At 44.3% G+C, this 72,089-nt stretch overlaps 1 protein-coding gene across 2 annotated transcripts; it reads left to right on the top strand.

Annotated features, from left to right (window-relative positions):
* Positions 1–16,748: 16,748 nt before the first annotated feature.
* On the top strand, positions 16,749–71,779 carry otud7b (OTU deubiquitinase 7B). Of its 2 annotated transcripts, none has more exons than XM_004917339.4 (11): positions 16,749–17,087; positions 53,648–53,812; positions 55,903–56,118; positions 59,667–59,768; positions 59,849–59,976; positions 60,547–60,659; positions 62,643–62,770; positions 64,114–64,263; positions 64,524–64,641; positions 66,262–66,346; positions 69,638–71,779. In XM_004917339.4, exons 1-11 carry the CDS (start codon positions 17,075–17,077, stop codon positions 70,943–70,945), a joined length of 2,526 nt encoding a protein of 841 aa, XP_004917396.1. In that variant the 5' UTR covers positions 16,749–17,074; the 3' UTR covers positions 70,946–71,779. The 2 variants fall into 2 exon arrangements, with proteins under 2 accessions (XP_004917396.1, XP_002938519.2); XM_002938473.5 differs by lacking the exon at positions 16,749–17,087 and adding an exon at positions 46,729–47,031.
* Positions 71,780–72,089: the final 310 nt, after the last annotated feature.

The raw sequence follows: 72,089 nt of genomic DNA, 5'->3' as shown, positions 1-72,089 counted from the left end.
ACTTGCTAAGAATCCATCCAGCCCCTTCTTAAAGCTATATAATGTATCAGCCAGTATGACTGATTCGGGGAGGGAATCCCACAACCTCACAGCTCTCACAGTAACAAACCCTTTCCGAATATTTAAATGGAACCTCCCTTCTTCTAAACGGAGTGGGTGCCCTCGTGTCCGTTGGAAGGACCTACTGGTAAATAAAACATTAGAAAGGTTATTATATGATCCCTTTATATATTTATACATAGTTATCATGTCACCTCTTCTCCAGTGTAAACAGACCCAACTTGGCCAGTCTTTCCCCATAACTGAGACTTTCCATACCCTTTACCAGCTTAGTTGCCCTTCTCTGGACCCTCTCTAACTCAATGTCCCGTTTGAGCCCTGGAGACCAAAACTGAACAGCATATTCTAGATGGGGCCTTACCAGCGCTCTGTAAAGGGGAAGAATAACCCCCTCCTCCCGTGAATCTATACCCCTTTTAATACAGCTCAAAACCTTGTTTGCCCTTGCAGCTGCTGCCTGGCATTGCTTGCTACAGCCAAGTTTATTATCTACAAGGACTCCAAGGTGCTTCTCCATTATGGATTTGCCTAGTGCAGTCCCATTAAGGGTATACAGGGCTTGCATATTTTTACATCCCAGGTGCATGACCTTACATTTATCCACATTAAATCTCATCTGACACTTAGCTGCCCAGATTGCCAGTTGGTCAAGATCCTGTTGCAGGGATGTCACATCCTGGATAGAATTGACTGGGCTGCAGAGTTTTGTGTCATCTGCAAACACTGATACATTACTCATAATACCCTCCCCTAAGTCATTTATAAACAAGTTAAACAAAAGTACTTGTCGTAATGCCGCCAGATTTTTAAAAGTGTCATATACACGGTAAACAACCGTCGTCACTGCCCTGTGAAAATGTCATTTGTGCGCCAAAAAACATTTACAGACAAGCCAAATTAACCTGCCAACATTTTTTGCCAACATTTTCGTCATGGCGGAGATATTTTGGTGTACAAAAATGTTGCGGGTACATCTAATTCTCAAAAAGGTTGTACCTACTACACAAAAATAGCCACACCCACTTTGAAAATTGCCATTAGAGGCAGAAAAATTAAGGGAAATTGGTCCGTGAATAAGTCGCTGCAAACACAACATTTTTACAACATTTTTCTTTAAAGGAGAAAGAAAGGTAAAAACTAAGTAAGCTTTATCAGAAAGGTCTATGTAAATACAGCCATAAGCACTTACAGAAATGCTGAGTCCTCTATTAAAAGAAACACAGGATTTCTTGTCTCTTTTTTGTAAACATGATGTTCCAGTGTCTGACTTCCTCTCTCAGAAACAGCCTTAATTCCCGGGTCCAGAGTCTTGGCAGCTCTCTCCTCTCTCCCATCTCCTGCTCCCCTCCCACCAGAATGCTAAGAACTCCCTCCCCCTCCCTTGGAATGTGTGATCTGAGCTATAACAGCTAGACTGCAGGAAGGAAGCTACTTAAAATGGCAGCTGCTATCTTAAGCAAACGGAAAAAGCTTCTAAAGCTGTTTACTCTGGTATGGTAATTGTTTCTGCAGAATAAATATATTGTTCTAGGTGGCACTAATGTGGCATATCTATTGGCAGTAAAATGCCAAAATGATTTTCCTTCTACTTTAACAACATTATTTTTAAGTCCCCCCCCCCCATGGTACACTGCATTATGGGCCCCTTGAAAGTAACTCTACCCTGGGTACATAGGGTGGGCAAAAATGATGCTTAATGCCAATATTCCTAATACAGGAAGAATGGTATGTTTTCCCAGAAAAGGTGGCAACCCTATGGGTACAGCTTCACTAAGCTTCCCACACGCAGCAGGAACAATAAGCAACAATCTTGATAAAGAAAATGGATCTGATTAACTGTGCCAAATGCTGTACGCCGGTGAAGAAACATATATTTCACTGAGCTAACTTTAGCTTTGTGGCAATGCTGCATTTAATAGCAGCTCCTGTGGTGACTGTGGGCGGCCATGTCTGCCCCGTGATCATTTCCTGCTAGTTGTCATGCACGGTCACCATGTCAACATACCAGGATTTCTCTCTCAGAAACCTTTCAACATTAATAATGGTATTTTGGAGTTTGATGGTCGAAGCAGCTGCCAACGCCTGTCACAAGCAGCACCACAGAATAAACTTTTGTGTTCCCAGGGAGTTTAGAGGAGGCTATCAAGTAACTAGCCAGTGTTATATCGCTGGTAATAACTGGTACATCATGCAATCAATTGTGAGGCACATCTAGATATAGGCAGAGGTACACAGACAAGGCTGCAGCAGGTCCAAACTCCAAAGTTTGCTTATAGCCTTTACAGAGACTTAAAGATATACTCAGTCACTGCAGGTATTTGCTTCAACTAATCAAAGCCTTGTTATGGCATTATCTGCACAAAAGCCATAAATAAACTCGAAAAAAACAGCCTTATAAATGGCTGTTATCAGCTCTTAGAGATGTCATTTGTTAACGAAAAGGATATTAGAAGTCTGTATAAAAGCACTTGGCCTGCAGCCTTATATCTTTATATTAACATGGAACTCCACAATGACTTCTAATACCCTGTATAACTCAGCCTGCAGCCTTGTGCCATTATATGGTCACAGAGCCCCTCAGTGACTGCTAATATCCTTATCATTTACAGTAGGGGGTACATTATCCCTTATAATACATGAGTGATACACAGAGTTCCCTGTATAACTCAGCCTGCAGCCTTGTGCCTTTATATGGTCACAGAGCCCCTCAGTGACTTCTAACATCCTTATCATTTACAGTAGGGGGTACATTATCCCTTATAATACATGAGTGATACTCAGAGTTCCCTGTATAACTCAGCCTGCAGCCTTGTGCCTTTATATGGTCACAGAACCCCTCAGTGACTTCTAATATCCTTATCATTTACAGTAGGGGGTACATTATCCCTTATAATACATGAGTGATACTCAGAGTTCCCTATATAACTCAGCCTGCAGCCTTGTGCCTTTATATGGTCAGAGAACCCCTCAGTGACTGCTAATATCCTTATCATTTACAGTAGGGGGTACATTATCCCTTATAATACATGAGTGATACTCAGAGTTCCCTGTATAACTCAGCCTGCAGCCTTGTGCCTTTATATGGGCACAGAACCCCTCAGTGACTTCTAATATCCTTATCATTTACAGTAGGGGGTACATTATCCCTTATAATACATGAGTGATACTCAGAGTTCCCTGTATAACTCAGCCTGCAGCCTTGTGCCTTTATATGGGCACAGAACCCCTGAGTGACTGCTAATATCCTTATCATTTACAGTAGGGGGTACATTATCCCTTATAATACATGAGTGATACTCAGAGTTCCCTGTATAACTCAGCCTGCAGCCTTGTGCCCTTATATGGTCACAGAACCCCTCAGTGACTGCTAATATCCTTATCATTTACAGTAGGGGGTACATTATCCCTTATAATACATGAGTGATACTCAGAGTTCCCTGTATAACTCAGCCTGCAGCCTTGTGCCTTTATATGGTCACAGAACCCCTCAGTGACTGCTAATATCCTTAAAATTTACTGTAGGGGGTACCTTAGTCAATATATAATATATCTTTATTAATCACATGGTATCACATTACAAGACTAGCCTCACTGGAGTAGCCTAGAAACTGTTTGCTGTAAATATTGGCCCGCCCCTTGTCTCATTAGCCTTGGCTCACTGCTAATCATTTGCTGCCTCTCCTTTAGTTAATATTATCTCCAGTGGAAACAAGGGTCATAGATCTTTCCATAGAAGCCAGTAATGGGATAACCTAGTAGGGGCAAATACGAAGCAGAAAGAGTAATTTGGTAATTTTGATATCAGTTCAGATTACTGTGCTGACATAACATTTGCAAAGGGACAATTTTAGGGACATTTTACCAGATGATTGCAGGTCAGATAAAAATTGCTGCTTTGATTATAGCATTGTTTGTACTCAGTACACTTTAAAAAGCTGGCCATACACGCACCGATACTATCGTATGAAACCTCGTTTTGTACGATATTCGGTGCGTGTATGGCATGTCAACGAGCAGGAAGCTGCTGATATCGGTCGACTCGCTGATCGGACCGGTTAAAAGATTTTGATCGGGCGCCATAGAAGGCGCCTGACCAAAATCTGCCGTCAGGGCTGAATCGGCAGAAGGAGGTAGAAATCCTATTGTTTCTACCTCCTTATCTGCTGTTTCAGCCCTGACGGTGTGTGGCGGATCTGACGATGTTTCATCGTCAGATCGCCACGTGTGTGGCCACCTTAAGGCTAATAGCAGCGATGGGGCTGATTCTGGGCGTATAACCCCAGGCCATCACCCTTCTCCTGTGCTGCAATGCATACTTGTACAATTCACACAAAATGTTTTGTAGTCACAAAATAAATTTTACCCAAACAAAATTTATTTTATGATGATAGACTTTTGTCTGCATAATTTTTTTTTTTTTTTTGTCACAGAATACATTTTGTGCTAACAGAATTTATTATATAGTCACCAATATCTTTTTTATTAATGGACTAAGTTTGTGTTGACAAAATACATTTTCTGACTGCAATATTATTTTGTGCTAACAAAAACCACAATATGGATGTTGTGGTAAAACAAGGAATTTTGTCAACAAAAATACTATGCACAAATGTATCTTTCTTGTGGCATACCTTACCCTGTATACAAATGGCTCCCTATATATATAAGCCGGTCATTTTGAAGGCTGCAGGTTCTGATGTAGTTTTAGAGAAAAAAAAGGCTAAATAATTAGGGGTGCCAAATGTTAGGCGCCCCCCAGTGATTGGTAATTTCCTTCTTCTTTTAGGTTGGTGTAGTTGTACACGTATGGGACCTGTTAGTCAGAATGCTTGGGACCTGAGGTTTTCCGGATAAGGGATCTTTCCATAATTTGAATCTCCATAACTCTATGTCTGCCAAAAATAATTTCAATATTAAATAAACCTAATAGGATTGTTTTGCTTCCAATAAAGGGTAATGTTTATCTTAGTTGGGATCAAGTACAGGTACTGTTTTATTATTACAGAGAAAAGGGAATCATTTAAACCAGAAATAAACCCAATAGGGCTGTTCTGCCCCAATAAGGGGTAATTATATCTTAGTTGGGATCAAGTACAGGTACTGTTTTATTATTACAGAGAAAAGGGAATCATTTAACCATGAAATAAACCCAATAGGGCTGTTCTGCCCCAATAAGGGGTAATTATATCTTAGTTGGGATCAAGTACAGGTACTGTTTTATTATTACAGAGAAAAGGGAATCATTTAACCATTAAATAAACCCAATAGGGCTGTTCTGCCCCCAATAAGGGGTAATTATATCTTAGTTGGGATCAAGTACAGGTACTGTTTTATTATTACAGAGAAAAGGGAATCATTTTTTAAATTAAATAAGCTCTTCTAATTTTATTTCATTTTCATTATTCTTACTTTAAACTTTTTATTTTGCTCTCTTATTTTTCACCCCAAGGTTCTTGCCAAGCTGAGTTATAGGTGGCTGCTCACATACACTTAATTAGGTAGGACAGAAACCTAAAGGGGTTGTTTACCTTTAAATTAAATTTAGTATGAAGTAGAAAGTAATATACTAAGACAATTTGCAATTGGTCTTTATTTTATATTATTTGTGCTTTTTAATTATTTAGCTTTTGGTTTAGCAGCTCTCCAGTTTTGAATTTCAGCAGCTATCTGGTTGCTAGCGTCCAGTTTAACCTAGCAACCAGGCTGTGGTTTGAAAGTGAGACTGAAATATGAATAGAGGAGGGCTTAAATAGAAAGCTAAGCATTTACTAACAAGTCTGAACTGAAAAAGTCTGCATAAGTAAAGTTGCAAAGATCCCGAATTTTTCGAATTTTGACTTGTTGAACAAAAAAACAGCCGGATCTTTCAGGAAAGAGAAGGGACGTCTGCCATTGACTTCTACACAGTTTCGGCATGTTTTAGTTGGCGACTTGGATTCGGATTTCTAGCTGTTGGACGCATAGTAAATCTTGAAAAAGTTGTGACTTTTTTTCTTTCAACTTTTAGAGCTAAAAATCCAAATTGGGAAAAAAAAAATATGACGGTTAGTAAATGCCCCCCTAATTGACACAGGTACAATTATCAATAGCAAGCAATAAACATGTATTTTTCAGCAGTCTGCACCCAACTAGAAAGCTGTTGTACATATTCCACTTCTGCACCAATTACTGCTCTGTGCCAAGAGTGATCCAACCCTGGGCAACAGGGAGTGTTTACTGTAAAAACACAAACGCCTGTAACGTTATCCTTGGATTTGCACGTTCATATGATACGGCCTAATAGATGAGCTTAATTCTTCCACCTGCTACCGTGCTCTCCTCACAACATGGCAGGTATAGGCTTCTTCTCCTAAAAGAACCCACACAAAAGCCTTGTGCCTTTATATGGTCACAGAACCCCTCAGTGACTTCTAATATCCTTATACTTTACAGTAGGGGGTACATTATCCCTTATAATACATGAGTGATACTCAGAGTTCCCTGTATAACTCAGCCTGCAGCCTTGTGAATGTATATGGTCACAGAACCACTCAATGACTTCTAATTTCCTTATCATTTACACTAGGGGGTACATTATCCCTTATAATACATGAGTGATACTCAGAGTTCCCTGTATAACTCAGCCTGCAGCCTGTGCCTTTATATGGGCACAGAACCCCTCAGTGACTTCTAATATCCTTATCATTTACAGTAGGGGGTACATTATCACTTATAATACATGAGTGATACTCAGAGTTCCCTGTATAACTCAGCCTGCAGCCTTGTGCTTTTATATGGTCAGAGAACCCCTCAGTGACTTCTAATATCCTTATCATTTACAGTAGGGGATACATTATCCTTTATAATACATGAGTGATACTCAGAGTTCCCTTTATAACTCAGCCTGCAGCCTTGTGCTTTTATATGGTCACAGAACCCCTCAGTGACTGCTAATATCCTTATCATTTACAGTAGGGGGTACATTATCCCTTATAATACATGAGTGATACTCAGAGTTCCCTGTATAACTCAGCCTGCAGCCTTGTGCCTTTATATGGGCACAGAACCCCTCAGTGACTGCTAATATCCTTATCATTTACAGTAGGGGGTACATTATCCCTTATAATACATGAGTGATACTCAGAGTTCCCTGTATAACTCAGCCTGCAGCCTTGTGCCTTTATATGGGCACAGAACCCCTCAGTGACTGCTAATATCCTTATCATTTACAGTAGGGGTACATTATCCCTTATAATACATGAGTGATACTCAGAATGCCCTGTATAATTGAGCCTGCAGCCTTGTGAATGTATATGGTCACAGAACCACTCAATGACTTCTAATTTCCTTATCATTTACACTAGGGGGTACATTATCCCTTATAATACATGAGTGATACTCAGAGTTCCCTGTATAACTCAGCCTGCAGCCTTGTGCCTTTATATGGGCACAGAATCGCTCAGGGACTTCTAATATCCTTATCATTTACAGTAGGGGGTACATTATCCCTTATAATACATGAGTGATACTCAGAGTTCCCTGTATAACTCAGCCTGCAGCCTTGTGCCTTTATATGGGCACAGAACCCCTCAGTGACTGCTAATATCCTTATCATTTACAGTAGGGGGTACATTATCCCTTATAATACATGAGTGATACTCAGAGTTCCCTGTATAACTCAGCCTGCAGCCTTGTGCTTTTATATGGTCAGAGAACCCCTCAGTGACTTCTAATATCCTTATCATTTACAGTAGGGGGTACATTATCCCTTATAATACATGAATGATACTCAGAGTTCCCTTTATAAGTCAGTCCCACCCTTGTGTCTGTATATGGGTATGAAAATCTATGGTCACCTATAATATCCTTATAGTTTACAACAGTTGGTGATACAAGGCTGGACCTACAAGCCGAGCTCAAAGTGGGAGCACTTTAAACATGCAGTACTGGCAGACATCATCTCCTTAGCTGGACAAGCCGTGTGTAATATCAGAGGTTGGCAATTACAACTTACATCACTTAAACGTGATTCATTTCAAATTCACCCTCAGCAGGATCATTAGAGATGAGACACTGACTGCTCCAAGCACTTTTCAATGTTTATTTGATTATATAATGAGCTCCGGTATATTAGCGGCAGCACAGCACTCCAACGTTACACTGATAGCAGGACTTCCCAGAGCTGGGAGCGAGCGGCCCTTTCCAGGCATATTGTATTATTTATGGGATGTCACTGTGATATTCTGCGGAGGAGCACAGCCCAGCAACAGGCATGTAAGTAATAGCCAGGGAAGTGAAACTGGTGCTGCCTTTAGGGTCTGTCTGCATATTGTATTTTAGTACAGGTATGGGACCCATTATCTAGAATGCTTGGGACCTGGGGTTTTCCGGATAAGGGGTCTTTCCGTAATTTGGATCTCTTACCTTAAGTCTAAAACAGTACCTGTACTAGATCCCAACTAAGATATCATTACCCCTTATTGGGGGCAGAACAGCCCTATTGGGTTTATTTAATGGTTAAATGATTCCCTTTTCTCTGTAATAATAAAACAGTACCTGTACTTGATCCCAACTAAGATATAATTACCCCTTATTGGGGGCAGAACAGCCCTATTGGGTTTATTTAATGGTTAAATGATTCCCTTTTCTCTGTAATAATAAAACAGTACCTGTACTTGATCCCAACTAAGATATCATTACCCCTTATTGGGGGCAGAACAGCCCTATTGGGTTTATTTAATGGTTAAATGATTCCCTTTTCTCTGTAATAATAAAACAGTACCTGTACTTGATCCCAACTAAGATATAATTACTCCTTATTGGGGGCAGAACAGCCCTATTGGGTTTATTTAATGGTTAAATGATTCCCTTTTCTCTGTAATAATAAAACAGTACCTGTACTTGATCCCAACTAAGATATAATTACCCCTTATTGGGGCAGAACAGCCCTATTGGGTTTTTTTAATGTTTAGTAGACTTAAAGTGGACCCGTCACCCAGACATAAAAAGCTGTATAATAAAAGTCCTTTTCAAATTAAACATGAAACCCCAAATCATTTTTTTATTACCACATCCATACCCATTATAAAGGCATTTAAAAATCCCACCTGTCAGTCATATATTGCCTGCCCCGCCTCTATGCCTTAGGTATAGGGGTGGGGCAGACAGTTACTTTCACTTTCAATTCAGAACTTCTTAGATGTCACTGCACTCCTCACATTCCCCCTCCCTCCTCACCATGTAATTGTGTAACCAGTGCATGGACATGGGTATCAGGGCCCCCCATACTGGCACAGAAACAAGATATTGGCAGAATGCAATGCCTGCTTTGATAACAGTGTCCACAAAATGGCACCTGCCTGCTTGCTGCAATTGTGAATTCCAAGGCTGAAGAAAATAAGATTAAAATAATTTATATAGTGTAAGTAAAGTTTATTTTGCTTGCCAAACACAATAGAAAACAATTTGGAATTATTTCTTAAGGTGACAGGTCCCCTTTAAGGTATAGAGATCCAAATTACAGAAAGACCCTTTATCCAGAAAACCCCAGGTCCTGGGCCTTCTGGATACACAGGTCCCATACCTGTATTCTAAGACAGTTTGCAATTGGTCTTCTTTCTATCTTTTGATGTTTCTGGATCATTTATAATATTTTTTAATGTACAGGTTACTACAGGCTAGCAGTTTTAACCATTTTTGGTTGCCAGGGTTACTCTTCTGCCTACCCCTAGTTTTAGCCATGGTTGGTGCTAGAATTTTTAGCACAGCAACACCTCATGGACCATTGGTTGGAATCAGCTTTGTCCTAGGCCCCCAACAGGTGTTACATCTTTAAGATATCTTTTAGAATGTTATAGAATAACCAATTCTAAGCAACTTTTCAATTGGTCATTATTTACTTTTTTTTACAGTTTTTTAATTGATTGCCTTTTTCTTATGACTCTTTACAACTTTCAAATGGGGGTCACTGACCCCTGCAGTTAAAAATCTATTGCTCCTTAAGGCTACAATTTTATTTTATTGTTACTTTTTATTACTTATCTTTCTATTCAGGTCCTCTCCTATTCATGTGCCACTTTCATTCAAACCTCTCCCTGGTTGATAAGGTAATTTAAATCCTAGCAACCAGAAAACTGCTAAACTGGAGAGTTGCTGAAGTGAAATTAATTACTTAAAGCCTCCATTAAGGTGGCCATACATGGGCCGATTCTAACAGGTGATATCAGTTCTTTAGACCAATTCGACAGCTTATCTGCCCGTGTATGGGCACAAATGTCGGGCCTACCCAACCGAGATCTGGCCTGAATTTGGGCATATCTCGATTGGACAGGTTTGATCTTTCTGTCGAATCAGGGTCCACATTGGCTTGTTGATGCGGTCCCTGAACTGATGGCACCTATACCTGCCATTTTCAAACGACCAAATATAAGCAAGGAGAAGATCCACTTGCTTAGCGACCTCTTAGCAAATGGTGTTTTATAGCCAGGCCTGGACTGGCAATCTGTGGGTTGTGGCAAATGCCAGGGGGGCTGCTGTAAGGTGCCATAGACAGTCACTATTTATTGGGCCTGTGGGGGGGCTGTTTGGGCCTCTGTGTATTGAAAATCAGGCCCGGACTGGCAATCTGTGGGTTCTGGCAAATGCCACAGGGGCTGCTGTAAGGTGCCATAGACAGTCACTATTTATTGGGCCTGTGGGGGGGCTGTTTGGGCCTCTGTGTACTGAAAATCAGGCCCGGACTAGCAATCTGTGGGTTCAGGCAAATGCCAGAGGGGGTGCTGTAAGGCGCCATAGACAGTCACTATTTATTGGGCCTGTGGGGGGGCTGTTTGGGCCTCTGTGTACTGAAAATCAGGCCCAGACGGGCAATCTGTGGGTTCTGGCAAATGCCAGGGGGGCTGCTGTAAGAAGCCATAGACACTCACTATTTATTGGGCCTATGGGGGGCTGTTTGGCCTCTGTGTACTGAAAATAAGGCCCGGACTAGCAATCTGTGGGTTCTGGCAAATGCCAGAGGGGCTGCTGTAAGATGCCATAGACACTCACTATTTATTGGGCCTATGGGGGGCTGTTTGGCCTCTGTGTACTGAAAATAAGGCCCGGACTAGCAATCTGTGGGTTCTGGCAAATGCCAGAGGGGCTGCTGTAAGATGCCATAGACACTCACTATTTATTGGGCCTATGGGGGGCTGTTTGGGCCTCTGTGTACTGAAAATAAGGCCCGGACTAGCAATCTGTGGGTTCTGGCAAATGCCAGAGGGGCTGCTGTAAGATGCCATAGACAGTCACTATTTATTGGGCCTGTGGGGGCTGTTTGGGCCTCTGTGTACTGAAAATCAGGCCCAGTCTGGCAATCTGTGGGTTCAGGCAAATACCAGAGGGGCTGCTGTAAGATGGCATAGATACTCACTATTTATTGGGCCTGTGGGGGGCTGTTTGGCCTCTGTGTACTGAAAATAAGGCCTGGACTGGCAATCTGTGGGTTCAGGCAAATGCCAGAGGGGCTGCCGTAAGATGCCATAGTCACTATTTATTGGGCTGCTGGGGGGCTGTTTGGGCCTCTGTGTAGTTGAATAGCCAGGGCCTATTTTGAATCCCTGTCCAGGCCTATTCATGGCCTTTGCCTGTTATTCTAGCAGCCCCCCCAAATTAACACTCCTGAGGTATTATTTTTTTTCTTTTGCATTTCATTCACATTAGTATACATATATATATAATAGTTTATAATAGTCACGGAGAGCCTGTGGAGTTTAGAACGTGCTGCTCCACCTGGCCAAGTTATGCAATCTGCCACTGACTGTAAACATCACCCATTGAGCACTAACACGCTGCAATTATGACGGAGCGCTCACGCGGGACGGAGCTCGGCACTACGCTCCTACTGACTGGTGTTGCATTCTTAGGATGTTTTCAGTGGTTCCCTCCTATCTATTTGCCTTCTAGTGACATAACCGGTACACACACACAGATGGAGTGCAGCAATACAACAAGCATGGCCTCTTACTAATAGGATCACAACAGGATCAGATGTTAAAATGCATCAGGCATCTGTCGTGTGTCCAGGGCCGGAATTAGGGGTAGGCAGAAGAGACAACGCCTAGGGCCAAACAGTGGAGGCAGGTACCTCTCCTGTCTACTCCGTTTTACTAATCCACGAACGGATCGAAAGCGTCCGAATGTGTTTTTTTCGTAATGATCGGTATTTTGTGATTTTTTCCGTCACCGTCGCAACTTTTTCGTAAATTGTCGGGACTTTTTCGTGGCCGTTACGACTTGCACGAATTGTCGCGACTTTTTTGTAGCCGTCGCGAAAAAATCGGAAAAGTTTTGCCCGCCGTTTACAAGCGCTCAAGTCGTAACGGCTACGAAAAAGCGCAACAATTCGTGCAAGTCGTGACGGCTACGAAAAAGTCGTGACAATTCACGAAAAAGTTTCGACGGCGACGAAAAAATCGCAAAAAATACGAAAAAGTCGCAAAATGTTCGTTTCCAATCCGATTTTTTCCCATTCGGGATTCGGATTCGTGGATTAGTAAATCAGCCCCCTAGTCTTGGCTCTCTCGCCCCGACCGCCAATATCTGTCACTGAACTCTCCTTCCCGCCCCCTGCTGGTTCAATTAAACACAAACCTAAAGCCCTGTAGTCGGTGATATTTAAGGAGAAGGAATGGTGAAATCACAGGAACAGAGGTCATTGAAGAATGAAGAAGTGGCCTGGGGTATCAAATAAGCTAATATAATCACTGGGGGGGGGGTGCCTAATATTTGGTACACCACAGCCCAGTGATTTCACCTTTTCTTCTACTTTAAGGGTGAAGACACATGGAGCTACTAGTAGCAGCTACTTCTCGTGGCTACTAAATGCCTGAAAGATTGTAAGCTCTTTTTCGGCAGGGTTCTCTTCACCTATCGGTTATTGATTGCTTTATATGTTACTCTGTATGTCCAATGTATGAAACCCACTTATTGTACAGCGCTGCGGGATATGTTGGCGCTTTATAAATAAATGTTAATAATAATAATGTAGATTGTAAGCTCTTTTGGGCAGGGCTCTCTTCCCCTCTTGTATCGGTTATTGATTGCTTTATATGTTACTCTGTATGTCCAATGTATGGAACCCACTTATTGTACAGCGCTGCGGAATATGTTGGCGCTTTATAAATAAATGTTAATAATAATAATAATAATAATGTAGATTGTAAGCTCTTTTGGGCAGGGCTCTCTTTACCTCTTGTATCGGTTATTGATTGCTTTATATGTTACTCTGTATGCCCAATGTATGAAACCCACTTATTGTACAGCACTGCGGAATTTGTCGGCGCTTTATAAAATAAATAATAATAAAATACGCTGCCATAGACAATACTGAGACTTGCCTCTGGTAAAACAAACTTAGAGACAATTATCAGTAAATGATCAGCATTGTGTTTCTGTAGCCACGACAAGTAGCTGCTACAAGTAGCTCCATGTGTTTTTACCCCTAAAGTAGAAGAAAAGGTGAAATCACAGGGAAGAAGGATAATACTATAGAAAGGCTGGTATTTTTGCCCTGGGCTGGCATTCCTCTTCATAGAGATATTCACTAGCCTGGGGTATTGTTTGCTGAGCGTCACAATGCCATTTTCTTACGTTCCCCCCAGTATCCCCTGTGCTAGTTCTAGGAAGGTATATGTGCTATACAAGACTCTGGGAAAAACCTCTGCACTGCATATGCACTGGTAGAAGAGGCGCTCAGCATACAGTACCCCATGCTGGTCCAACCTAACCTACACTCAGCCCACCATTACTTAAAGACACTCAATCCAGAGCATAAAGGTGGCCATACACGTAGCAATTCTGATCTTTCGGAAAGATCGTCCCCACCCTCCACTGACATTCAGGGCTGAATCGTCAGATATGGAGGTAGAAACAATAGAAATTCTACCTCCACCTGGCGATTCAACCCTGAACGTAGATTTTGCTCGGGTGTCTTCAATGGCGCCCGATCAAAATCTTTTAACCTGGCCGATCAACCGATATCCACAGCCTTCTGCGATATCGGTCGCTTTTCAAGCAGCCATACAAGCCCCGAATATCGTACGAAACGAGGTTTCATACGATAATACTGGTGCGTGTATGGCCAGCTTAAGCCTAGTGTGGATAGAGCTGGCCATCCTTGCTCAGCCATTTTGGAGAATCAGGAGCTGTAATTTACACAGAGCTGGGGGGTGGCTTCAGCTACATTTCTCAGTGTCACTTTAATAATATATATGAGGGAGCCATTATCCTGGTTGGTCGGACAAGGAGAATAAAAAGTCCCTCTCACAAATACTGCCACCTGTTGGAAGGCTTGTTTGTATTTGCATACTAATGGCTTCCATCAGGCACGGGATTACCCTTGTTTTACTCAGCAGGAAAAGCCTTACATAACATCCCTGCAGTTGGTTGTATTATAACAATCCCACACAAAGCAATGAACTCTATCCAACAGTCAAAACTCTGCTTAACCCTAAATTCCTCCCTTTGTTCCAGCCTACGTTGGAGGATTCAGGAGATAGAAGAAGATGGTTACTATAAAGCATTATTCTCTTTCCCAACTGATTTCTGGATCCCAAACAAAGAGAGGTAGGTATAAATCTATTGCAAAATGCTTGGCTACCAGATCTGTAAGGGACCCTGTCTACCCTTTTCTACAGGAGTTGAACCAACTGGGCTTGTGCTAAACCTTTTTGTTGCCTATTGTTTTAGCCATGAAATATGGGTTTTCTTTAGGGATGCACCAAAGCCACTATTTTTGGAAACCTTCATAAAGGATTCGGCCAAATAACGAACCAAATCCAATGTGTAAATTTGGATATGGAACGATTACACTTCGTAGTGCGCTGCGTGTTTATGTTACAAAATGTTACATGATTTAATGATTCGGATTTGGTTCAGCCAGGGGCTTGGATTTGCCCAAATCCGAATCCTGCCAAAAAAGGTTTAATCTTGGCCAAATCCAGGACAAAATTACGGATTCCTGGCCGAATCCGGAACCAAATTATGGATTCCTGACCGAATATGGAACCAAGTTATGGATTCCTGGCCGAATACGGAACCAAGTTATGGATTCCTGGCCGAATACGGAACCAAATTATGGATTCCTGGCCGAATACGGAACCAAATTATGGATTCCTGGCCGAATACGGAACCAAGTTATGGATTCCTGGCCGAATACGGAACCAAATTATGGATTCCTGGCCGAATACGGAACCAAGTTATGGATTCCTGGCAGAATACGGAACCAAATTATGGATTCCTGGCCGAATACGGAACCAAATTATGGATTCCTGGCCGAATACGGAACCAAATTATGGATTCCTGGCCGAATGCGGAACCAAATTATGGATTCCTGGCCGAATGCGGAACCAAATTATGGATTCCTGGCCGAATACGGAACCAAATTATGGATTCCTGGTCGAATACGGAACCAAGTTATGGATTCCTGGCCGAATACGGAACCAAGTTATGGATTCCTGGCCGAATACGGAACCAAATTATGGATTCCTGGTCGAATACGGAACCAAGTTATGGATTCCTGGCCGAATACGGAACCAAATTATGGATTCCTGGTCGAATACGGAACCAAATTATGGATTCCTGGCCGAATACGGAACCAAATTATGGATTCCTGGTCGAATACGGAACCAAGTTATGGATTCCTGGCCGAATACGGAACCAAATTATGGATTCCTGGCCGAATCCGGAACCAAATTATGGATTCCTGGCCGAATACGTAACCAAATTATGGATTCCTGGCCGAATCCGGAACCAAATTATGGATTCCTGGCCGAATACGGAACCAAATTATGGATTCCTGGTCGAATCCGGAACCAAATTATGGATTCCTGGCCGAATCCGGAACCAAATTATGGATTCCTGGCCGAATCCGGAACCAAATTATGGATTCCTGGCCGAATCCGGAACCAAATTATGTATTCCTGGACAAATACGGAACCAAATTATGGATTCCTGGCCGAATCCGGAACCAAATTATGGATTCCTGGCCGAATCCGGAACCAAATTATGGATTCCTGGCCGAATCCGGAACCAAATTATGTATTCCTGGATGAATCCGGAACCAAATTATGGATTCCTGGCCGAATCCGGAACCAAATTATGGATTCCTGGCCGAATCTGGAACCAAATTATGGATTCCTGGCTGCATACGGAACCAAATTATGGATTCCTGGCCGAATCTGGAACCAAATTATGTATTCCTGGACGAATACGGAACCAAATTATGGATTCCTGGCCGAATCTGGAACCAAGTTATGGATTCCTGGCCGAATCCGGAACCAAATGATGGATTCCTGGCCGAATCTGGAACCAAATTATGGATTTGGTGCATCCCTAGTTTTCTTATTTCTGGCACAATACAATAAAATGAAATCAGTTTCCAACTTCCTGTAGAACTTCCTGGTTCTGCCCAGTCACCATTTGCAGAGAAGAACCTATTAAAACAAATTTACCATTGGCCAGATATAATGAGCAGCTGTCAGGCTACAGCCCTGTTTCCCATTTGGCAGGGAAGCTAAAATCATAAGAAATGCGGCTGCGGTTACGCGCATCTTACGCCAGGTGGCGCTGTGGCGCCCTGTGACGTCAAAGGCATTTTGAGGCTAGGGAACTACACGTCCCGACATGCATTGCGCCGAGTATTCGGAGGGGCCGGGCCAGTCCTGTGGAGCCGAACTGAGCGAGGTCAGAGCAGGGAGAGAGCGGGGAGAGAGCGGGGAGAGAGCGGGGAGAGGAGGGATCGCTGTGCAGCCCGGAACCCGCCGGGAGCGCTGTGGGACCCACACGGTGCTGCCTTCTACACTTTTGCACTGGGGGCTGAGTCCAACAGGGAGTCCGGCTCATCTCGCTGGGGCCCCAGAGAAGGGGGACGGGGCCAGTCTCCGGGAGATGAGAGCTACTGTCTCTCGGCCTGAGCCGGGGGAGGAAGGCTATGAAAGTCCCGGGCTGAGGTGGCACTGCAGAGCCCGGGCAGGCCGAACTCTAGCGGAGTGACACCATGGCATCAAAGGGTAAATATAAAAGGGATTTGCTCATTTTGGGGCTCAAATAGTTCAGAAATGGCAACCGAGGGGGTGGGATATGGCTTATATGGCTCATGTGGGGGTGCTGGGGCTTTAGTAGTGCACAGAGGGGGTATATGGCTCATGTGGGGGTGCTGGGGCTTATATAGTGCACAGAGGGGGTATATGGCTCATATGGGGGTGCTGGGGCTTATATAGTGCACAGAGGGGGTGTATGGCTCATGTGGGGGTGCTGGGGCTTTAGTAGTGCACAGAGGGGGTATATGGCTCATGTGGGGGTGCTGGGGCTTATATAGTGCACAGAGGGGGTATATGGCTCATGTGGGGGTGCTGGGGCTTATATAGTGCACAGAGGGGGTGTATGGCTCATGTGGGGGTGCTGGGGCTTTAGTAGTGCACAGAGGGGGTATATGGCTCATGTGGGGGTGCTGGGGCTTTAGTAGTGCACAGAGGGGGTATATGGCTCATGTGGGGGTGCTGGGGCTTTAGTAGTGCACAGAGGGGGTATATGGCTCATGTGGGGGTGCTGGGGCTTATATAGTGCACAGAGGGGGTGTATGGCTCATGTGGGGGTGCTGGGGCTTTAGTAGTGCACAGAGGGGGTATATGGCTCATGTGGGGGTGCTGGGGCTTATATAGTGCACAGAGGGGGTGTATGGCTCATGTGGGGGTGCTGGGGCTTTAGTAGTGCACAGAGGGGGTATATGGCTCATGTGGGGGTGCTGGGGCTTTAGTAGTGCACAGAGGGGGTATATGGCTCATGTGGGGGTGCTGGGGCTTTAGTAGTGCACAGAGGGGGTATATGGCTCATATGGGGGTGCTGGGGCTAAAGTAGTGCACAGAGGGGGTATATGGCTCATGTGGGGGTGCTGGGGCTTTAGTAGTGCACAGAGGGGGTATATGGCTCATGTGGGGGTGCTGGGGCTTATATAGTGCACAGAGGGGGTATATGGCTCATATGGGGGTGCTGGGGCTTATATAGTGCACAGAAGGGGTATATGGCTCATGTGGGGGTGCTGGGGCTTATATAGTGCACAGAGGGGGTATATGGCTCATGTGGGGGTGCTGGGGCTTTAGTAGTGCACAGAGGGGGTATATGGCTCATGTGGGGGTGCTGGGGCTTATATAGTGCACAGAGGGGGTATATGGCTCATGTGGGGGTGCTGGGGCTTTAGTAGTGCACAGAGGGGGTATATGGCTCATGTGGGGGTGCTGGGGCTTTAGTAGTGCACAGAGGGGGTATATGGCTCATGTGGGGGTGCTGGGGCTTTAGTAGTGCACAGAGGGGGTATATGGCTCATGTGGGGGTGCTGGGTCTTATATAGTGCACAGAGGGGGTATATGGCTCATATGGGGGTGCTGGGGCTCTTGTAGTGCACAGAGGGTAACTGGGGGTGCTGGGGCTCCAGTAGTGCACAGAGGGGGTATATGGCCTATATGGGGGTGCTGTGGCAGTGCACAGAGGGTAACTGTGGGGGTGCTGGGGCATAAGTAGTGCACAGAGGGGGTATATGGCCTATATGGGGGTGCTGGGGCAGTGCACAGAGGGTAACTGTGGGGGTGCTGGCGCTTTAGTAGTGCACAGAGGCTAACTGTGGGGGTGCTGGCGCTTTAGTAGTGCACAGAGGGTAACTGTGGGGGTGCTGGCGCTTTAGTAGTGCACAGAGGCTAACTGTGGGGTGACTTGGCTTGTGGGGCTCCTGGTTCTAAAATGGTGCAGAAAGTTTTCAAACTGGTAACCATTTTGTGTCTCTGCCCTGATTGCCCAGCGGGGTGCCAAGCTGCTCCCTCCTGCGGGTGCAACTCCTCTGGGGCATCTAGTAGCAACATTTAATGTTATTGTGTATGTTCCTTGTATAGGAGCCACAGGGTATTGTGCTTCTGTCTGGCAACTCACGTATAATATGATGCCCCGGGTGTAAACTTTGGGCACGGGGCCCCTGTTGGTATCACCCAAAGTCACAATCCGTTTCTTAACCCCAGGCCGTCTATCCACTCATATGTATTAACCCCCCTACGTCTATAATTGTGCAATATCCCCCAGTTTCCCTAAACTTCCAGGGGGAATTCCTTGTGCTTATGGGGTCCCCTGACCTTCCTAGTTGCACCCCTCTAATTTGCCCTTTGCCAGCTCTAGGGAACCCACATTGATCTACTACAGGGATGTCCAGCCTTCAGGCCCAGACTATAATTGTAGTTCAGCAGTAGATGAGCAGCTGCAGCCTGGGTATTTCTACATACCATGTATACCCTACGGGGCACTCTGGGCACAGCCAGTAGAGGTTGGGTTATCTACACACAGTAGCACTCATTGTAATGTGGATTGGCATCCTGCGCCACCTGAACTACCACTACTTTTTTTTTTACTCCTATGGGAGGATGAAAGTTTAAAGTTGTAGTTGAGCAATACCCAGAAGGCTTTCAGCGTACAGGTCTCTGCTTTAGATGAATGCTTGCTATTTCATAATGAGGAATGCTTGAACTGCAACTCTGAGGCTACAGGGAGTGTTGCATGGCTGCATTCTAATGAGGCACCCTCGGGAACTTGGGATCCGTGTCTTCTCTGCCGAGGCACCCAACAGGGACATGGAAAGAATGACTTTTCTGCTGAGGACTTGAGATTCATGGCTCCTCTGCCAAGGAACTGTCTGACACTTCGGATTCATGACTTCCACTGATGCACCCTTCATGGCTTTCCTTACAAGACATCCTCTGGCACGTGGGATCCATGGCTTTCCTGCCAATACACTTGGGATTTGTGAATCTTTTTTTTTTTTTTTTAAGGACCATCTGGGGCTTTGGATTCTTGGACCATATTGTGGCTTCCCAATTGCTGTTCAATCTCTGTCCTTGGGCTACAGGTGGATTTTCCTGGGCCGTAGTAACATGCTGCTGGTGTTCATAGTTGTTGTTTTTCACAATGACCAAATGTGGGTGGAGCAGGCCAGCTGTCACACACTGACTAATGCTTTCTGGCTAATGGATTGTCTACCCGTGCCTGAGATGTAACCTTATCTATCCTGCCCTCAGCCTAAAGCTGCTGGGAATGATTGGAGATGAAGTTCACCCACAAGGCCTTAGGATGTGAACCTGTTGCTCTGGGGTTGGTCAAACTTCAACCTGCAGCTTCCACAACTTTAACTCTTTTCGACTCCTAGAAGCCCGGTGACAGCTGGGAGTTGTAGTTTAGCAACAGCTCAAGCCACAAGTTACATTTCTCTGCTCTAGATGAATGATATGTGCCGAGAAAGGATGAGGAAAGGCTGAGCTGGCACAGGGACTCGATGAGCGAGTCGATTGGTGAGGGTGGTATTGAGCAATGTTGGAATTGTAATTAAAGGTGGAGTGACCACTGGGACAAACAGTGCTAATTGCTGGGACACATAGTGCAGACTTGGAGATGTTAATCAAGGCGGCCATTGGAAACCTGTTCCAAAAGTTGGAAACCCATCATTTGGTTTGTGCAGGGGGCTGTTCGTAATGATTTAGGGATATAAGAAAAAGTGTCTTTCTCTTGGGGGATTCAGCCTGGGGCACATCCCACGAACCGGAGCTGTGTGCCAAACTTTACTCACTCCCAGGGAATTTGCACTTTAATTAAGCAAGGCTGACCTGGCACTAGCACCCACCCTTCGTCACAGGGCATGCCTTTCTGTAGGAGGGGTGTTGGTCTGGCACCCTGACACGAGGTCCTTCAGTTTCCTTGGTGGCACAATAAAGGAGATATTTCCAGTGGCCCTGGGTGCACACAACCAAGAAAGAGCTCTCTTTTCTGGGTTAAGTGAAGTGGGCTGGGTGCTTGCCCAACACCCAATTACCGTTTCATTCCTCAATTAAGAAAACCCGTGCCAGAATTCCCGGCAAATTCTTTCTGCAGAGAGTAGTTTGATGCCTGATAGACAGTCCCCGCTCTGCGAGTTATTCTGTGACTCAGTTACTAGGTATAATGAGCTGAAACGGAAACTTCAGCATAAGCCGGGGCGTTTCTGCATGCTGTATGCTGTGCTTTGCACTCTAGGGACTTTATCATCCACTGCTCCGTTCAAATCAAAACACGCTCATGGGTTAAACCTGTGGCCGTTGGGAGTGAAATCAGTGAAACCTTGGACATGGGCCTCTGGAGCAGAGCACACACCTCTTTGGGAACCCTTTCTTGTAACCCTGCACTGGGTTGTGTAATAGCCTCTTATCTAAACTGACTTCATTCCTTACGATGGTTATTAATGCGCTGTATTGCTAAGCACGCTTCCCCCTCTATACCGCCCCCTGCCTGCGGTATGTGAAAGTAGTTCCTTCCCATTCATTTCTTTTCTAAAATTTACATTCTGAACCAAACCTAGAATCATTATACCAAGACGAGAACTGAGGTTTCATGCAGATGGTTCTTTATTGCAATAAACCCGGAACACAGCAAATGCAGTAAACTCATTTTCATTTACTTTAGACCGTGCCCGAGTTGTTATTCCCCTTGAAAGATATTTGGCCTTTGGTTTATTTGAGGAGCTGAATACAGGGCAACTTGTACTTTATAATGCATTAACCACAGATTTTCAGTGTATTAAGCTTGTAACTATTTGGGTATTTTGGGGGGTTAGGGGCTATGTTCAGCTATACATACAGAATAAGGAAGGGCTTGATATCCTCTATAACAACACTGATTCAAAGTATTACTTCCGCCATCTTGCCCTGCTGAACCTGCTGGCCCCTGCTCTTTCCATCTTTAACTGCTGCTCTGAAGACCCCAGTGTAGTTGTCCTTAGGTAGACTGCTTGGAGGGGTTGGCCTTAATGGACTATGTAACTAACAATATAATAAGAGTCGCTTCCAATCAGTTCGATGTTGGACATTATGGTGGAAGTGCAGTTATACTTCGTTCCAGAGCAGCTGATGACGTTTTGCTTGTACGGCTTCTGTGATTGGATAAACTTTTTGTAGTTAGTCTTTGCTTGTGCAGCTATCAGTTTGACTATCAGCCCAACTTTCTTCTTTTTGGGGATGTCTGACACACAAGGATAATGTGGTTGAATGGGAAGACTTAACCAACCCTTGTGATGCCAGAGCAGTGATCATAATTGCAGGGACAAACAGTAGTGACCCTAAACCGCCTGAACCTGACCCAGCTAGTCCCCTCTATTATTGACGCGTGCCCGACCCGCTCACCAATGACCTCGCAAAAGGACCAGGGGGTGGGCGTACGCCTATAAATAAGAGAGCCGGAACCGGAAAGCTGGCAGTGTAAGGTCGCAGGCAGGGAGAGTGAGCACAAGTACTTAACCCAAACCTGTCCACAACCTGAACATGTGCAGAGGTCGCCCCAAACCTGCCTGACCCGCGTGTATCGGGCTGGCCCGCACATCACTAGCAAACAGGTCCGTGTGGACATGTGGTGTCTGGAGGCAGATAGTAGCTGTGTAGATCAGCAAATGTTGAAACCTGTTGTCAAAGCTGAAATAACAATTATGTTGTCGGTTGTGGTTTTGAGAAATCCCTGGTGTGGCTCGTTCATTTATATTACAGATGACCAGACTGTGTCCCTGGGTGCTCAATTTCTGTGAAGGTAATTTATCTGTTACTCAGTCCTGCCTGCCCTTCCCATGATGAAACCTGTAATCAGTCCCTGTACTATGTATCCCATGTCTAATCCAGTGCCATAGTGGCAGCTATCCCTCAGTCTATATTTATTTAAACTCAGCGTGTGTGACTTTGTGCACTAGATTGCATGACGCTCTGCCGGCTGTGTGGTTATTCTGTGCATTAGTGCACCTTTCTCTTTTCTTCCGCATGATGTGCTGCTCGCTTTTGTGGCTTGAAGACCTATTTTTTTTTATGCACAGGCCCAAAACTCGAGTGATTCTTACACTACTGTACTGAGTTTTATTTATTTATTTATTTTTTTTAAATGACGGCCAAGTCATGTTTGTGGTTTTGGTCAAAGTTCTCCACCACATTTTACTACATTATATATATATATATTGGGCACATCACCCCCACCCAAAAGGCACAATTTGTATGCATACTGTATAGCCCCTCTGTTGGCCAAGACTATCACATTTTCCTCTAACAAATAGCAGATTTCACCCCGTGGCCATTTTCCCTCTGACACATCATCAGTTACAGTTAAATCTGCAAACAGCGTACATGCATAAAGACCCCTATTTGGCGTACATTTCTTCAAGAATGCAACCTTGCACAGGCAGAACTTACTTTGATAAAAAGTTCTGCTTGGATTGAGCACTGTAATGGTTAAGCTGAGCTCAGGAGAGAAGGTTAGGAGAAAAAAATAGCAGTCTTTCATAGTTGGGTGCCAACCCTAGCAGACTGCAGGCATGACTACTTCTAAATGCCTGCCATAATTCATGTTTCAGAAATATAAACTAGAGATCAATTATAGACTTCATTAGTTTGCTTTCCCTGCAGTCTACTAAGAGTTAGCGTTACCTTGAGTACTTTAAATCAATAGTTGACACCTATACTTGGTTAAGACGCAAGCCATTTTTTATCTGAATTTAAATCATTTTAAATTTAAGTATGATACAACTATGTGTGCAACTTTTATAGCAGCCCTGAATCACACCAAGAATAATGACATCGTTCCGCAGGGTGCATTGTATTCCACGGCTGCTATCTCTGTTCAGCACCGGATATGTTGTGACTCATGAGGATAATGACTGAGCAGGTTGAACGGGCACAAGGTGTGGCTAGCACTGTCAGTGTGAGCAGATCACACCAGCCTGCTTGTAAGATGTGTGCCACTGGTGTGCCTTCTTGCATGTAGGTGCTGCAATTGTGGACTATGCACTTTATGCTCTAAGTCATGTTTTTTTTTAAAACAATGTACCCATTGTGACCTTACTCCATGTTATCTCAGAGGAGCACAAAGTCAGAACTGTAAGGCATTGCAAATGTGCACAGATGCATGCATGTATGTTCCCAGATCTCTAAGCAGTGGCTGATGGCTCTAGTGAGATGCATTGGAGAGAGACGGGGGGGGGCAATGGTGAGGTAAAAAGCACATAGTTTCTACCAGTCATAAATTTATTTATCGTAGAGGAAAAATGTGACCTGAGGCTACAGTGTAGGGGAAAAAGATAAATGTGTAAAAATAGAAGAAAAAATAGTTCAAAAATATATATTTAAGTGTAATAGAGCCTTTTTAAAATGCTGGTACTGCAGATAAATAGCAAAATGGTGCCAAAACTTGTTTTTCCGCACAATGCAGTGTTGCTTGCCTGCTAGGTTCTGCCACTGAGTTTGTCTGCTAACACTCAGCATTGGGATTTCAGGGCAGTTTTGCTGATGTAGATACAGTTATGGGATCCCTTATCCGGAAACCTGTTATCCAGAAAGTTCTTAATTACGGAAAGGCCATCTCCCATAGACTCCATACTAAGCAAATAATTCTAATTTTTAAAAATGATTTCCTTTTTCTCTAATTATAAAACAGTACCTTGTACTTGATTCTAAGTAAGATATCCTTATTGGAAGCAAAACAATCCTATTGAGTTTATTCTGAATTTAAATGATTTTTAGCAGACTTAAGTTATGGAGATCCAAATTACGGAAGGATCCCTTATCCAGAAATCCCCAGGTCCCGAGCATTCTGGATAACAGGTCCCATACCTGTAAATGATTTCTCCCATCTACTATCCATTAGTTCAAGAAGTTGGAATCCTAATAATACGAAACTTTTTTTGACTTATAAGGTGGCCATGGAAGGGCTGTTAAAATTGTTTGTAGATTCCCAATACTTGCATTTACGTGGGTGAATAATCCCGAGTGATATCTTTGTCCAACAGATATCTATCACTTTATTAGCCAGACATTTTTGAAAATGTTATCTGCCGATGCACCAAGTCGGACCCTTTTCTACCCTCTGTGCTTCCTGCTCTTCTGATCATTCTTGGCTACAGAGAGGGAACAATACAAAGTTCACCTCACTTCACTGTGTATGGCTCTTATGGCATCAGAATGTTTAGCCCGTCAGCCAGTTGTTGTGTAAATACTGAAGAAGATCGTTTCGTAAATGGCCAGTTGTACACCAAGTTTTACCACATTTGATCAGACCCATCAATCATTTTTGTGTTGTACCATTGTGAATGTGGCAGAACCAAATATAACAGTGACTACAGTCATCCCATTACGTTTCCTCTTCCTATTGTTTAGCGTCGTAGAGAACAGATGTTATAGTATAATTCGGAAACCTTATCCCACTCGGTATTCTCTATGTCGGGGGTTAAGGTGCAGTGTGGTTTGATATCACCGTTCCGTTTAGATAAGATCAGACCTGCTAACAGTCTTCTCATATTGCTTCGAAGCAGATTTTTTTTTTCCCCCTTTGTTGGCTTTTAGACTTGTGTCACTGAGCGTTGGCGTATTTTAAAAGCAACACTTCCAAAAATCTATTTATAAAAGTCTATTTATAATAAAGCTTATTTGAATATGCCTAGTCAGTAAATTTAAGACTAACCTTCAATGTGTTTAAGTTGAATCTGCATCACGACTGGAAAATAAAACGATTTTCGTTATCTTATTACCCCAACATACATAGCCACAGAGCTGTATTTACTTGGCCGTTAATTCAGTTATGGTTAAACAGCATTGTTGTATTATATATCATAAATTCTGACAGCTATTTTAGGCTGCTCTATCAAGTCTGTTGATAAGCTATCAAGTCTATGAAGTAGTTGCAGCCCAGAGCCCTGCAAAACAGCAGTGGTAGGTAGCAAGAGTTTGCGTCTGTGTTGATGGTGGTGGTGGTGGGGGTTCTAGTTGAATAGAACTAGCAATGATAGGGAAGAATGAAAACAGGCATCCAATCCCTTCCACGGCACATATATTGGGTCATTTCATGAACCAGAAATATCTAACTAGGCTATCTTTGGGGTAAATGGAGATAGGGTGACTGCCTTGGTGGCTGGGGCTTATTTAGATGTAGTAGAGGAAGGTGACAACAGTAAAGCTGGCCATAAATGCACCAATACAATTGTACGAAATTTAGTTTTGTATGATTTTCCAAATTATCATCCTGACAATTTTTCATACCATGGCGATCGGTCATTTAGTCAATTGGACAGGTTAGAAAATTTCAGTCTCATAATGAAAATATGTGTGCATGTATTGTGTATCTAGCGATATCCTTGAGTGATCTACAATATATTTCTGGGACATGACGTTCGTATGATTGTTGTCTGGGAATTATTAATGATCAGAACATCCAATTTGTTATTTTTAAGACCATAATCCTACAATTTCAGTCTGAATGTTAATTTTAAATTGTTTCATTAAACCGTGCGTTCGATACTGGAACGTTTGTTGTAAGATGACTAAAATCTAAACATGTATGGCCACCTTAAAGCTGGTTATACACAGGCCAATATTAGCTGCCTACTTGACCCTTATAGCTTCAGACCAAGTTAGTAGTTGTTGTTTAGCGTATAGAGTCTTTCCAATGGTCGGCCTGACCGATATGGGATGAGAATTGTCTCTATAGCTTGGGTAGGTTAGAAAACCTTGTCAGATGAGGACCACATTGGCCTGTTGTCATCTATTCCTGATGGGTTACTATAGATCTCTTTGATGAGCTGAGTTTTGTGCTATGGGCAGTGCGTTGGACATTTTTAATCTGGCCCTGTACGTGGGTGGCCAGGTCAGTCAATAATCTACTAGTTTGTTGGCATAGATGTATGTAAACTAGTGGGTGGGAACTTAGAGCAAGCTTGAGCATTTTTGGGTGGAGGTCCATCTAATTAACATCAATAACACAGACAGGTGGAAAGCAGTGTTCCACCAGTTGCCTGCAGCATTCAAAATGCCCCATGTGTCATTAGGTAAGGGCACACTCGTCATTTTCTCTGCCTCTGTAGAAATGCCAGTGGAGGAATGTTGATCCACTTCTTTTCTCTCCATGTTCTCAATGTACTGCAGTGACCCATCAGGGCACATAGGGGTGGATTTTGCTGCAAAACTGCATACTCTTGCTTCTCAGCACCAAACTGCCTTTTTCTTGGTGATGAATAAATAGGCAATAAATGCTGCTTACTTATCTTATCTGCCTTTCCCATACTGTATGTATGTAGGTAGGTGCGCTAATAAATTGTCCAGGTTTCAGGTAAATCAGATCTTAACCAACAATTGGATCAAACGAGTGTAGATTTTATGGATCTATTCTTCTGTTTTGCATTAGTTATCGCTTAAGCCATCAGTTGAAATTTATTTTTGCCGGTTAGCATATTTACTAAGGAGTGTAATTAACCTTGATATTTGTTTTATGTCGCGTTGCTACCCTTCGCTCCACGATAAAAGGGTCTGTTCTGCTTTTATAAGCGCATAACGCAAACATTCGGCCTCGATAAGAGCCTCTTAACTCTCGGTTATTTTGCCTTACATTAACACCTAGTAAGAATAATATGCATCGAACGTGATCTGTGCTCAGATATATAAAGAGACTGCTGTGCCATGAAACAGTGTGTAAGGTTCGAAATTGTAATTTTGATTTAGAAAAAGCAATCTCAATTTTGGGAAGGTTGACCAAGTCAGCATTGATTGGCCCTTGACCAACATCTGCCCAAAAAATCAACCCCATATCTGTTAGACAAATATGGAAATCTTGCTCATCATTTATATAGTTTTAAAAGCAAATAACAACAAGCTATGTATTAATTAAGCTCTACAGTAATTTTAAAAAAGGGTTGCATGATAAAAATGGAATCGTAACGTACTGTGTGGCCTGTCTGGAAGCCGTCATTTGCATCTCTGCAGGGGTTTGAGTACTCAAAAGGATTAAGTAGCTAAATAAGTGAGATTCAGATTTGAGAGGGTATTAAGGTATCCATACACAGACAGATTTAAGCTGCTGATTCAGGTACTTCAGACCGATTTGGCAGCTCATCTGGCCATATAAGGACACCCCGGACAGGTCTCCCTGATCAATATCTGGCCTAAAATCGGGCATCGAGTATTATTTTTCGACAGATCGGGGACAGTAATTGCTCCTTGATGTGGTCCTCGGTCTGATGGTGCCTATGCCTTCCGTCTGTCAAATGATCAAATTAGTCTGATATCTTCCACCTTAAGGTCCCCGTACACCTTCAGATCCGCTTGCTTGGCGATGTTGCCAAACGATCAAATTATAACGACTGGTATAGGCAGTTCGGGGACCGCATCAATGAGCCGATGCGGTCCCCGATCCGACTAGATTTTTTAACCTGCCCAATCGATATCTGACCGATTACAGGCCAGATAACGGTCTGGCGGGCCCGTCGGTAGTGTCCATACACGGGCCGATTAGCTGCCAAATCTGCAATCTGCCTGTGTATGGGGACCTTTAGGTGGGTATATTGGGAGAAGATCGGCTTGAATGGCAAGGTTGTTAAACCATGTATGACCACCTTTATTAATGCCTGAGCTGACCATATACCTGTGGACCAGGCTGTAGTCCACACATCTAGTTACGTGTGGTTTTCTATGGACCAGCTGCTGTGTACAGAATTTAACTGTGCCTTATTGCTGATCCCCCTGTCCACCTACCAACTGTGCTGAGACAACCTGCCCCCCCAGACATTAGTATAGAGATTGGCACTGGTACGGGTAGAAAAGTCCCTTCTCGGTTGTGGCCAGCTTGAAAAAGGGCAGGTTAGTGCAGCCTGGCTCAGGAAATTCTTAAGCTACACATTCCTAAAGGATATACTCACAACTGCACTATGTGAAAGTCACTTGAAATCATTTGTTCAAGCACTGTTTTAAGGTAAGCATTGCATGAAATAGCAAAAATAAATAAATAAAATGTGCGGAATTCCTCTGTGTGCCATCGGCCTAATTGCACTTGACAACTCAGAATCTTGTAGTGACCTAAACAATGGCTTCCAGATAGGAAACCACTTCAGTACAGTCGATAAAAAGCTGCTGAAGTAAAACTTTAAAAACTGAATTTTGGTGAGTAAAATTATTTCTTTAACTGCCAGTTATGAGTTTTGAAACAAGTAGGGACAAGATGTGCCATTATATGCTCAGCAGTTCACCCCAGTTTAATTCTCATACATTGTTAGCAGCTGGCTCATACAATCCTTAGTTGCACCTTCACCTAGTCCTTAAACTCAAATGACAACCAGTCTCACCCAGACAAATTGGACTACGCTTTTGAGCACTTATGCAGTGCACACTTTTTTTGCTTTTAGCTTTCGTGACATTAGCAATTTTACACTGCTAGCATGTAAATTTGCGACAAGGGCTCCCTGCTGTTCTCTCCGACCAGCCACAAGAAGGTAACGTTACTGATGCTTCTCTGCTCTGTTCTTCTGAGCACTTTTCATAATTTACATTAAGGATTTTTTTTTTAGTTTTTATGATCTTAGCAGGTTTACACCGCTGTTATCATGGAAGTTATATTAATTTGTTAGGGGTGTTTAGTTCATTTTGGTTTTGGCTCTGAGGAATGCTTAGAGTTGTAGTTGCTTGATGGCTGTTAGAAATCCCTAGTTGACATATATATAACATTAATTTTGTGTATTCCTAGTACAAGAATTGTAAAATAATTGTTTTGTTGAAGATTCCCATGTGATTGTCTTCCATCAAAACACGTGTGACTTGGAAAGTGAAAGACATATGGGGCTTTCCCTGCCGGATGCACAAAATAAAGCAGGTGTGAACACCATGGTGTGCAATGGTAATTGACTCATAAGCCATTTAGCCTCCTGTTTGATGAAATTGCTTGGAAACATTAGTTTAATTGGGTTTAGGTGTTTAAACACTATTCTTACTGTTTACAGTGCATGGAATTCTTTAGTTTTTAATCTCCTATATCTAAATAATTGCCGACTAAAACCTTTGGCTGGAAGCCTACTTACCAGCAATATCCTGGTCAGAGGGAGAAGGGACTGTGGTGGTCAAGGGACATCCTCATTAAATCTATAGACATCAAAAACAATACCCTGGAAGGCTTCTTGGGATGGATTTGTCAGCAAAGTAGGCAAGCAACCAATCTGCTTGTCTGACAAAGTGGCTCGCAAGCCAATATATTGCAGTCCATGTTGGTTTTCTGGCAGTCTAGATGCTACTTAAATCTAGGAACTGCTTTCCCATTGGCAATAATGTAAATTGTGGTGGAAAAACCTACGAAACGCGTTGGCTTTCCAAAGTCATCCGAAATTGCCTCGTTAGAAAACATCAGAAAACTAAAGGGGGCCATACACGGGCTGATTCTAGCTGCCGATATAGGTTCCTTAGTCTGATTCGGCAGTTTATCGACCCCTGTATGGGCACTAACCGCTGGCCTGCCCGACCGACATCTCGATCTCGACTGGGCAGGTAGTCGGATCGGGCACCACATCAGCCCGTTGATGCGGTCCCTGAACTGACGGACGCCTATACCCGCTGTTCTGATTCGATTGTTTGACCCCAGGGCCAACTGACCGAATTAGCCCAATAAGGCCCACCGTAGGTGGGGATATAGGGAGAAGATCCGCTCGCTTGGTGACCTTGATAAATCTGCCCCATAGTCTGCAGTAGACTAGGGCTAGTTTGGCAGATCCACTACCAATCCGGATCCACTAACCCACCTTATGGCATCTTTGCTAGGCTGTTCAAACCAGCCCAAATCCATACAAAAATGTATCCGCATCACCCCGGATGTGACATCTGTAAAAACTAGAAATTACATTACATCTAGGCATTAATAAAGAGAAAAGTTCTATATTTTTTATGATCCCACCCAATACCCTCTGATGGATGCCCACGGACCCCCACAAGAAAGGGGTTTTCCATCTGAATTCCATTTACTTTGTGACTGACTCTATACTGGACTCTAAATTGCTCTCTCTCTCTCAATGTTGGCATCATGCTTTTGCACTCCATGAATGTAACGGTGTGGCTACTAGGCACGTTGTACCTATGAATGAATGTGCAGAATGCATCGCTAAGAGTTAAACCAGTCCGTATATACAAACTCATAGTGGGAATAAATCTACTGGGCACAAAGCTATGCTTTCTGGAACTATAAACCCCAAGTACTTTCGTGGGATTCATTTTCCTTTTAGCAGTCCATCTTCTCCCTTCAAACACACTCGCACAGTGAAATTTCCGGAATGACACACATTTTCAGACTAACTGCAGGGACGCGTCTAACTGACGTTTGCCATATCCCCGCACTTGCTGAGTTACACTTTCCAGTAACTGGACCCGGCTTGGAACGTTTAGCCCATGTTTCTCTTATCCGTTTTTGTCATGTTTGGTTTGATAGAAGAGACTGGCTTACTAGAGACTCCCTGTAAGGAGAAGGTGGCACGTTGCTCTTGGTATGGGTGGGTCTTGGGTTACTGAGGCCAATGCATTTCTAGCACTGTTACTTCTTATGCCCTTTTAGTATAGTATCCCCTTTTTAATTGCCCAATTATTATTACTATTTTCGCTTGGTTCAGGTTCCCGAACAACCACAAGACACGTGTATTATTTTTAGCATGTATAAGTGGTGTGTTTTGTCAGGGATTTTTTTAGTGGGTACCATTGCCACCTGGCCTGTACGTCACTGATCTAGCTGGTAAAATACCAGTAAGGCCAGGGCCGGTGTTAAAAATGTATAGTCAATATGCTCTCCTACCTCACTCTCTATCCCCGCGGCCCCTATATTTCCCTACCTCTTCCACCAAATCCCTGTTCAGTCTGCCTCTTTATGCCAGTACTCTACCCCTTATGTCGCCAGCCCTGTCCCTTTCATTATCCCCATCCCTCTTCTATCCGGGCCGGTATTACAAATTTATCTACAATGTACTTACTGGTAAATTTGCAATCCCTAGTCATTCCCCAGTCTATATTCCAACCAAATCCTTCCATCCCCTTGGCGATATCTCCCGATATCCCCACCTACGGTTGTGCGATATCGGCATAATTCGTTCGTTTGGCCCTGGGGCCAAATGATCTAATTAGAACGACGGGTATAGGCGTCCATCTGTTCAGGGACTGCATCAACAACTTGATGCGGTCCTTGATCTGACTAAAAATCAAACCTGCCCGATCGAGGTCGGGCAGGCCCATGGTTAGTGCCCATACACGACTCTAAGTGACCGATATCGGCAGCTAGAATTGGCCCGTGTGTGGCCACCTTAAGAGTGCTTTAGACATTTTGCCCACCTTTATATTATTCCATTTGTTTGGCCCAACAGGAACATCTGCTCCTTGTCCATGAGATCCATGGTATAACAATATTGTCCTGCCTTCACATACCCAATGTACAATCTTATTGGTATGTGTATGGCCAGCTTAAGACCAGGCAACACAAGCACAGTCCTTTTACTGCCTGGGCTTTTAAAGGGGTCCTTATGATTGGTTGTTCTTTTTTTGGTTAATTGCACCATCTCAAAGCAAGCCCATTCCTAGGATAAAGGGAGGGGACCATTTTGCTTTGTGCGTATATAACGAGCTGTCTGGCTGTAACGCTGCCATAAACACAGCTGTCCTTTTAGAGTTTGCAACAATCCCGAAATCTCTCATATACTGTAAGAGCTTTTTTGTCTCGCTGCGTCTGTACAGCTCATAAACTGCTGCCGTCCTGATTCATAGCTGTCATTTGTATTTGTTTTTTAATGTAGCGTCTCCAGCTTTGGCCTGGGAACATGTTTCTCCTATGGTGTAATGTGTAACAAAGGTTATGGAGTTCTTCTGGGAGATGCAGCTACCTACCTGGGCAGAGAAAAATTAAAGGGCAAGCAAAGTATGTCTTGCTTATAATAAAGGTTTGTTTGACTTAAATGAGAAGTAACATTTGATCATGCATGGACTTATGTCCACCCTTCACTACAGTATGGAATGTATGTTCAGGGGCGTATTCAGGCCAGCATTTCGTTGGTGAGGCAGTTGCATATTAATTTAAGCACTGTTCAGCCTTGCTGTACTAGAAAATGTCAAGTGTACATATATCTACCCAAACAGATTCATGTAAAATTAAGCAGAGCAGTCGTCTGAGAACTTTCGCAATTTACTTTCATTTTCTTCTTTTGCTTTTCATTTCAGCACTTTTAGACTGCTAATGAATACACATGCGTGTGATATAGGGTTGCCACCCTTTCAGTGCTATGGGTACAGGCAGGGGGTCAGGGCAGTGACATTTTGGGAGGGGCAGTGTGAGGTCAGGGGGTGTAATGCGTTGGAAGCGGGTTGGTCACATTAGGGGACAGGGCTATGACATGGCCACATCTTTGGATTTCCTAATTTGAAAATCCGGACATGCAGTTCTAACCCGAACAGCCCTTCTGAACACTGGGTTGTTCGCTGTACGATCTGGGGACTTGGTGGCCAATGCTCCCAGTATGGGGAGAAGGGGGCAGAGCACTTGTGAGGGTAGTTTCCCCCTTAAGATTGCAGGCTATATTTGCCCACAACTCCAGAAACCATTGTTATAAGATAGGAAACTGATGCAGGAGGTGTCTCCTGTTGTCTTTTTGCTCAGCTCTATCTCTCAGTTGACAAAAGCAATAGAACTGAGCAGACAAGTGGCAAAAGACACCTCCTGCATCAGTAATTTAAGCTTTTGGCTGGCCATACAGAACAGCAGAGGGTGCTCTTGTTCCAGGTTTTAATATTAGCAGTGTTAAAATGACTGCAATATCATAAAAAAAATAAAAGTGCTCAGAAGAGCACCCTGAGGGACAAGAAGTTGTCTTGCCCCCCCTATAATAAACGTCTTGGCAAAAAGGTGGAAAAAGCGAGTACTTTGTCTGAAATTGCAGACATACCAAATAGGGTAGATTATTCCACTTCTGTGAGATTCCTGAATTAGTCACAGTTAAAGCCGCTTGTGTTTCTCCTTCCGAGTTAAATGTCCCAATACAGAACTGGGGGTGTGAGCCGTTGGCATTCATGTGTGGGCATCGTTTTCTGCTGGTTTCCCTTTATTGTAGTGCAGAAATAGCACGACTGCGTGCTGAAGTATCAGAGGCATGCTTGGGTACTGATATCATAGCATGGAGGGGAGAGAGGGGGGGAGATGTTGACATTTTCCAGAATTCCTCAGTGTCTCTAACCCTGTGCTAGCGAAATGACTAATTTCCCCACAAGAAAACCGTCTCGCATTTGTTTCCCACTTTCGTTATTTTTCTCGGCAGCGGCGCGTTTCGTGCGGTCGGGGCCTTTTGTGAAAACCATTTGTGTGACCTATAGATTTTTCAAAGCTCTGCTTAGTCGAACATTTGGGCCGCCGCTGCGTGGGCCCCTTTCCCGATCCTGCCAAGGTTAAAAATCTTAACAGATAAAGGCAATTATAGGCCCCATTTCTGTGCCACAATAGCACCGACTTTGCTGACACGCTGAGTTATTTTAAATCTGTAATGGGGGGAATGTAGGAAACTTGTAATTGCTAAAATAGCCAACATTCACGGTTTCTTTTAACTAATATGTTGGTGGGTATTATTATCATCATACTTTTCTAAATAGCAATGACTTATTGCACAGCACTACAGATTATACATTAAAGGAACAGTAACACCAATAAAAAAGTGTATAAAAGTAATTCCAATATAATGTACTGTTGCCCTGCACTGCTACAACTGTAGCAAACTATAGTTTATATAAACAAAGCTGCTGTGTAGCCCCAGAGGCAGCCATTAAAGCTAGAAAAAGGGACAAAAAGCACAGGTTACACAGTAGATAACAGAGCTTAAAATCTGATGATGTTTTGGCCATTAATAATTGCCAGACAGCAGTCCCGGGAATACATTGTAGGCCCATAGATACAGTCAGATATCGTTATGCGACAAACTTTCGTTATACAACCTGTCTGATCGACTAAATGACCAATTGCCATAGTAAAAAAAAAATGTCTGAATGATAATTGAGGGCCCACACATGGTCCAAAAACGTACAAAGCTTTTTTTTTCCCGCTATGTGTATGGCCAGCTTAACCATGCTGGGATAAAGTAGCGTGATATCTGATTTGCCGTTTTGAAAACAGGCTATTAAAAGGCAAATGAAAAATGTTACTGTTGTTTCCAGGCCGTATTCACCTTTACATCTATATATGGCAGAATGCATTTGGGTATAGTAAGCAGTTCGGCAGATCAAACCCCCAACTCGCCCAACAGGTGTAGCACATATAGGTGGTCACTGGCTGACCAAGAACTGAACAAGTGATGGTAATACTGACTGGCCCAGAATTTAACAATGTACATGTTATTGGCCATGCACCGACCAATATAATAGTTTTGTATGATTTTATGAATGTCAACTTGCAATCCACTTGGTGTGATTGGTCGCTATATGAGCCACCTTTAGAACAGTACTGTGCATAGAGCTGCCACCTGTCCAGGTTTTGACCCAGACAGCCCGGTTTTCAGAAGGGCTCTCAGGGTCAAAACCTCCTGCTTGGTTTTCCAAATTGGGAAAACCGGGCAGGACTCTCTGAAATTGATACGGCGATTGGCATGTCATAGCCCCACCCAGTGATGTCACGGCCCCAACTTTTCCTGCCTTATGACGTCATAGCCCCACCTTAAGTAAATGTTTTTTGTTTTGCATGAAGCAGGGGTGGCCAGACTTTTCGCCATCGCAATCAACCGGAAGTATACAGAAGTGCGGCGTGAATGCGTACGTGCTTCTGCATACTTCCGGTCGATTGCGACGCGATGCAGCTTACGTATGCATTAACGCAGCACTTCCGCATCCCTGGCTTGATCGCAGTCCACCAGAAATCCACGGGGGATCGACTGGTGGGCCGCGACCAACGTATTGGCCACCCCTGGCCTAAAGCCACAATCCTTTAATAGGCTGGAGAACAGTTTACGTTTGTATTCCAGCCAATGAAAGAATCACACAGGTCCCTGGCCCAAAATGACTTCTCTTTTGAAGGGCACCTATCATAGCAAATTTCATTCCCTCAGGAGGTAGCTCCTGTTTCAGGAGGCCATGCTTAGTCACATGCGTGAACATTCCCCCAACTCATGGTGTGCATTCAAGTATGTTCGGGAAAGCGGCCGACCAGTGTTCCGCACATGTGCCTAAGGAATAAGTTTGGAAACTACACATTGGGGCAGATTCATCAAAGTACGAGTTGGAATCCCGAAATGGGTAAAATTCAGATTAGAAACGATAATTTCTGATGATCCGAAATGTCACGAAAATGCTTACGAAAAATAGTCACGATAATATCGTATTGGCGATCTGAAAGTCACAAAATGTTCGTGTCCGAACGATCATAAACGGTGGGAAAACCTTTCTGACTTTGATCCTTCTGTGCATGATTTTGGAAGCCTCCCATAGGGCTCAATGGCACTCTGCAGCTCCAACCCGGCCCAAGGAAAGTCTCCCATAGGGCTCAATGGCACTCTGCAGCTCCAACCCGGCCCAAGGAAAGTCTCCCATAGGGCTCAATGGCACTCTGCAGCTCCAACCCGGCCCAAGGAAAGTCTCCCATAGGGCTCAATGGCACTCTGCAGCTCCAACCCGGCCCAAGGAAAGTCTTCCATAGGGCTCAATGGCACTCTGCAGCTCAAACCCGGCCCAAGGAAAGCCTCCCATAGGGCTCAATGGCACTCTGCAGCTCCAACCCGGCCCAAGGAAAGTCTCCCATAGGGCTCAATGGCACTCTGCAGCTCCAACCCGGCCCAAGGAAAGTCTCCCATAGGGCTCAATGGCACTCTGCAGCTCCAACCCGGCCCAAGGAAAGTCTCCCATAGGGCTCAATGGCACTCTGCAGCTCCAACCCGGCCCAAGGAAAGTCTCCCATAGGGCTCAATGGCACTCTGCAGCTCCAACCCGGCCCAAGGAAAGTCTCCCATAGGGCTCAATGGCACTCTGCAGCTCCAACCCGGCCCAAGGAAAGTCTCCCATAGGGCTCAATGGCACTCTGCAGCTCCAACCCGGCCCAAGGAAAGTCTCCCATAGGGCTCAATGGCACTCTGCAGCTCCAACCCGGCCCAAGGAAAGTCTCCCATAGGGCTCAATGGCACTCTGCAGCTCCAACCCGGCCCAAGGAAAGTCTCCCATAGGGCTCAATGGCACTCTGCAACTCCAACCTGGCCCAAGGAAAGCCTCCAATAGGACTCAATGGCACTCTGCAGCTCCAACCCGGCCCAAGGAAAGTCTCCCATAGGGCTCAATGGCACTCTGCAGCTCCAACCTGGCCCAAGGAAAGTCACCATACTGAAGCTTGAATGAATCCGAAACTTTCGTACTCTAAATTTTGATGCACAGTAGGAAAAAGTTGCACAAATTAAAGCAAAAAAAAAAAGAGAGAATACGCAGCACAGTTCTATAAATTAGAAAAAATACAGTTTTTTTGTATTCGGAATCAATCATACTTTGATAAATGTGCCCCATTATCTTCATGTGTCCCAGCATGGTTCTTGGGAGCTCCTGGTGTGGATGGCATAGTGCTCACTAACATTCCCTCTTGTACTTATTAGTGTGCCCACAAAATCTATGAGTTGGTTTTATTAATGGATAAATGAGATGTTGCACAATTACAGTGGTGTGAAAAACTATTTGCCCCCTTCCTGATTTCGTATTCTTTTGCATGTTTGTCACACTCAAATGTTTCTGCTCATCAAAAACCGTTAACTATTAGTCAAAGATAACATAATTGAACACAAAATGCAGTTTTTAAATGAAGGTTCACGTTATTAATGGAGAAAAAAAACTCCAAATCTACATGGCCCTGTGTGAAAAAGTGATTGCCCCCCTTGTTAAAAAATAACTTAACTGTGGTTTATCAATTTCAATTTTCAATTTCAATATCAATTTCTGTAGTCACCCCCAGGCCTGATTACTGCCACACCTGTTTCAATCAAGAAATCACTTAAATAGGAGCTACCTGACACAGAGAAGTAGACCAAAAGCACCTCAAAAGCTAGACATCATGCCAAGATCCAAAGAAATTCAGGAACAAATGAGAACAAAAGTAATTGAGATCTATCAGTCTGGTAAAGGTTATAAAGCCATTTCTAAAGCTTTGGGACTCCAGCGAACCACAGTGAGAGCCATTATCCACAAATGGCAAAAACATGGAACAGTGGTGAACCTTCCCAGGAGTGGCCGGCCGACCAAAATTACCCCAAGAGCGCAGAGACAACTCATCCGAGAGGCCACAAAAGACCCCAGGACAACATCTAAAGAACTGCAGGCCTCACTTGCCTCAATTAAGGTCAGTGTTCACGACTCCACCATAAGAAAGAGACTGGGCAAAAACGGCCTGCATGGCAGATTTCCAAGGCGCAAACCACTTTTAAGCAAAAAGAACATTAAGGCTTGTCTCAATTTTGCTAAAAAAACATCTCAACGATTGCCAAGACTTTTGGGAAAATACCTTGTGGACCGACGAGACAAAAGTTGAACTTTTTGGAAGGTGCGTGTCCCGTTACATCTGGCGTAAAAGTAACACAGCATTTCAGAAAAAGAACATCATACCAACAGTAAAATATGGTGGTGGTAGTGTGATGGTCTGGGGTTGTTTTGCTGCTTCAGGACCTGGAAGGCTTGCTGTGATAGATGGAACCATGAATTCTACTGTTCTACAAAAAAATCCTGAAGGAGAATGTCCGCCCATCTGTTCGTCAACTCAAGCTGAAGCGATCTTGGGTGCTGCAGCAGGACAATGACCCAAAACAAACCAGCAAATCCACCTCTGAATGGCTGAAGAAAAACAAAATGAAGACTTTGGAGTGGCCTAGTCACAGTCCTGACCTGAATCCTATTGAGATGTTGTGGCATGACCTTAAAAAGGCGGTTCATGCTAGAAAACCCTCAAATAAAGCTGAATTACAACAATTCTGCAAAGATGAGTGGGCCAAAATTCCTCCAGAGCGCTGTAAAAGACTCGTTGCAAGTTATCGCAAACGCTTGATTGCAGTTATTGCTGCTAAGGGTGGCCCAACCAGTTTTTAGGTTCAGGGGGCAATTACTTTTTCACACAGGGCCATGTAGGTTTGGATTTTTTTTCTCCCTAAATAATAAAAACCCTCATTTAAAAACTGCATTTTGTGTTTACTTGTGTTATCTTTGACTAATAGTTAAATGTGTTTGATGATCAGAAACATTTTGTGTGACAAACATGCAAAAGAATAAGAAATTAGGAAGGGGGCAAATAGTTTTTCACACCACTGTATATGTTGGTTTTGAAGTAAGTTATTTACCCACAAAAAATATTAACAAAAAGTGCATGCCTCCCCTAGATATCCATATGGAATATCCCAGAATGTAAGTTTTAAGCATTTCCCCTTCACTACAATAGATCCGTGCATGTATAATTTATGTACTTGGCTTTTAAAAGGACATAAATATCGTTTCAGAGAATTACTTTGTTTCCAGGAATTTAAAGTGATGGGAAAATATATAATAAGTACTAAGCTTTACTATATTTGTCTCTCTGGGGCATTTTTTAAACCCAGAAGCAACGATCTGCTAGAAATGACAGTGCTTGTGTCAGCTTGTTATTGGCCTGTAGGGGCGATTTATCAAAGAGAAGGGTGAGATGCAGTGTGCACGTTAACATATTTAAAGGGACGGTTTACCCACTTTTTTTATTTTGGTTCAGTGAAGTGGGCTTGTGCTGAATATACTTTTTACCTATTGTTTTAGTTAGGAAATATCTATGGTTTTGTTATTTCTTGCTCTAAATGGGGCAGGATTTAAATGAAATTAAAGTCACATTCTGCTTCCTGTTCCATAAGAGCAAAGTTAAGGGCTCTGGCACACGGGGAGATTAGTCGCCCGCGACAAAACTCCCTGTTCGCGGGCGACTAATCTCCCCGAGTTGCCTTCACCTGCCATCCCACTGGCAAAAATGTAAGTCGCCGGTGGGATGGCACACACGCGGCGCAAATCGCCGAAAAAGCCTCGGCGCCGCATATGCCATCCCACCGGCGATTTACGTTTTCGCCGGTGGGATGGCATTTCGGGGAGATTAGTCGCCCACTACTAATCTCCCCGTGCGCCAGAGCCCTTACAGTTCCTTTACGTTCTGCCTATTTGAAGGTCCAATATAAGCTGAAAGAAAGGCCTGTATTTTGAGTGTTCTTTCTTGGTTGGCCAACGTTTCTAGTATGACACAGCCAGACAGCCGGGGCTGTCTCTAAAAAAGAAGCTTTAGCGCAGCATTAATCATGTGTGTGTTTTATTTTGACCATAATGGTGATTAGTTACTGCATAAAAAATAACCTGCTCAACTCAGACTAGACCTCATCGTCCCCAAGGACCGAGGCAGGGCAAGGGAGCCGCCTTGGCTTGGCAGTTGCAGATTTGTAGGGCGGTTGACTGAGAATTCCACAGTAGCGTGTGAAGGCACCATGTGCTGCATGTAAACAAACTGAGAGCAGATACGGCGGCGGGCAGCTCCCCGAGCCATGCCAGCACATCATTACATGCTAACAGGAGGCTGACCAGTCAAGCCCTTGCATTTAAAGGAAAACTATGCCCCCAGAATGAATACTTAACCAACAGATAGTTTATATTATGTTAAATGACCTATTAAAGAATCTCGCCAAACTGGAATATATATTAGTAAATATTGCCCTTTTACATCCTTTCGCTTGAGCCGCCATTTAGTGATGGGCTGTGTGCTCCCTCAGAGATCAGCTGACAGGAAGTGATGCAGCTCTAACTGTAGCAGGAAGTAGTGTGGGAGCAAAAGGCAGAAATCTGTCCATTCATTGGCTGATGGGGCCTAGCATGTATGCGTGCCTTGGCTTGTTTGTGTGCACTGTGAATCCTATGATCCCAGGGGGGCGGCCCTTAATTCTTAAAATGGCAATATTCTATTTAGGATTACCCAATGGTTTATTTAGATGAAGCAGGGTTTTACATATGAGCTGTTTATGCAATATAGTTTTATAGAGACCTATATTATTTGGGTTTATAGTTTTCCTTTAATTGGCCTCACAGGTGCCTATGTATGTATATTTTTTATGTATTTAGTGCTACTTGTGCACGAAGTACTAGTGATGTGCAGGTCAAGTTTTTCTTGACCCGCACCTGACCCTAACCCGCCGGCTCCCAGCCCGAACACTATCCGACCCGGCTAGTCCCCTTTATTTATAGACCCCCACCGACCCACCCACCGCTGACATCACAAAAGGGGCGGGGTGTGGGTGGGCACGTGCCTTTAAATTAGAGAGCCAGAACCGGGAAGCTGGCAGTATAAGGTCGCAGGTGGGGAGGGCAAGCAGAGGAGCTGAACCCGCCCACAACCCGAAAATGTATTGCGAAGGTTGGCTCGAATCCGCCCGACCCACGGGTTAACCTGCACCGGGTATCGGGCTGGCCTACACATCACTCTACCGGATACCTATTGAGCAGCTCTGAAAATCCTGTTGGGTTGGTACCGACTCGTTGATGTAGTCCTCTTCTGATGGGCCTCATACTTGCAAATTATGATTCAGTCATGGACCTAGGAGCCAAATATCAGAATATAGGTGGCCAAATTAGGCAAAGATCTGCTCGTTTTGCGAGCTTCCCAAACATGTGTATCTATGGGGTACATTTATCATGCTGTGTAACAAGCGTAGTGCAGCATTACTGGTGATATTGCCCAGGGCAACCAATCGGCAATTAGATACACGATATCCGTCCTTTAGACCAATTCGGCAGCTTATCGGGCCGTGTATGGGCACTAATCAGGCAGATCTCGATTGGGCAAGTTTAATTTTTCGTAGGATCAGGGACCACATCAGCTCATTGATGCGGCCCCCAAACCGACAGGGCTCCTATCCCCACGGTTCTAAATCGAATTAGCCCAATATCGTCCACCCGTAGGTGGGGATATTGGGAGAAGATCTTATTGCTTGGCGACCTCACCAAGCGGGCAGATCTTGCCATGTATGGCCATCTTTCGAAAACCAAAGCAAAGCATCTGATTGGCTGCTATGAGCAACATCACCGGTAATGTTTTACTCCAATGTGCATTGCTACCTTTAGAGGCTGGAAACTTTTCTTCCTTAAACGTCCTGTGTGCAGCTGTGTTTAAAAACATTATCCCACCCCCATATTGATATAAAATAAAAATGACCCATCGCTCCGACCTCCCCATCCTACAGAAGATGTTTTGTGAGTGCCCATCGCCCCGGCATAGATTATTTGAGTGGTCCAGCTCCCGTGACAATAGCAGTCATGTGCTGTGCAAAGCTATGCCCAGAACAGAAGGTTTTTGTTTGATCAGTGGGCACGGTACAGCCCATGGTAAATACAAGTTTGTAGAATACATCTAAAGAGCTTGGTGTCTCTCTGCGCGCTGGCTTTGTCTTCCCCCCCCTTATCGTCCGGAGTTCATTCTTCCCTTTGCAGCCCCGTGCATTCTTCTGTACGAGGGAGTATTTCTGAGCAGATACACATGCCAGCAATATTGGGTGTAGGCTGCAGTATTTTGTTTTCTTTGTCTCCTTCCAAAAGACCAGACTGTACATATAAGATTATACTGAACACAACGAAAGTCAAATTCACTGAACCTTTATTCTGCGTTACTCAAAGATGAGATAATTTTACTTTGTCTTTTGGTATAAAGTGCACCTAAAATTAAACGATAGATTTCCGTTTTGGGCTAAGGTTGTTTTTTTATGTAACAAAGCAAACCACAGTTTTCTCAATTGATGAGCAAGGACCTATTATAAGTTATCTCCGTTCTGCAGGATAAAAACGCAGCTTTTAGCATCCTCAGTTTTACCTGAAAACCGTTTACTGGCATATATGGGTCTATTGATGGGGCTGCTGTGAGATAATGGGCTCACAGCTATATATTGCTGGGGACACTGTATCATGAAATAATGGGCTCACAGCTATATATTGCTGGGGACACTATCATGGAATAATGGGCTCACAGTTATATATTGCTGGGGACACTGTATCATGAAATAATGGGCTCACAGCTATACATTGCTGGGGACACTATCATGAAATAGTGGGCTCACAGCTATATATTGCTGGAGACACTATCATGAAATAATGGGCTTACAGCTATACATTGCTGGGGACACTATCATGGAATAATGGGCTCACAGTTATATATTGCTGGGGACACTATCATGAAATAGTGGGCTCACAGCTATACATTGCTGGGGACACTGTATCATGAAATAATGGGCTCACAGCTATATATTGCTGGGGACACTGTATCATGAAATAATGGGCTCACAGCTATATATTGCTGGGGACACTGTATCATGAAATAATGGGCTCACAGCTATATATTGCTGGGGACACTGTATCATGAAATAATGGGCTCACAGCTATATATTGCTGGGGACACTGTATCATGAAATAATGGGCTCACAGCTATACATTGCTGGGGACACTATCATGAAATAATGGGCTCACAGCTATATATTGCTGGGGACACTGTATCATGAAATAATGGGCTCACAGTTATATATTGCTGGGGACACTATCATGAAATAATGGGCTCACAGCTATACATTGCTGGGGACACTGTATCATGAAATAATGGGCTCACAACTACATATTGCTGGGGACACTATCATGAAATAATGGGCTCACAGCTATATATTGCTGGGGACACTATCATGAAATAATGGGCTCACAGCTATACATTGCTGGGGACACTGTATCATGAAATAATGGGCTCACAGATATACATTGCTGGGGACACTGTATCATGAAATAATGGGCTCACAGATATACATTGCTGGGAACACTGTATCATGAAATAATGGACTCAGTGTGGCTAATAGGGGTGAAAATGCCCTGCCATATACCAGTGCTCCATTTTTTGAGCCACTTTATTGGGTAGCAAATACCCTGATCTGATTGCTTGGCAGTAAGGCTAATAATGTATCAGTGGCTAAATAGCTTTGCCAACATATATTATTTGTGCTGGCGTTATTTTCCTTTGAATATACCCTTTGATGAAAAACCAGAACCTTGTTGTTTGGGTACAAAAGTGAATGTTCAGTAGCTGAATGAATGGGCAGATTATTGGGCTGCAAATGGGTTCCCATTTGTTTTTCAAGATGCCCTATTTGGCCACCTACCTGCTTGGCAAAATAGGGGTGATCTGATTGTTTAGCCCCAATGCCAGTAATTGTATGATAATGCGGGCCTATGCAAAGCTATTGGCATAAAACAGAGTCCGACAGAATTCTGAAACCTTGTAGATAAGTATGTGGATGTATTAAGCAGGCTGTAGGGCATACATGGGCCAATAAAATGCCAGCTTTGGAGGGGCAGAATGGCAGTTTATATCTTGCCAGCTGTATAAGAAACTTGCACGAGGCAGCACTCAGATGGGCGCTCCTATTAATTGGTTTTTAAGTGGCTCAATTGAGGGCAAAGTTAATTGTGCCATAACTTAATTATGCTGCATTATTTGTATTGCACATCATTACCCCAAAGAGCAATTCTGCCTGCAAGAAAGCAATCCTCGCCAGCCCTGGGTATCCTGCCTCCGAGGCAGCGGAGATTGTAGCAGGGTGCATAAAATATTCATTCTTTAATGACCTGTCAGATGAGCCTTTTTAGGCAGAACATTCTTGTGCGGAACATCTGATCCCGTTATGGGAATATCTCGGGTCCTCTAGGAAAATTAAAGAAAAGCAAGGGAAGCGCCGGTTGTAAAACTCCAGCAGATTGGTCCCCAAGAGCCAATAAAATGTGCAGTACTTAGGGCTCTGTAATGACAGGAAAGCGGTTTTGGAATTTCTGCAGAGCGTGCGCTCTGCGCTCTGCCGTCTGTCGGTAGAATATTCTTGGAATGTAAAGGGAGCAAGAAAGGTTACGGAGAAAAGGTGCGGAAGTAATGGATATCTAGAGCAGGAATGTGGAACTCCCTGTGACTAGGAATGCTGGGAGTTTCTGGGACGTCATAGCGGCAGATGTTTAAGGGGTTGTTCACCTTTAAATTAAAGGGCATTTATCACATTTTGTTCCGGCACATTCCAGATGTGAAAAAAATGGCATTTTTAAAAGATTTGCACCCAATTGAGTGCCGTACAATGAGGGAGCTAACGATGTGGGTGTCCATGCTAGGGCACAATTGTGCACATAATGAGTGGAAGCCCTGTCTTTCTCGCTAGGTGCAACATAAGGTGGCACGCATGCACTGATTGGTCGAGCTGGGGCATTCGCTCATTTATTGGATGCATGTGTACCAGCATGGCTGCCACACTGGGTCAGGTGTGTTTGGGCTGACCAGTTGGCCCCAGAGATGGGTCATGGATGGGAGGCAGGGCTTATTCACCAGGAGCCGCAACCTCTGTACGATGTCCCAACCCAACTAATGATGGGGCGGAGCTAGTTTATATACTAATGCATGTCCCCCTCCCCTTCAAAGAAGGGCAGATCGGACAGCTTAGCTGGTAGCATCGGGCATGGGTCAAAAAATTTCAAAATGGGTTCCTGTGGGGGGGACAGCACTCAGTAGGGTGCAGTTCTGTTAACGTGCACCTCCATTGCAGGAACATGTGGTAGAGCGCCGTACACAGGCCAGTCATTGCTACAAACCTGGTCTAAAGTTCAATTTAGTAACTCCTGCTGAACTTTATAAACCCCTCTGATTAGAGCCAAATGATTGGATCAGCCCAATTTAAGCTGGCCATAAACGCACCAATATTATCGGTTTCGTACAATATTCGGTGTGTGTATGGTGGATCGACGAGACGACCGGTTATCGCAAAAGCTTCGGATATTGGTCGTCTTGCTGATCAGGCACCATTGCAGCCCCCGAGCAAAAGCATACATAGGGGTATAATCCCTATTGTATCTACCTCCATATCTGAAGAATCAGCCCTAACATCCGTGGAGGGAATGAACAATCTTTCCTGCAACCAGTGATCACAGGAAAGATAGTAATTGGTACGTGCATGGCCACCTTTAGGGCCGTGACACACGGGGAGATTAGTTGGCGGGCGACTAATCTCCCCGAAATGCCATCTCACCGGCTAGAATGTAAATCGTCGTTAGGATGGCATATGCGGTGCGGCGATCTGCCGAAATTTGCCTTGAGAGGAATCTTCGGCGATTTTGGCGCTGTGTATGCCATCCCACCAGCGATTTACATTCTAGTTCGTGGGGTGGCATTTCGGGGAGATTACAAGATACAAGGGAGATTTGTTACATGGCGACTAATCTCCCCATCTGTCACGGCCCTTAGTCTAGCGATATCAGGTCTTTTTTATCCCTAGCAACCAGGCAGTACTTAGAAAGTCAGAATGAAATAATTAGGATGGGGGGGGCTCTATAAAGGTATAAGCCATATGTACTATAATAACAATGGAACATAGTATGGTAATACAATCACTAGCCCTTCAGTTAAACGGGAACCCCATCCACAATAAAAGAAAATGTAATAGCATCACATGTTCATTATTTAGTTTTTTGATTCCTTTAATCATAGCTATGCTCCCCCCCACCCTCCTTTTTATTTTTTTGCTGCAAGACTTTAGTCCCGTACCCTCTGCCAGTGCCAAGGGTTAAAGACAGCGGCTAGCAGGTTGTGGGAGTGGCACGAGGGGCTGCGATGGCTCTGCTGCCCGGGCCGTACCTGTAGGAGTCTGAACGCTGTAATGTTGTGCTACTGAAATGTGAGGCGGAGCCAGGGAACGGCTTTTGTGACAAATTAACAAAGGGAAACCAGAGCCTTCCCCGCACAGAGGCAGTTAGTGAACAAGATAGCACTGGGGTTTATTTATATCTCAAATTCATCTTCGTGCCATCGGCGCTGGCTCTCAAGTGCCCTTTTCTTTTTCCCAGTGTCTAGCAGCCGGGAGTGGGAAGCAGCACGGCGCACCGGGGGGCATTTACTTCCATACTTTGTGCAGCTCATTCACGGGAGAGTTTAGGGGGTGCTTTCAGTGTTGCGCCGGAGCTTTAAGCTTTGCTCTATGTCTCGCCTCTTCCTAACTGCCGAAACGGGAATCCATGATCCCATGGCCCCAGGACACGGACACCGTCCTGTCGGAATTTGTCCGCTCAACTGGGGTGGAGCCCGGACTGGCTAGAGATCTTTTAGAAGGTAAAATATTCTTCCTTGCCCCCCCCCCCCCCAGGTAATAATACATTTCTTGGGAATAAATGCCCTATATTATGATAGCTGGGGGGACATTTGTCCCCTGGTTTAGTTCTAAAACCATACTATTTTACACAGTAGTAATGTGGGGCCTGTTGGATTTGAACTTGAATGGTTGCCCCCTTAGGGTGAAGACACACAGAGCTACTAGTAGCAGCTACTTGTCGTGGCTACTAAAATAGACAATGCTAATCATTTACTGATAATTGTCTCTACGTGTGTTTTAGCAGAGGTGATTCCCAGTATTGTCTATGGCAGGGGATTTTCTGGAGTTTAGTAGCTGCGACAAGTAGCTGCTACAAGTAGCCCAGTGTGTTTTCACCCTTAAGCACTGTTTGTATCTGTGCCAGGTAACGGTGCATTTATTTAGGCATAGAGAATGTCAGTTGGGTAAAGTGGTGTAAGGGTAAAGACACACAGAGCTACTAGTAGCAGCTACTTGTTGTATCTACTAAAATAGACGATTCTAATCATTTACTGATAATTGTTTCTACGTGTGTTTGGGCAGAGGCAATTCCCAGTATTGTCTATGGCAGGGGATTTTCTTTCGTTTAGTAGACGTGAAAAAGTAGCTGCTACTAGTAGCCCAGTGTGTCTTCACCGTAAGAGTTGCCTAGTCGCAGCTGCCTTGTATGTTCCATTCAGTTGGGTGAAACATCTTCATATTTAACATGCCTACCTACAAACTGTTGATTGAGTTTGGGAGAAACAGCTCTCCTACAACTCCCAGCATGCTTAGTTGCAGACAACGACTGGCCACGGATGTCTGCAAATTGTCTGGAAATGTACACACGCTAAAAGTGTTCCATGGACATTAGCTGGGAAGGACATATTCCCTGTGGATCTGGGATCAGTTTCCAGTGATTATGTCTGGAAGCAATGAACCCAATATGAGTGTAGAGCACCGGATAATAGAGTTAATGAGTTTATAGAGATAATGGGCTCTGTCGGTAAATGGATGTATTCCCTGGTTCTCAGTGGAGACAGATATTGGACCTCTGGGCTTTGAGACCTCCCTGTCCTCAAAATGGCATTACTGGGGCTTCTTCAGGAGTCACCGTAGCTAAGGCAGTAAGGTGGCCTAGTGCTTAGCACTTGTTGTACTGGGGTCTTAGGGCGAAGACACACGGGGCGATTAGTCGCCGCAACTTTAATTAAGAAAGTCGCACACTCCCAATACATGCAGACAAGTTAATTGGCTGAGGAAAAACTGCCCCCAGTGATGTGATAGAGAGTTAAACTGTAGGCCCCACTGGGGTAGGACAGCTCTTGCAAAAAACAGCCCTTGGATATTTATTTATATGGTTTGTTGCCAGGGTAACAGCCTTACTATTATGGGATGCTCAGCCTCTATTAGATTCTATCCAGCTAGTGATTTATATTTATAGAGCTGTGATGTGAGTGTCCGTGACCCTTTGTAGAGAAGTGTAAGTATACACAAGGAATCCTACAGGCAAGGCTCCCTTCCCCTCCCTGGCCCAGCAGCGCGCCTGTGTTTGTACATGCCACGCATGACTTATGGGATTGTCGGAGCAGAACCAAAAATATCACCGGCTCTGCTCCTGAGAGAGGAAACACACAGGCACTCTGCTGCCCTGGGCACCCCTGGAACCGGAACCCCAATGTTTCTATATATCTGTAACCTTGTTATGGGCTAAGGGGGCCCAGCCTGAAGGCCAGTTAGGGGGGGATTTGGGGTGAGTGCTTATTTGTGCCCTGGGTACCCCTGGAACTATAGCAGGGTGACTCTTACCCCAATGTTTCCATATATCTGTAACCTTGTTATGGGCTAAGGGGTCCCAGCCTGAAGGCCAGTTAGGGGGGGATTTGGGGTGAGTGCTTATTTGTGCCCTGGGTACCCCTGGAACTATAGCGGGGTGACTGTTACCCCAATGTTTCTATATATCTGTAACCTTGTTATGAGCTAAGGGGGCCCAGCCTGAAGGCCAGTTAGGGGGGGATTTGGGGTGAGTGCTTATTTGTGCCCTGGGTACCCCTGGAACTATAGCGGGGTGACTGTTACCCCAATGTTTCCATATATCTGTAACCTTGTTATGGGCTAAGGGGTCCCAGCCTGAAGGCCAGTTAGGGGGGGATTTAGGGTGAGTGCTTATTTGTGCCCTGGGTACCCCTGGAACTATAGCAGGGTGACTGTTACCCAAATGTTTCTATATATCTGTAACCTTGTTATGGGCTAAGGGGTCCCAGCCTGAAGGCCAGTTAGGGGGGGATTTAGGGTGAGTGCTTATTTGTGCCCTGGGTACCCCTGGAACTATAGCAGGGTGACTGTTACCCCAATGTTTCTATATATCTGTAACCTTGTTATGGGCTAAGGGGGCCCAGCCTAAAGGCCAGTTAGGGGGGGATTTAGGGTGAGTGCTTATTTGTGCCCTGGGTACCCCTGGAACTATAGCAGGGTGACTGTTACCCCAATGTTTCTATATATCTGTAACCTTGTTATGGGCTAAGGGGGCCCAGCCTGAAGGCCAGTTAGGGGGGGATTTGGGGTGAGTGCTTATTTGTACCCTGGGTACCCCTGGAACTATAGCAGGGTGACTGTTACCCCAATGTTTCTATATATCTGTAACCTTGTTATGGGCTAAGGGGGCCCAGCCTGAAGGCCAGTTAGGGGGGGATTTGGGGTGAGTGCTTATTTGTGCCCTGGGTACCCCTGGAACTATAGCAGGGTGACTGTTACCCCCAATGTTTCTATATATCTGTAACCTTGTTATGGGCTAAGGGGGCCCAGCCTGAAGGCCAGTTAGGGGGGGATTTGGGGTGAGTGCTTATTTGTGCCCTGGGTACCCCTGGAACTATAGCAGGGTGACTGTTACCCCAATGTTTCTATATATCTGTAACCTTGTTATGGGCTAAGGGGGCCCAGCCTGAAGGCCAGTTAGGGGGGGATTTAGGGTGAGTGCTTATTTGTACCCTGGGTACCCCTGGAACTATAGCAGGGTGACTGTTACCCCAATGTTTCTATATATCTGTAACCTTGTTATGGGCTAAGGGGGCCCAGCCTGAAGGCCAGTTAGGGGGGGATTTGGGGTGAGTGCTTATTTGTACCCTGGGTACCCCTGGAACTATAGCAGGGTGACTGTTACCCCAATGTTTCTATATATCTGTAACCTTGTTATGGGCTAAGGGGGCCCAGCCTGAAGGCCAGTTAGGGGGGGATTTGGGGTGAGTGCTTATTTGTGCCCTGGGTACCCCTGGAACTATAGCAGGGTGACTGTTACCCCCAATGTTTCTATATATCTGTAACCTTGTTATGGGCTAAGGGGGCCCAGCCTGAAGGCCAGTTAGGGGGGGATTTGGGGTGAGTGCTTATTTGTGCCCTGGGTACCCCTGGAACTATAGCAGGGTGACTGTTACCCCAATGTTTCTATATATCTGTAACCTTGTTATGGGCTAAGGGGGCCCAGCCTGAAGGCCAGTTAGGGGGGGATTTAGGGTGAGTGCTTATTTGTACCCTGGGTACCCCTGGAACTATAGCAGGGTGACTTTTACCCCCAATGTTTCTATATATCTGTAACGTTGTTATGGGCTAAGGGTATAGTAATAACATGGTGCAGTGAGCCAGCATATCTATGTGGAATATAAAGCAGGAATGCCAGACATGCAAGCTATCCAGCTGTACCTCCCAGCATCCCACTGCCTTTATGCTTAGAAGGGGCTGCTGGGAGTTTTTGCTGTACTATAAGTTTTCTAACCCTGCTCATCAAGCCAGAATCCAGCTGTTGGCCCTTTACGTATCTGTATGGCACCTACTCTTAAGTGCTCATTGCCATGGTTTCATTTTCTCCATACTGGCACTTTTGGGAGCTGTGTTTATACCCCCTGTGTGCCCTTAGGCGCAGGGACAGGATTACCTGGGTAGTCGGCCAGCCCAGGGAAAGTAAACACAAGGTGTGCCAATGTTTGCCAGACTGTGCCAGCGCTTCTAGGGCACGGCTTGTTTATGCTTTCCAGCGGGGAGGGTGATGGTGCGCCGGTGATTTGTGCACTAAACGGCTCACTATGAACTGGGTTCAACCCCCTCCTGCCTGAGTTTATATAAAGCCAAATGCCCCGGTTACAGGTACAGTGAAGCTGGCTTATAGACTGCACGACCCCCCCATGGTGGCTGAAACGTGCAGAATGGGGCTAGTAGTGTCCCCGCGGGTCTCAGCAGGCTGGAGTCATGTGGTTTTTCCAGCCCCCGATTGTATCCTGACAAGTGCACTGCTTTAGAGCACAATGCCACTTTTATTATCTGTAACAATGCCTGCTCCGCGACGCCCCTTTTTAACCTCCTGAATTCTCTCTTTATATGGAGACAAACGCTTCACACCCCACGGCCTCTCCCTGCTATTGCATCCATACAGGCTGTTTACTGAATGCCCTATAGAGTGACTGCAGCAAACAGGTACCCCTACATTAGCCCTGCGCCCCCATACCTGAACCCAATGACACTGTTTGACAGGTTGGCAGCCGCTGCGTCTGCCTCTTCACCCTGGTGCTGAGCAGCTGCATGTGCGCCCTGGGGCTGGTATGTAACCCAGCCTGTAATATCCGAGTGCATCCTGGTTCAGCTATCAGCAAGATAAATTATTTGCTATTTGTTAGTTAAGCACTGGGAAAAGATTATTTTCCTGTCTTTCCTTTTCAGTAACTTCTTCCCTTCTAATAAAACCCTTTGCATCAGCATCTTCCTCCTACCCCATCACATTTCTGCCATGGCAACATCTATCATAGTGTCTGTAATAGTCAGGGCAGGATCCATAACTGTGTCATATGCTCCTAGGCTTTATCTCTCTGTACAGGCTACGAGCAAACTTAGGGGGCTGTTCCTGCTGAATTGTGCTTAGTACAGGGGAATCCCTATGCTGCCATAGTTTTATGGTATCTCTCTGTACAGGCTATGAGCAAACTTAGGGGGCTGTTCCTGCTGAATTGTGCTTAGTACAGGGGAATCTCTATGTGCCATAGTTTTATGGTATCTCTCTGTACAGGCTATGAGCAAACTTAGGGGGCTGTCCCTGCTGAATTGTGCTTAGTACAGGGGAATCCCTATGTGCCATAGTTTTATGGTATCTCTCTGTACAGGCTATGAGCAAACTTAGGGGGCTGTTCCTGCTGAATTGTGCTTAGTACAGGGGAATCCCTATGCTGCTGTAGTTTTATGGTATCTCTCTGTACAGGCTATGAGCAAACTTAGGGGGCTGTTCCTGCTGAATTGTGCTTAGTACAGGGGAATCCCTATGCTGCCATAGTTTTATGGTATCTCTCAGTACAGGCTATGAGCAAACTTAGGGGGCTGTTCCTGCTGAATTGTGCTTAGTACAGGGGAATCCCTATGTGCCATAGTTTTATGGTATCTCTCTGTACAGGCTATGAGCAAACTGTCATTGGTTATGAGCAAACTTAGGGGGCTGTTCCTGCTGAAGTGTGCTTAGGGGGCTGTTCCTGCTGAATTGTGCTTAGTACAGGGGAATCCCTATGTGCCATAGTTTTATGGTATCTCTTTGTACAGGCTATGAGCAAACTGTCATTGGTTATGAGCAAACTTAGGGGGCTGTTCCTGCTGAATTGGGCTTAGTACAGGGGAATCCCTATGCTGCCATAGTTTTATGGTATCTCTCTGTACAGGTTATGAGCAAACTTAGGGGGCTGTTCCTGCTGAATTGGGCTTAGTACAGGAGAATCCCTATGCTGCCATAGTTTTATGGTATCTCTCTGTACAGGCTATGAGCAAACTTAGGGGGCTGTTCCTGCTGAATTGTGCTTATATATATCAAATCTGGGCCAACTCCCTTGTTTTTTCTGATTTAAATTTATGGCGTCATTAGGCATTAGGCCGGCCATTCCCTCAATGATGAAATACTGAAATACCATGCCTCCCTTTTCCCAATAATGAATTGTCTGTCCACTTTTGCAGTTTAAATTCATTATGTGTTTTTAGCAGAGACATTTGCAGTTTGTGACGGCTTCTAGCAGGTTTTTGGCTAAGATGAGGGTCAGTCACTTTAAAAGCCTGTTATTACCAGTCTAAAACTGCTATTACCTTAAAACCCCCTAAAATTAATGTAAATTGGAAAAAAAGTTCAGATGAGCACTCTATGTAAGCTTATATCAATTCATTTTTTGGGGTGTGGATCCCCTTTATTGTAACACAATAGGGTACACATTTGAATTGCTAAAGCGTGTGGCCTGGCAGCCTGATTTCCCCTTTAATTACCTGTAGCATTCCTGCCCGAGAATCCTTTGGAGCCTATGGGGATTGTCGGTATTATCTTCCTGTGCTTGCTGAGCCCCATAGGGGGCGCTGTATAGCCTGCTGGCAGTTAAACACTAGTAGAGCTTAGTTAAAGGGACAGTGTACATTTATTTTTTAATTTTGTCCCAGAAAATATATTTATTATATTTATTGCCACATGATAATTGCTCATCGGTTTCTGTCATCCCAGTTTCTGCCTTGCTGCCAGGGTCACAGTCCCTAGCAATGAGGTAGCAGTTTACTATATGACTATTTTTAAAAGCATGACTTTTTAGTTGAAATATCTGTTCTCTTTGCATTTAGGTAAGAAATGGGATGTGGGTGCAGCACTCAATGACTATGACCAGCTGCGCCAAACCAGCGCCGGGGGACTGGGTCATTCCTTCAGTGAAGGACGCAACTTTAAACCGCCTGAGGTTGGACGCTCGGTGAGACCAATGCTACAGCGGCAGGATGATGTTGTACAAGGTAACATTTTATTCCCAACTAAATTAATAGATTAATAGAGGGATTAACTATATACCTATGCTTCCATAGCTTTATGGTATCTCTCTGTACAGGCTATGAGCAAACGTAGGGGGCTGTTCCTGCTGAATTGTGCTTAGTACAGGGGAATCCCTATGCTGCCATAGTTTTATGGTATCTCTCTGTACAGGCTATGAGCAAACTTAGGGGGCTGTTCCTGCTGAATTGTGCTTAGTACAGGGGAATCCCTATGTGCCATAGTTTTATGGTATCTCTCTGTACAGGCTATGAGCAAACTTAGGGGGCTGTTCCTGCTGAATTGTGCTTAGTACAGGGGAATCCCTATGCTGCCATAGTTTTATGGTATCTCTCTGTACAGGCTATGAGCAAACTTAGGGGGCTGTTCCTGCTGAATACAGAGGAATACCTATAATCTAAAAGCTATAGGGTAAGTAGCCAGATCACAGTAGGGGGAGAGCTACTCTGGGAAGGAGAAGAGGGGGTTGGAGCAGAAATGGAGGCAGAACAGGTGAGTTGATGTGTTTACACAAGCTGTAGGTATAAATCTCGCTCCCCTGGATAGGATGCCCTAGATATTAAGGATAGAGAGAGCCTGATGGGAGTTAGGTGTTACCCTGTCTGACAGACCGGGGAAACAAGTTCCCTGCACGCCGGTTCAGGTTTACGTAAGTTACACGCCAAAACACGCTGTCTGGAATAAACAAGCGGCGCTGCTATCAGCCCCATCCCGGGGTATCTGTGGGCAGAGAGATTGTTTCCCGGCGTATGTCCTGCATCTGTACATTGTAGAGCCAATGTCACCTGTGGCCCCTTGGGCTGCGATTCCCACAGCAGCAAAAGGGGCCACAGGCTGTGAACTGTGCATTAATAACCTGCGCTGGGAGGGGTGTATCTCTCCATACCTGTGGGGGATACTCACCCTTCCCGGCTCCCCAGCCTCTGACTCAGGGAATTCAGGCTGCGTATGTCCTGTTCTCTCAGTGAGGGGACGGGTGCCAAGTGCCTCGGAGCGAGGACACTGGGTAACACAGCACCTCCATTGCTTCCCAGACAGGTGTGACAGCTGCAGGGGGGCCCCTGGTGAATGGGCTTTATATGTAGCCCCACGCTATTGAATGGTCTGCTGTGTCGGAAGTCACCCGAGTCAGTCACATGATGCACATTAAGAGCACAGCTTAACCCCTTCTTTGCCATGGTGGAACCTGGTACTATAGAATCGCCATAGAGTTTGCATTGCAAGGGGTTAAAGGGAAACTCTTATTTGTTTGCCTGGAAATAATGTGTAATATTTAGTAGTCATCTTGGGGCGGGGGGAAATGGTTTCCTTGGCAAATTTAACAGGCGTAGGTTACAGGGCTGCAGTGCTTTTCTCCCCTGGGCCCCAAAATGTAATTTCTAAAGGCCATTTTCCACCAAGCCGCCTCTCCAAAGGGACGGTACAGTGATCAGTTGCATAACACTGGGTTTGAGAGTAGTGTCTTTGTAAATGTTTACTGTCAGTGCTTATTACATTTAGTTTTTGCACCTGGATTTACTCTGAAGAGGAGCAGTATAGCTGCCTATAAACACTAATGCATATAAATATGGCTGCCCGGGCAGAATAAGTAAAAGTGGCCACACACAGGCAGATTTCAGCTGCCGATTTGGTTCCTTTAGATCGATTTGGCAGCTTATCTGCCTGTGTATGGGCCTCCCTGACAGATATCTGGCCTAAAATTGGGCAGATCTTGAACGGATAGGTTCGATTTTCCATTGGATCGGGGACTGCATTGACTCGTTGACGCAGTCCTCGGTCTGATTAAGCCTTTGCCCGCCGTTGTAATTCAGTCTTTTGGCCCTAGGGCTAAATAATCAAATTAGCCCAGTAGCTCAACAAACGAGCAAATCTTATCGTGTATGGCCACCTTAACACTAGCACATTGTACAGAACACTAATAGAAATTGTACTCATCGATATGGTATAGCTTCCCCTTTAACATGACGTGGCTGTGTGTGCTGCGATGCCAAGGGAAGAGTTTATGGTTCACTCCTGCCCCATTTCAGTTCCCCAATATATATATATTTTTTTCCAGAAAAGCGCTTATCTCGGGGGATCTCCCACGCCAGCTCCTCCATTGTTTCCCTGGCCCGCTCCCACGTCTCCAGCAACGGAAGCAGCGAGCATCCCCTGGAGACCCCCGTCTGCACCTTCCAGCTCCCTGACCTAACCGTGTACAAGGATGAGTTCCGGAACTTCATCGAGAGAGACCTGATTGAGCAGTCCATGCTGGTTGCCCTGGAACATGCCGGTGAGTAGCCTTTCATTGGCGGCCTTGTTTAGCGGCACTATTTGATTGGCTCAGGTTCTCCAGCTGATGGGGTCACAGCATTGCCAATGAAAGTGCCACAATGGGATGGATGGTGTCCGGTGTATCAAAGGGGTGGTTCATGTTATTGTGAGCCTAAAGGTGGCCATACACGGCCGTGGGGATATCTGCTCGCTTGGCGACCTCGCCAAGCAAGCGGATCTCAGGGTGTATGGCCACCTTAATTCTAAGCACCTTTTCAATTAGCCTTCATCTTTTCTTTTTTACAGTTTTTGAATTATTTCTAAATATTTCCAGCTTTCAGTTGGGGGTCACTGACCCCATCTAAAAAAAACAAATGCTCTGTAAAGGCTCCAAATTATTGTTATTGCTACTTTTTATTACTAAGTGTCTATTCAGGCCCTCACTTATTTACATTCCAGTTTCATTCAAATAAATGCATGGTCGCTTGGATAGTTTGGGCCCTGGCAACCAGATCGCCGGAGTTGCAAACTGGAAAGCTGCTAAATGAGAATCTAAATAACTCAAAATAAATAATAAAAAAGGAGGACTAATTGGCAATTGTAAATCATGCTTTACTCCCTTGCAATCTGGGCCAGTGAGGAACAGCAGAGTAAGGCGCTTGCCTGGGAATACAGTGGAAAATACGCTTATTCATAGCGGGCGCGAGCCGTTGCTTGCTCATGGGAGCGCAGCTGCCGGAGCCATATGTATCATGCTATGCTGTGATAGACAGGCTAAATAAATCTTATCTCCTCCAACGTCACACTGCGCAGTCACATGGCTGCCAGCCAGCAGCACTCTCTTCTGTGGAATCTGTCCATTACAACTGTTTGACATCAGCGAGGTCACCCCCTGAGCCCTTCAGCTCCCAGCATCCTCTGCCATGCAACATCTAGCTCAACGAGAAGCCCGTAGGCTTAGCAATGACAGCTGGGGGTAAAGGTCACATGTGCTGGGAGATGCAAGTGTTTACTGATCATTTCCCAGGTATGTGTTTAGGGTATATGGCGCCCATGATGGGCCTCTTCTGTATGCAGAGACATAGGGTAGGTGCATGATAAAGGGGAAGTTCACCTTGTTGGGAATTTGTTTTCCTAGTGCCAAAACAGGCCTTTTCTAAAAATGAGCAGCCACCCAATCGGGTTCCTTTCCAATCAGCTACGAAATGCATCCTGGGCCCTGTCTGTCATTAGCAAAGGATGGATCTTATTGGTTAGCAATATGATTCATCTGGTTGATATGTAGGGGCCGGGCACATACAGCACTAAAGCTGATCCTTTCTTACTATACGGGATTGACATCTCCCTCCTCCAACATCAATTAAGCATTGTAGTCACATAGTTTAGGCATCTGTATATGAATAGCCTCAGTCTACCCCCAGATTTAAGGTACAGGACATCTGCCCTTTCTAAGCGGCTCTTTTTGTTGTTGTTGTTTATGATCCTGTTCCATTTCCTTCGCCTCCAGCTCCGGCTACAGTGCCGTCTTTTCCCTGACCCACACAGATTTGTTTCATGCCGCTCCTGGAGTCCGTCCATTTGGCTCGAGATGTATTGACTGAAAATAGCCTGCCTTTCTGTGTGGAGCTATTGTGCTCCGGCTCTGTGTACCAAGCGTTCCGAGCTCAAGTGGATTCCTTCCCCTTGATATCTGCCATTTATCTGCGCTGGCACCGACCCACCCTCAGAACCTCAGTTTCTTCACTTTTGTTACTTGAGTGTCTTGGCTGCTCCGGCCCTTTCCCAAATGTTACAGGGACATCTGTAGTTGCAGGAAACAATGTGACATTTTTGTTAATGTTCCATTTCAGAGCCGCCGTTGGAATGTATTTTGATAATTTTGGAGGCAGGTGCATGGCAGGGGGTGGTTTAGGGTGAAGACACACGGAGCTACTAGTAGCAGCTACTTGTTGTGGCTATAGACAAGGTGATCATTTACTGGTAACAGTCGCTACATGTGTTTTAGCAGAGGAAATTCTCTAGGATTGTCTATGGCAGGATATTTTCTGGCATTTAGGGCTCTGGCACACGGGGGAGATTAGTCGCCCGCGATTTAACTCCCTGTTCGCGGGCGACTAATCTCCCCCGTGTGCCAGAGCCCTTAGTAGCTGTGACAAGTAGCTGCTACTAAGTAGCTCTGTGTGTCTTCGGCCTTTACCTTTGTAAAAGGGTATTGTTTTCCTTTAGGGTGAAGACACACAGAGCTACTAGTAGCAGCTACTTGTTGTGGATACTAAAAAAGACAATGCTGATCATTTACTGATAATTGTCTCTACGTGTGTTTTAGCAGAGGCAATTCTTAGTATTGTCTATGGCAGGGGATTTTCTGGAGTTTAGTAGCCATGAAAAAGTAGCTGCTACTAACTGCCCAGTGTTTCTTCACCCTTAGGGCCGTGACACACAGGGAGATTAGTCGCACCATCCCACCGGGCAGAATGTAAATCGCCGGTGGAGTGGCATACGTGACATCGCAATTTGCGGAAGTCGCCGAAGTTGGCGACTTCGGCAAATCGAGGAGCTGCGTATGCCATCCCACCGGTGATTTACATTCTAGCTGGTGGGGTGGCATTGCGACTAATCTCCCTGTGTGTTACGGCCCTTAAAGCCATTAGGCTGAATGCCCGCGGAGCGTGTTAGTCTCCAGGGATAGATCTCTGCTAGTGATATGCAAGTTGAAAAAAACCCGACCCCTCTTTCGGCATCTGTATTTATAGCCCCCCTGCCCCTTTTGTGACGTCATTGTGGGGCAGGCGCCTATAAATACAGAAGCCGGAAGAGGCAGACGGGAGTGTTAGGCCGCGAGCGGAAGAGCTGTACGCAAACCCGCCCTCAACCTGCAAGTGATGTGCCGAGTTTGAGCCGAACCAGCCCAACCCGCACATCACTAATCTCTGCTATCATGGGTGACTAACTACTCCGAAATGCCGAATCGACGGCCTTTTTGCTGGCGACTCCTATTGTCGCTGGTGGAAAGGCATTTCTCCATGATAGCAGAGATCTTGGGGGGGCAACTAAAACGCTCCATGGGACATCAGCCTTAGAGCCAATGTTACCATTAATAAACACCTATTTAGAGGTTTTCATGCCTTGGCAGAACATAAGATATGTGATATTCACATACTGTTTTGTATCCGACCTTCTATTGCCCCTTGAGTCACATACGTAGGATGTAGTGACCTTCTAAACCTCTGGGTCCGGAAATACGCGTAAGTGGGTCAGTTGGTTTCCTTTTGTAGGACTGAGGGATGATCCTGCCCTGGCTTTATAAACTCCATTATCCATTGCTGCCTTTTCTGTAGAAGCTGTCCAATCATATTTGGTATTTATGCTAGGTCTGCTTATCAGAAACTTTTATATTTCATGCTGCTCCGGTCTGCCCTGGTGGTAGAGACCTCCTTATTGCTATTCTCTTTTTTTCTTCAATTTACATAGAGAAGCAGAGCAAAGCAGGTGTCCGACAAGCCAATTGAACTCCGGATATCATTAGCTTTGCCATGTATCCTCAGTACTTGCTTCTTACTCTTTCAGGTCGCCTCAATTGGTGGGCGCAGTTGGATCCAACCTACCCGCGGCTTCTCCCTTTGGCAACAACTGGCGATGGAAACTGCTTGCTCCATGCTGCATCTCTTGGTAAGAGGCCCACGGAGACCCTGTAGGAAGCCCCAATTTGGGTCCGAGGGAAGTTCTGACGCAGAGTTTTCTACTTTTAGGAATGTGGGGGTTTCACGACCGAGACCTGATGCTCCGCAAGTCCCTGTACACGCTGATGGAAAAAGGAGCAGAGAAGGAAGCGCTCAAGAGGAGGTGGAGGTTTCACCAAACCATGCAGAATAAAGAGGTAGAAAGCCCATGGGCTGCATATTCACCTAACACTAAGGGGTATATTTATCATGCTGTGTAAAAAGTGGAGTGAAGCATTTTTGGTTGGCTGCTATGAGCAACATCACCAATAATGTTTTACTCCACTTTTTACTTTTTACACAGCGTGATAAATATACCCCTTAGAATAGTACAGAACCCCCAATGCTCATCAGAGGCCCATGGTATTTCAAATATAATATAAGCAACTAACTCCCCCCCCCCCCCCCCCCCCCCCCCCCCCCCATTGTTTTACCTTTACTTCTCCTTTAAATGCCAGCAAGTCGAGATAATTGCAGTTGGATCCTTATAAAGGGAGGAAAAAGAAACAATCCTCCTTGAGAATCTATTGGGTTCATCTTGGTATCAGACTGTTGCCCAACATAGTATGCATGGAATTCTCATAGAGAACCTTAGTATCCTTCCCACCTATTATCACCTAACCATTAGGATTATGGGACTCCTCGTCTGTAGCGCGCATTAGAGCATCATAATGGATTGGTCTATGATTGTTTTGCCAGAGTCTAATTGGTTCCTATTCTGCTTTCAGTCCGGCCTTGTGTACACGGAAGAGGAATGGCAGAAGGAGTGGAATGATTTGATAAAGCTGGCGTCTAGTGAGCCTCGCATGCACTACGGTACAAATGGCGGCAACTGTGGAGGGTATGTAAGCTCAATAAACAGTAGGTATAGAAAGCAGCAATCACCCTTCCCCTCATTCCATTAAACCAGTCTGTATGTGTTACAATAAACAACAGCCATGAATATCCTGTCAATTATATTCTTATAAAAGGTGCTTAGTGATGTCGTCAGTACTAATCAGTGCTTAGTGATGTCATGTGTCACGTGACTCACTGGAACCTAGTTCTCTTCCATGTCCAGGGTTTTATTAAATAAACCCCTAGAGTAGGATTAGGGTGCATATTCCCATTTCAGAGCGAAAGCCTTAATATAGGAAAGATGTTTACTCCGAAGCTGGGAGGGAGTTCCTTCCTCCCCTGAGATAACGTGCCAGTTATTCTCCAAGCCACTTGCTTGAACTCCCTTCCCTGAAATGTGACCCCTTGTTTCAGCAGGCTCGGTAAAATTGTAAATGCGCAATCATGTTGGAGGTAAATCCTCCTCCAATTGATTTGCTGAATATACACTTAGTTGGCAGGTTTGGTAAGAAGTCACTGAGGGGTTCTGCGCCCATATAAAGGCACAAGGCTGCAGGCTGAGTTATACAGGGAACTCTGAGTATCACTCATGTATTGTAAGGGATAATGTACCCCCTACTGTAAATGATAAGGATATTAGCAGTCACTGAGGGGTTCTGTGACCATATAAAGGCACAAGGCTGCAGGCTGAGTTATACAGGGAACTCTGAGTATCACTCATGTATTATAAGGGATAATGTACCCCCTACTGTAAATGGTAAGGATATTAGCAGTCACTGAGGGGTTCTGTGACCATATAAAGGCACAAGGCTGCAGGCTGAGTTATACAGGGAACTCTGAGTATCACTCATGTATTATAAGGGATAATATACCCCCTACTGCAAAATGATAAGGATATTAGCAGTCACTGAGGGGTTCTGGGACCATGCAAAGACAGTTCAGGGGACAGCAAAGGGACTTCTTTATACTTCATAGACTCGTAAGAGTCTGTAGACTAATAATTACAATTTTAAAAAAAATATTTCCTTTTTTCCCCCTCTCTAATATGAAAACAGTACAGGTATGGGATCTATTATCCGTAAACCTATTATCCAAAAGGTTCCAAATTACGGGAAGGCCGCCACCATAGATTCCATTTTAAGCAAATAGTTCTAATTTTTAAAATGATTCCCTTTTCTATGTAATAATAAAGCAGTAGCTGTACTTGATCCCAACTAAGATATAATTACCCCTTATTGGGGGCAGAACAGCCCTATTGGGTTTATTTAATGGTTAAATGATTCCTTTTTCTCTGTAATAATAAAACAGTACCTGTATTTGATCCCAACTAAGATATAATTCCCCTTATTGGGGCAGAACAGCCCTATTGGGTTTATTTAATGGTTAAATGATTCCCTTTTCTCTGTAATAATAAAACAGTACCTGTACTTGATCCCAACTAAGATATAATTACCCCTTATTGGGGGCAGAAAAGTCCTATTGGGTTTATTTAATGGTTAAATGATTCCCTTTTCTCTGTAATAATAAAACAGTACCTGTATTTGATCCCAACTAAGATATAATTACCCCTTATTGGGGGCAGAACAGCCCTATTGGGTTTATTTAATGGTTAAATGATTCCCTTTTCTCTGTAATAATAAAACAGTACCTGTACTTGATCCCAACTAAGATATAATTACCCTTTATTGGGGCAGAACAGCCCTATTGGGTTTATTTCATGGTTGAATGATTCCCCTTTCTCTGTAATAATAAAACAGTACCTGTACTTGATCCCAACTAAGATATAATTAATCCCTAATGGGGGCAAAACAAGCCATTGGGTTTAATGTTTAAATGATTTTTTTAGTACACTTGTGATATAGAGGTCCCAAACATTATGGGTAATAAGTCCCATACCTGCATATATCATAAAAGAGTTGAGTTGCCTTGTTTATGATATGGAAAATACAGTAGGCCGATGGCTGATTGGACTGTGCTTATTTGGCAGTGTTGAAAGCTCTGAGGAGCCAGTGTACGAGAGCTTGGAAGAGTTCCACGTATTTGTACTTGCTCACGTACTGAAGAGACCAGTTGTTGTAGTAGCCGACACAATGCTGCGAGATTCAGGGGGAGAAGGTAAGTTCCCTTTAATATCTGTGTCTTTGTTTTACTCTTATAGGGGCAAATGATTTTAATACAATGGGAGCCGTCAGAGCAAGGACCTGCCCGATCGACATCTGGCTGATTTTCGTCCGTATCAGTCAGGGATGCCCAAATATGAGCAGATAAGCTGCTGAATTGGTCTGAAAGGCCCAAATCAGCATCTTAAATCTGCCAGTCTATGGATCTAAAGGATCATGTGATTTAAGGCTTCCTAGGAGAGACTGAAGGCAGAAGGAAGCTGTCTAAAAATATGACCGCACTCCCCTTATGGAATAAGGCACACAAGTTTGTTAGGGAAAGAGACACATATGTTCATCTGTATTGGCAGCTTCTCTGACCAATGTCTGGTTGTACTTGTGCTCATATATCGATGGCCCATATTCATGGCCTAGTGCATTCTTGGCCCGTGGATGTTGTTTATCCCTTATGGACTTGCATGGGGAATTTGTGCCTTTGCCCAGCAGCTAAGCAGTGGGATCGTTATTTGGCTAGCCACTTGGGTGGCCAAATCAGGCAATTTATTTACATTTGTATGGCCAGCTTAAATTAACTTTTAGTATTATGTAAAGAGTCCTATTCCAAGACAGTTTGCAACTGGTCTTCATTTTTTTTTATTATTTAGCGTTTTGTTCAGCACATCTCCAGTTTAACTTAGCAACCAGGCAGTAGTTGGAAAGAGAGAGAGAGAGACAGGAGTATTAATAGAGGAGGGCTTAAATAGAAAGATAAGTAATAAAAATTACAATAAAACTGTAGCCTCACAGAGGCTGCCTGGGTCAGTGACCCCCATTTGAAAACTGGAAGAAGTCAGAAAAGAAAGACAATTCAGAAGCAATATAAAATGAAGACCAATTGAAAATTTGCTTTTGAATAGGCCATTCTAGAACATACTAAAATATAAAACTGAAGGTGAACCACCCCTTTAAAGATTCATCCCCTTCAGCTGGCTTTGAGCCTATGGCTTACACTGGTGTAGCCAGGGTTTTCACTATAGGACTGGTGGGGCAGCTCTGCATTATGTGGTTTCACCTTGGATACTTGAGGGTAATAGGGGAATAAAATATCCAGTACGGTAATGGAAAACCAGCAGTACCTGTCTGAGCATAATCCTACCAAGCACTGTGTCTGCTTGCCAGGTCCCTGCATAGGCACAGATATGCTTGGGCAGTTTTTTAATAGGCAGATTGTCTGGCCATCACTGTCTCCAATGGAAGGCAGTTTTGCTGGATTGTTTCCCATAGGGGACAGGATAAAATTGATGATATGGAAGACAAATGTTATGTTGTAACACCTGAGGCCTTGTCTCTTTCTTGCAGCATTTGCACCCATTCCCTTCGGAGGCATTTACCTTCCCCTTGAAGTCCCGCCTAACAAATGCCATTGTTCGCCTCTGGTCTTGGCGTATGACCAGGCTCACTTCTCTGCTTTGGTGTCTATGGAACAGAAAGAGCAAACCAAGGAACAAGGTACAGTATACGGGCCACGATTGGCTACTAACTTGACCCTTTACTTGTAGGACCATTTGGATAAATGTTGTTTGCCCAGTATTGAGTCTTATTTATCCTGTTATGTCTATATTTGGATTTTTTTTTTATTTATATATTAATATTACCATTTCTTCGAAAAAAAGGGAGCGCCAAAGAGAGTTTAGTAATTACATATTCATGCTTTTCAGCACATTGTATCAGCTCAGATCTGTAATTTTCTTTTCTTCTTCCCATTCTAGCACCTTTTATCCCGCTGACAGATTCCGATCACAAATTACTGCCTGTGCACTTTGCTGTGGATCCCGGAAAGGACTGGGAATGGGGGAAGAATGACTCTGATAATGTCTGCCTGGCAAGGTACCTTTCAGCTCAGCTCATTTTCTTGTATGGGTTGCAAGGGAACCCTGTATTTTATAAATGTTCACCACCTATGTAATCCACATCAGGCAAATTAAAGGAATAGTTCAGTGTAAAAATGAAACTGGGTAAAATAGACTGCGAAAAAAAAATTGTAATATAGTTAGGCAAAAATGTAATCTATAAAGGCTTGAGTGGGCAGATGTCTAACATAATAGCCAGAACACTACTTCCTGCTTTCAGCTCTCTAAACTCTTAGTTAGTCAGTGACTTTAGGGGGGGACACATGGGACATAACTGTTCAGTTAGTTTGTGAGCACACAGGTCAGATTCAGATGCAAACTAACTGAGCAGTTATGTCCCATGTGGTCCCCCCTGAAGTCACTAATTGGTTACTGACTGCTAACAGGTTAAAGAGCTGCAAAGGAGCAAGTCGAGTTCTGGCTATTATGTTAGTCTGCTCACTCCATCTTTTTGAAAAGTAAACATTATTTCAAGCAACTTTGCAATATACACCAGTTCAAAATATGCAGCCTTTTTAGGATTTTTAATATAATTATATGGTTTGGAACAGTTCCCTGTTCCCCTGCTAATCCGGCTGACTAAATTGAGACTTGAAATAAAATGTAACAGTAGTTGCCTGACCTCAGCCTGCCTTTAGCCTGCATCTAGCCTGCATCCTCCCAATCCCACAATTCCCTGCACATGTGATGTCAATAAGTAAAGGAACACCTCAGTGCAATGCATTGTGGGTTATGTAGTTCCTGCATGCTGTCTGTAAGCTGTGGAGAAGTTGTTACAATTTGTAACATCAGTGTTTTAGTCCCTCCTCCCCTGCCAAGGTTTCAAATAAAAAGAATTGTTTTGCAGCTGGATTTCAGCATGTACAAATGGTATTTATTCATGCGTTTTGAAGGAACAGATTACAGTGATAGGGAAATTACAGGTTTCTGTTGTGTGGGGCTCTTTAGGCTCAGGCTGTTTGGGTTCAGAGTTCCCCTTTAAACAGTTTGCACGTGTTTAGCACAGCCTGTTCATTCGGGGTTATGTTAAATGCAGGTGTATATTTCCTGAAAGGACATTTTTATTGCCTTTAGGGTATAATGTATTTCATTGCTGCTGCCGTTCCCTCTCCAGTGTGTGAAATATGACTACAGTCAGACTGAAAGTATTCTTTCTCCCTTGGTAACCCTCACCGTACCACGTGACTCCAACCTCCCCTACCCCATCCCAAAGCAGAATAATCTACGTGCCAGCTCTGTTGTGACACCTTACCCCCCAGAGCCTTAAATAATATATTGGCTGCAGCCTCTCCTGCTTTTCAGCTGTGTTTGGGGCCGGTAACTTTATCCCAATGTATGCCGGAGTTGTTGTTTTGACTTATGGCAGTTCCACTTACTACAAAGAACTGCTCGTTCTGAAACTCCTGGCTTTTCATCACTCATTCCCTCTGGGTTTTAGTGCTTTTTATCTGTCAACACTAGTCAAGATGTTTAACTACAAGTCCCAGCATCCCTTTGACATACATACACGTGCTCTTTGTTCTCTACTGTACACATTGCATTGTATATAATATATATGTGCCTTTGTCTGAGATTCTTTTCATTCATTTATTTCCAGTGTTACGTTATCACTGGAAGCCAAGTTAAACCTGCTGCATAACTACATGTCTGTAACCTGGCTTTCTCTGCCTTGTGAAACACAGGTAAGGGTTAATGTGTTCTGCAGTCCCATAATCCCTCTAGTGGAAGAACATAGTATATATATATATATATATATATATATATATATATATGCGTATATATGTATGTATGTGTGTATATATATATATATATATATATCACTATTTATAAAGTGCTACTTATGACTGAATAAAGCCTCACATTTATTCATCTACACCTTTGTGATTTTTCATATGAAAACCCTGCGTGTGCTGTCAATCCCACCCTGAGTATCTATACCTCCTGCACGAGCACCCAGGTATTATCTTGTTCTTGTGGTGTGCAGCTTTCCAGCAACTCGTTTCTATATATATATATATATATATATATATATATATGCGTATATATGTATGTATGTGTGTATATATATATATATATCACTATTTATAAAGTGCTACTTATGTACGCAGCACTGTACAGTAGAATACATTAATACAAACGGTTATTAAGATAATAATAGATACAGATAAATGCAAGATATATATATATATATATATATATATGCGCAATATATACTGATAACCAGTAAGAGTGTCTGCTCATTCATCACATTGCCACAAACCCATGAGTGGAAGCACGAAGGGGCTCATTTAAAACCATTGGGCAAATTTGCACCTGGGCAGTAACCCGTATTTTCAGCCAGCTGCAGGTTGAACACTGAAAGCAATTTCCTGATTGGTTGCCATGTGTTACTGCCCAGGTATAAACTTGCCCAGTGTTTATAAATGACCCCCAGAGTGTATCTATGACGTGAGTAAAGGTGGCCATACACGAGCAGATCCGCTCGCTTGGCAATGTCGCCAAGCGAGCGGATCTTCCCCCGATATCCCCACCTACGGGTGGGCGATATCGGGGACCATTTAGGTAAAAAAAATAATGGGGCAATGGGGCAGTCGGATCGGGGACCGCATCAACGAGCCGATGCGGTCCCCGATCCGACCAGATTTTCTAACCTGGCCGATCGAGATCTGGCCAATTTCAGGCCAGATATCGGTCGGCCAGGCCGCTCTGCTCTCCCCATACACGGGCCGATTAGCTGCCGAATCGGTCCAAGGGACCGATATCAGCAGCTATAGTCGGCCCGTGTATGGCCACCTTAAGAGTCTCTGCTCACTCAACAATTCCCTTTGATCTCAGGTGTAGAAGCACACAATTGGCCGAGAACCAGTAAGAATGTCAGCTGACTCGCAGCATTCCCACAGTGCCTTGAGTGGAAGTGCAAAACCTTGGGCATCATTCATCAACTCTGAGCAAATGTACACCTGGGCAGTAACCCGTAGCAGCCAATCACATTTTCGCTTTTGTTGTTTTATCTGCAGCTGTCTGATAAAAAGGTTATCAGCGATTGGTTGCTATAGGTTACTGCCTAGCCATTGATCCCCAACCAGTGGCTCGTTAGCAACATGTTGCTCCTGGTGGCCACAAAGGAGGTGCTTGTTTTTGAATTCTGGGCTTGGAGTCATGTTTTGGTTGTATAAAAATCAGGTGTACTGCCAAACAGAGCCTTCTATTGGCTGCCAGTCAACATAGGGGCTACCAAATAGCCAATAATAGCCCTTATTTGGCATCCCCAGGAACTTTTTAAATGCTTTTTACATTTAAAGGAGAACTAAACACGTAGGCTAGAAATATTGTAAATTATGTTTTGGGTTTCTGTACCAGCCCAAGGCACCCACAGCCCTTTAGCAATAAAGATCTGTGCCCCCAAAGATGCCCCAGTAGCCCCCCATCTTCTTTTCTGCTGATTCCCTGCACATACTCTGTGCTGCTGGCACTTACCTGAGCTTAGGGGCCCACTCACTATATACTGTATATATACACTATAAATGTCTCGCTATACTGTATATATAGAATATAAATGTCACACTATACTGTATATATACAATATAAATGGCACACTGTACTGTATATATACAATATAAATGGCACACTATACTGTATATATACAATATAAATGGCACACTATACTGTATATATACAATATAAATGTCACACTTTACTGTATATATACAATATAAATGGCACACTATACTGTATATATACAATATAAATGGCACACTATACTGTATATATACAATATAAATGGCACACTATACTGTATATATAGAATATAAATGGCACAATATACTGTATATATAGAATATAAATGGCACACTATACTGTATGTATAGAATATAAATGGCACACTATACTGTATATATAGAATATAAATGGCACACTATACTGTATATATAGAATATAAATGGCACACTATACTGTATGTATAGAATATAAATGGCACACTATACTGTATATATAGAATATAAATGGCACACTATACTGTATGTATACAATATAAATGGCACACTATACTGTATATATAGAATATAAATGGCACACTATACTGTATGTATACAATATAAATGGCACACTATACTGTATATATAGAATATAAATGGCACAATATACTGTATATATAGAATATAAATGGCACAATATACTGTATATATAGAATATAAATGGCACAATATACTGTATATATAGAATATAAATGGCACAATATACTGTATATATAGAATATAAATGGCACACACAATATAAATGGCACATTATAAGGCTGATTAGTAATAAACACAGATGATGAAACCACTGCTATTAGCGTCAGACTTTAATCATCAGCTCATTAGGATCAGTTTATATGACAGACAAACATCATTTTCTTTGCTGATAATTTCCAACGACCCCTAAGCTCAGCTTCTCAACAGCTGCCCGGAGCCAACTGAGCATGTGAGTGTCGCAGACACTTCTAACAGAAGTGTCCCATATGGTCACCCCCCAGTGACAACTTTAAAGGACTGGATTATTACTACTTTAGAGATGTTGAACCTTTAGGTTCAATAAGTTCATCATATAAAACATGGCGTGTCTAGCCATATTCATTTTTAGGGTTTAGTTCTCCTTTTAATGTGGTCAAAATTTTTTTGCCAAATGTCTGCTCAATTGCCATGTTCCTATATATTCCAAACTATATATATAGACTGTAGATGTGGGAATATGGTGAGTGAGCAAACACTCTTACTCTTTTTTTTAGATTTTAGAGAATGAGAGTAAGAGTGTTTGCTCACTCACAATATTCTCGAAATCCCTTTAGTGGAACCACACAATATATGGCGGAGTTTTGCTCTTTGTCTCAAAAAGAATTCTTATTGGCTGAACCCTCAAATGAGTGAGTTTTTTTGTATTATGATTTGTAACAGGACTTTTTTTTGACGTTTCTGGTCCTTCATTTTGTACAGGCTCCACTGGCCCAACCAGAGTCTCCCACTGCCTCGGCTGGTGATGATGCACGCTCTGCTGCAGAGTCTGGGGAGTCGGACAAAGAGTCGGTGTGCAGCAGCTCAGCAAGCAACGGAGGAAGTAAAAGTGGGAAGGAGAAAGACAAGGAGAAGGACAAGTCGAGAAAAGACAAAGAGAAAGATAAGAAGAGGGCAGACTCTGTGGCCAACAAACTGGGCAGTTTTGGGAAAAGCTTGGGGAGCAAGTTAAAGAAGAACATGGGGGGACTGATGCACAGCAAAAGCATCAAGGCGGGAATGAGTAACGGACAAGGGGACACGCTGGAGAAGAAGAAGAAAGGCTCCCTGAAGGGACGGAAGGGAAGCAAGGAAGAAGCATCTCAGAGCGACGTGTCCCCGCAGCCGGAGAAGTCCAGCTCTGGCAAGGCATCGGCAGACAAGTCCCAAGGAGATCCTTACAAATACAGCAACGATGTCAAGCTGAGCCTGAGCATCCTGCGGGCAGCAATGCAGGGCGAGCGCAAGTTCATCTTCGCCTGCCTTCTGAAAACCAGCGACCGGCAGCCTTACCAGAAGCAGATGATCCAGCGATACCTGGTCGACGCGGAAGATCGATTTGTGGCCGAGCAGAAACAAAGGGAAGCCGAGAAAAAGGCGCTAATGAACTGCGGCACCGCTAAACGGTTGGAGCAGGACATGCTCCAGCCCAAAGGGGACGACTTGCTCCCACTCCCTTCGTATTCCCAGGTAACGTCTAACAGCTACGGCGTGGACTATGGGTTGGGGCCCAAAGGAGCACTGCCCTCCAGTTACTCCGGGGGTTTCACCATCCCTAGACCTAGCGTTGTGAATTCATCTGACAACACCCATCCTCATAGTTACCAGGACAGTAGAAGGCAGGTAGCAGGGGGTTCCTGCAACAACCTACCTTCGTACGCCACACTCCCACGACACTGCGTGCAGCCCCGGCTTCACCCCTACCAGTCCAGTCCGCCACACCTGGACAGAATCTCTCCTCTTGAGACTGACCTGCCACCGGTATACCCGGAGGACTGTGACCAGACGCTCTGCTTCACTCACAGCAACGGCTACAGAGAGTACACAGACCCCAGCACCCTGCCCAGAGCCGCGGCGGCCTCTGATGGCAATAAAAGCCGGACACTGTACAATGTTCAGCAGACCAAGTGTAAGCAAGTAAACTGCACTTTTTACGGACATCCAGAAACGGGGAATTACTGCTCCTGCTGTTACAAGGAGGAACTGAGGCGGAAAGAACGGGAGAAAGAGGCGTTAATACATAGGTTCTAAACTATCCAAAAACTACCTGTTTTCTTTCTATTTTTTTTTTTTTTTCCTTTTTTTTTTGACTCAAAGTCCATGAAGTGTTTGGGTAGAGATAGGATGCAATATTATTTTCCGGCTGTCTCCTCCCAGCATTCAGTGGGGTGGCTTGATAGCCGAACCAGCGCAGAACAGCAAGTATAAAAACCCCAGTGGGGTTTCAAATAAAGAGGGGCAAAGTTTTTTTTTTTTCTAACTGTAGGGTTGACTGTTGTGATAAAAAAAAGATCTAGTTTGGTTAAAAAAAAAAAAAAAAAAATGTATTGCTGCCTCCATAGCACTTTAGGAAGATTCCACCCCTTACCCCCAAAGCAAACATGCACGTATTTGGTTGCTGAACCCATCTTTGTTGAGAATAGGAGGGGCCCTGAAATGCGGGAACTGGTTTGTTTGTCTTGGATCAGCACTGGCAGGAACCGGGCATGTTCATATAATCACAATATATATATATATAATATATATATATATATATATATATATATATGGGATTCCCTGCATTGAGGTCTCAAGGCTTTTAAATCTTTATGCAAAATCTGTATCCCAGTTTCTGCGCGTCTGTGAAAGAGAAGGGTGCAGGCCGGAAAGAGAAATGTCCTGATGGCAGCAATAAAAGGCACATACTGCGCTGGCAAAAACGGCCCTAATTATAGCACTTTCCCTGTCAGAACGAGCCTGTGGTTAAACGCGCTCTCTCCGCTGTAGAACTGAATCTGGTTCCTAGGCTCATAGGCAGAATATCACTGGGAAGTGCCTGAACTGAGACATAAGCAATAAATTCTAAATAATAAAAGCTAAAAAAAATTCTGCTTTCTTGTTGCCATGGATGCTGACCGTGGCAGCTAGATGGCTTTATAATTTGCACAAAAAGACCAGTTGCAGCTTTGCCTAGATTAGATCTACCTATGGGATTATAGAAATGAATCTGCTGCACCGTGTAATAATTTGGTCAGTGGGCAGTTTAGGGATCCAAATGAGCTTATCGAATATAAATATTCCATCTGCAGTGCTTCATTTTTAAAAACTGCAACTCCCAGCATTCTTAGCTGCTGCAGAGCGACACCTAGTGGTTGGACAACTGCAACACCTTAACTCAGATATCTGTTTAACTGTG

Source organism: Xenopus tropicalis, chromosome 8 (assembly GCF_000004195.4).
Source record: "Xenopus tropicalis strain Nigerian chromosome 8, UCB_Xtro_10.0, whole genome shotgun sequence".
Lineage (NCBI taxonomy): Eukaryota > Metazoa > Chordata > Amphibia > Anura > Pipidae > Xenopus > Xenopus tropicalis.
Note: the sequence above shows the minus strand (reverse complement) of the source record. Positions and strands in the feature narration are given on the sequence as shown.

Coding starts and splice junctions, on each gene's coding strand:
- otud7b (XM_002938473.5), top strand. CDS start 46,938: ATGATCCCATGGCCCCAGGACACGGACACCGTCCTGTCGGAATTTGTC. Junction 56,119..59,666: donor GGTTGCCCTGGAACATGCCG/GTGAGTAGCCTT, acceptor TTACTCTTTCAG/GTCGCCTCAATTGGTGGGCG. Junction 59,977..60,546: donor AAACCATGCAGAATAAAGAG/GTAGAAAGCCCA, acceptor TTCTGCTTTCAG/TCCGGCCTTGTGTACACGGA.